Below are 72089 nucleotides of genomic sequence, written 5' to 3' on the forward strand. Positions count from 1 at the left end.
TCATCATCCGCAAAGTTCCTTGCTTGCATGCATTTCATGCATTTCTATATTTCATGCATGGTTGCATGCATTTCTCTGATGCATGCATTCCTTCATCTTGCTTGCATGGCCTCACATTGCAACATTCATTTTCTATGTTGCCTTATGTTGAATAATGATGCCCATTGTCAACTAAGCTCTTCTCATAATGTTGCTCACATTACATAATTCGAGTGCTCGTAGCTGCTCGAAGCTTCATCCAACTCTTCTCACCTCACAACCGAGCTTTCTGTCAACACTTTGAGCACTCCCATTTCCAGTTTGAGTGCTCGAAAATCCCTCCCATCATTCGGCTGCTTCTGCCTCCAGTTCGAGCAATCACAACTACCCTTTGGAGTGCTCGCGGTCCATGCGTTCAACCACCGAACCTACTGCTCTCAATTCGAGCACTCGCAATACCATTTCGAGTGCTCGACATTGTTTACACCAAACACTCGAGACACTGCCTTCATTTCGAGTGCTCGCAGGCTCCTTTTCGAGCACTCGAAGTTAACCTCATCTCCTCTCATCACCCTAACATCAACCATCTCTCTCTCGGCAACCCTCATCTCTCCCAACCATCCATGCATAGCCTCACTCCCTCACCTCAACTAACCTGCTGTAAGCAACCCAAGCAACCCACAACCCAACAACCAACCTCTCGGTACCCAACCTTCCTCTCTCTCTCTCTCCCAACCTCAACCATCTCTCTTCTCAGCATCCACCACCAAACCTTTTAACACCAACCTACACAACCCCTTACTCCCGGCAACTTTCTCTCTCTACCCACCCCTCAACCACCACCCCTCTTCCTCTCAAGCTTTCCATGCTCCATTCTGAGTGCTCGCCAACCCCACCCATCCTCCCTCACTCTCTGCCTGTCATTCTAGCACTCGAAGCAAGCATTTCGAGTGCTCGAGTTTGCTCGAAACCACAACCAACCTCTCCCTCAATGCAACCCAGCCTCCTCCAACAAGCCCACCATGCATGCAATCATGTATACATCAACCCGATCAACCCACTTCCATGCCTCACCATCTTCCTCAACTCCTCACCTCACAACCATATCAACCAAACCAACCTCACCTTCTCTCTCTCTCTCTCGGCAACCACCTCATGCCAACCTCGCAACCCCCCACCTTCTCTCTCAACCAAACAACCACCCAACCACCCATGCTCACACGACCACCCTCTCGGCATTTCAGTTCCGCAGCCACTGCCAGTTTTTTGAGCACTCGAAGTCCAACTTCGAGTGCTCGAACCCCCTCTCAACCTCACCCAAGGTCTCTCACTCATCACCCGAGCACTCAACCTCTCGGCATCTCTCCATCCAGGCCAACCCTTGCATGCTAACTAACTACCACCCTGCCACCAACCTACCCACACTAAGCAACCCAACCCCATCACTCCTCTCGGTTTGCACCAATCAACCCAACCCCATGCAAACCCAACCACCATCAACACCAACTCCACGACCTGCATCACCCTCTCTCTCAACCTCACACTCCACCTCCACATTCAACCAACCCAACTCACAAACTCAACCTCATTTCCTCTAACCACACCACTCCCATCTCCCACCCTCATGCACACCATCTCACCCCAAACCCAACCTCACCAAACTTTCTCAACTCGCACACACACACCCTATCCCTTCTCGGCAGAAACCACCTTCCACTACTCAAACCATCCAACCATCACCCCAATAAACACCCCTCTCGGCATTCCACTCCTCACGCACCACATAAACCCAACCTCACTCTCCCATGCCACCCTCTCGGCATCTACAGACTAACCCCAGCATGCATCAACCCCTCTCCAACTCACCTTCCTCCTTGCTCAACTCAACCTACAACCCACATAACTCCTCTCGGCAAACCCACTTCCATCAACTACTTCACACCACAACCAATCCACACTCCACCATCTCAACCAACCCCTCGGCAATCCATGCCTCCTACTCTCGGCACATCAACCTCCCATCATGCACGCCAACCTTGCCAACCATGCAAACCAACTTCTCTCTCTTCCACCATCCTTCCTCTCAACCCCAACATCAACCCACTGCTCGAAACCTGCTCGACTAACCAAACCAACCTCCTGCAACAAACCAAGCAACCCACGACCACCATGCCCACCACCTCCCGGCAACCTTCTCTCTCTACCCAACCCAACCACTATCCCTCCACTCTTGGCCAGCACAACTCACAACACCATGCACCTCAACCCCACACAACCAACCTCATCCCTCTCGGCATCTCACCAAACCAACCCTCACCCTTCTCCTTCAACCAACATCCCACCCCAAACCAACCTCTCATGCATACTTTTACAAAAAAAAAAAAAAAAAAAACATAATACTATCTATATATATATATATATATAAATAATAATAATATTCCTATACATATATAAATACATAATAATAATAATACTAAATAAATAAATAAATACATAAATTTTTGGGTTTTGTTTAGATTTTTATCTTGCCATATAATTCATGTGACTGTTTTTATTTCTGTTTTGATTTTTCTTAAAAGCCTATGCTTTTACTTGTGTATAGTAGTTATGTTTTGACAGGTCTTCCTGTCCAAGTTTGGGGGATGCGTTTGCGCATTTACATCGATGGATATTCTTGCATTCGTCACTCTACTTGGTAATATTGTTCTTTTACCTTCTTTGCTCTTATTTTGTTTCACTTGTCTTCACACATTGAGGACAATGTGACATTCAAGTTTGGGGATGCAATAGGACATTTTTGGTTTCACATTTTTGCTAAGCAATGATAGTATGATTTGAACTTGTCGGGGATGAATCATATGTTTAATACCTTATGTATAGAAGTAATTGAAATTTTTGAAAATAAAGAAAAATTTGAGTTGAAATGATCATGTAGATTCAAATTCATTTTTATAAATGTCTCAATTAAATTCTCGCTGGATTTGACACTCTTTTAAGCTTCACAATGCAGAGATGCACATTGGAAACTTAACTGTGAGGCATGCAACTTGATTGACCTTGACCTTGGCCTAGTTAATCTGATTTGATGAACCTAATGGATGAATACTTTTGGCATGAATCTAAAAAAAAAAAAAAAAAAAAAAAATCTGAGAAAGAAAGAAAATAATGATCAGTTGACGTTCGTAACCTTTCTAACTTGAGCTATTAAGCCCTAGGAGTGTCTCTACACTTAACACCCTAAAGCCATTTGGTTTGGGAGTTGTTGGCCTAACGCTTGCTACATAGGTTGGTTAGAAAGTTTAAAGGATTCCAGCATTGCACAACCATCTTATGTTTTACTTCTGAGTTACAATAAATTGTCAGCTTTGTTCTGTAATAAATTCATGCCTTAGGGACTTCATTTAAAAGGGAATTCAGTGATTTGAAAACTCGTGTCTTGGAATTGGAAAAGAAAGTAAAAGCCGCATGTTGAGAATCCAATCCACTTTCACTGAAGTTAGAGTTGATTTCCATTCAAGAGATGATAATTGAGTTATTTATATAGACTTTGATGTTGATGCATATATGTGGAAATGTATTTAGCCAATTTTTGTATCAATGCTTCATATATGCAAGGTAGTTTTCCCAATGACCCCATCTCCAGTTTTTGTCTATTTCAAGTTGTATTTGAGCTATGTATCTATTTTATTTTATCATGGTAGATATTTTTGTAGTAGCAGTCCCATGTTTGTCATTCCATTGAGTTTTTCATTTTGGTTTTGCTAAGGGACTAGCAAAATGTAAGTTTGGGGGTGTGATGAGCGCCGAATATTGCATATTCATGCGCCCTTAATTGCATTATTTAAGTCCATTGTTTGCTTATATTATGTAGATTACTTTCATTTGCATGTTTTTGTATATTTTCAGGTCCATTAGCCAAAAAGAAGTAAGAAGGATGCTTTGTGGAGTTTTAGCCATCAAAAGGCACAAGGCTGAATTTCTGGCAGCAGTAGATCCTGAACTTTGCTCACCATTTTGACCTTGAAAACTTGAGAACTGGACTTCCATAATAACATAAAATATTTAGAGCTCTGAATCAGCTTTCCAAATCTTTAAACGGTTTGTCATTCGGAGCTCGGAGCAGAGAGTTATGGCCTTGTTACCAGAGGTGCACAGAACTGCCTGGCAGCAATGAAATTCTGCCTTGATCTTCATTTTAGACCAACCATCCTTGAGAATTGGATCTCCACCAAACATGAAGTATTTAAAGCTCTGAATTATCTCTCCAAATATTTAAACGGTTCATCATTCGGAGTTCGGAGCGCAAAGTTATGGCCATTTCATCAAAGTAGGTCTGGACGGAGCAAGTGAAGCATGGAGCTTTTTACACTAAATTCGAGTGCTTGAGGCCTTGCTTCGAGTGCTCGAATTTTGGGCAGAATACCCTTCGGAAATGGCTCATTTCAGCCCACTTGCACCTTGGTTTCTTCATTTTGTTTTCCTCTTTAATGAAGTGGTTGGAGATGTTGGTGGGTGGCCTCTTGGAGTGGATAAGATATCTAATAAAGGGAGGGAGGCCACATATAACATTAAGCTTCATTCTACAAGATTAGAGGAGAGAGAAGAGAGCAAGGAGGAGGAGTTCTTGAAGCTTCAAGGAGGAAGCTCGAAAATGGAGGGGAAAACCTTGCTTCTTCCTTCATCTAGGGCCACCATGGGTAACTAAACCTCTTCTAGGGAGGTGATGAAGCTCCATTTTGTAAGCTTTGCTTTGTTTTGATTTATATTTGGGGGTTAATATATGTATGTAATCCTTCCATGAACTAGAGCTCTTCATTTGATGTAATGAATTTCAATATCTATACATAATCATCTTGAGTTAAATATCTTGTCTTAGATGGTTTTTCTCCTATGATTATATTGCTACATTTTCATAGTGACAATGGAATGGAGTTTATGGAAGTGTTGTTAATGGCATGATATTTAGGAGATTTGATAATCTATTGCTTAGGATCTTCCTTTGATAGATTATTCTTGGATTCTATGTCATGTGCTTCTACTATGTGATTAAGGGCTTGATAACTCTATGCTTAGTGAGTATGTCTAAAGTTACAACCTAGTTTAGGTAACCAAAACATGCAATGCTTTGATAGGTTATTCTTACCTATTGATTTCATAAATTTGTTGAAGGGAATGTAATAATTTGTGTTGTTGCATCCCATGGTTATACATATATGTTATTCCCCTAAGTAAATCATATCCTAGCATGCTTATTGATGGTTGTGGAGTCTCTTCCCTAGTCTCTTCTCTATTGTTCTATCTCATCTAATTCTTGCAAGTCACTATTGTTTTATGTGCATTTTAATTTCTTAGTTTAGTGACAAACACACAAACCCTTATTACCCCTTATCATTCTAAGAACAACTCTAGACACTTAGGTTGCCATAGATTAGCGCAGTCCCAGTGGTTCGACTTACCCGACCAATAGCCCTATTTTACAATGATTCGTGCTATTGCGAAGGTTGATGTTTAATTGACCAACCGATCATTATATACGATTATATGAGGCAACTCTAATTAATTAATTAATTAGACATTAGGATAAAGGAGACGTGTTGGCTAACCTATATTGTATATTAGAAGAAAAGGAAGAATCCCTTTTCAACTAGGAAACTTTCTCCAATTTTGGGAACTTGACCCGTTTTAGTATTCTCTTTGTATCTCTTTTCTCGAGTGTCAAAACGGCTCAAATTTTAAATAGGATGAATGAAAATTCGAAGATCTACAATTTTTTATTTCATAAAAATTTCGTGAAACGGATGTTTACCTTGTCAAAACTGGGTTAGAAGACATTATGAATTTTGTATATACATATATTTTATCCCATAATTATTTTAGCCAATTATATTGTACGACATGTTTATATCGTACATTATATGACGTGTTCTATATCTCATAATTGTTTTAACCAATTTGGATAATGTTGTATTAGTTGGGTGTTGGACAAATAATTTTGAATATTTATATTTAACGTATAACGTATTATTTGGATATTTGTTATAACAACTTTTGGACATTAGATTAGCGGTTGGTCGGTTTTACCACTTTAGTGGAGAATAGAAATATTAATATTAAAATGAATTGTGTAATGTACGTGTTATATAATAGCACACATAAATAAATAAATAAAGCCTAATCAACTAATAAGTTGTTTATTGATATTTGTCATGTCTATATATGTAGTTTGTTGATGAAATTATTATAGATTATTTATTTAAATTAATTTTATGTTTATAACTTGCATGTAATGTATGTATGATTTATCTTATTATTAATTTTAAAGTTTGGTACAAGGTTAAATTGGAGGTATGGATGAGTTGTCAAAGGTTTAAATATATTACCTTATTATTTGTATGAATAAATTATATACATGGAAATAATGGATGAGTTGTTAATTAAAAATATAAATAAATATACTTGTGGAGGCATGGTTAAATTGCCAATGTATAAATAAATATATTTTTAAGGGCATGGTTAATTTGCCAAAGTATAAATAAATTGTTATGTGTATTAGATGATTAAATTTACATATATGATTATTGTGTGTATGAGTTGGAGGTGATATATATTATTATATTAGAATAATCTAGTAGTTAAAGGTTAGTGTATAATTTTATAATATTAATAAAATAATATTGGTGAAGACATGGACGATTTGTCAAGGCAAAGATCTTCGCTATGTGATTTAAATAAATAAAATCTTACATTGATGGGTATTGGGTTTTGGATTAAAGGAAACATTTCATGAATTGTTATTTATTATTTAAATTGTTAATTAATTGTTTAAAAATAGAGTTAAGGTTAAAGGAGTTTTAATTTAGAAGGAGAAAGGTAATTGATGATTGGATTAGGTATGATTATGATTAAATCATTGCTTAATGGTTTTAAAAATTAATAAACCCATTAATGGATGTAACTGTTATATTATATATAATTATTTATTTATATATATGTGTATCATCTTATATTAAAGGTTAAAACTTTAATTAGGATGATTTTGGTTATATATGCTTTATTTATCGGTTTTCAGAGGTTTGGTAAAGGGAACTTACTCATAGGTCCAACCCACGATTTATTTTTCAGATTATTAGAAGTTCCAGTCTCGAGGTTGAGGATCCGCAACTGGGAGACTGTTATTCATCTACTCATCTTGTATACTTTTAAGTAGTATTGTTATTTATTGTTGGATGTTATATATAAATTGATAGATTAATAGTTGATAGTTTAGGGGTCCTTGACTTATATGATTCTTGAGTTGTGTTTTAGAATTTTAAATTCATGAAAATTATTTTTGTAAAAGAAGTTTTATTTTATTAATAAAATTTCCTTCAGTGATTTATTCATTATTTTTATTCTTCTTGTATTTTGTGTTCGTTTAAATACTAAATTGTTTTGATATCCCTAGGTCTTCGGGTGTGGGCTTAGCCAACCTACATGTGAAAATTTAGGTGTATCACACATGATAGTTGGTATCAGAGCCAAGTTGTTACGAGTGTGAGAGTGCGCCTCGGTACATCGGCGACAAGGGCGAGTGTTGGGGAGATGACGAGAGGAGGTGACACGAGGTGCTGCCAAGGAGGAACCTTGTCCATTGGGTAAGTGCATAAGGGAGCTACACAAGGAAGCGATGCAAGGCCACGTTAGCAGAAGCTTGGGTAAGTCAGGACTCGAGGGGAGATGTTCATGGCACGAAGGCACAGGCACAAAGTCTTCATGCTCAAAAAGAGACCTTGTGTCGAGTTGATGGCAGAGGATCGAGCACCACGTTGGGGAGTGTTTTTGGTGCGATGGCGAGCACCACATGAAATACTGCCCCACAACACGGAGGTGGCTAGAGCAGGAGGGCAAGCAAAAGTTATGCCCACTAAGTGGAGGAACGCATAGTGCGCTAGTATGCTTACAGTTGGCTTCGTTGCTAGTGCCAAAGAAGAAGGAGGTTCCAGAATCTACGTTTGTCATGCAGGAGTGCAAGAGTGAGCCACAAAGATAAGGCCAAGGGGAGGAAGGAATCTTGAGGGAGACCATACCAAGCAAGGAGGAGAGTTTCCCTTACTATCCACTTGTGGGCTAGAGAAGGAGGAGACCCTCGTGCAGGAGTGCATGGGTGCGTTGTTAAAGAAGGGCATCATGGGAGTAAGCATTGGAGACAAGTCAGTGTCGTGCAAGGAGGATTTTTTTCCACCCACTAAGGAGCTTGTGGGTAGCACTAGAAAGGAGAAGACTGTGAGGGTATAGGTACTCATGGAATGTGCTCGTGAGCAAGTATGGGAGTCAATGGGAGCATAGTTGGGCATATGGACAACCTTAACCTTGGAAGGGCACGTGGAGGAATGGTACACCTTGCTAGTTGAGAACATGAAAAGGGACAACAAGGCCAACATCACAAAAAGGAGTCGTGACATGCAGAGGCGGCCAAGCTACACGTCGAAATAAAGAGAGGTTAGGAGTTAAGGGAAGCTGCGAGCAGATTGTGCCTGAGTAGAAGGGGTTTCCAGACGAGCTTAGAGGATGAGCGCCAAGACTGGTACGAGGGCGTTGCAAGAATTGGGTGGGGGAGAATGTCATGGCTCGTTTAATTACAAGGAGGTTACGTCACGCAGGTGACACGTGTACGCGGAGGAAGTGCTTGCATGACATGAGAAGAGTATAGTATAGTAGAGTTCTAGAACCTTTCGGAATTGTGTAGAAAATTTTAGAATATTCTAGAGAAAGTTGGAAGGTTGTAGAATATTGAAAAATTTATAGATAGTCGCAAAGAAGTAGAGAATATTATAAAATATTAGAGAGTTTTTTTAGAATGTAATTAATTAGAACATTTATGTTGAGTTTTCTAGAAGCTAGGAAGGTGCCTATAAATAGGCAATGAGGGACATTTGTACCAAGAAGCTCTGGAGTGAGAGAGCCTTATACACTTGAGTAATAATATAAGTAAAATTCCTCTTGCCAAATTTGCGTAAGCGTAATGACCCTCACCCTCTCCAGACATAGCATTGTCCACTTTAGCTCCCTAAGACCAGAGACTTCCTAGGGGTTTATCCATCCTGGTACTACTCCATGTTAAACATACTTAATTTCGGAGTTCTGGTAGGTTCACGACCATCACGGCTTTAAAATGCATTGTGTTATAGACGGGTGTTGAATCTACATGTAACACTTGCCCTATCCACAACTAGGTGATGTGCGATTGTGCACCTGTAACTCGCCTAGTGTGGTAGCCTACTGTGCCACCTGCACACGCTCACACACACCAGCCCACAAGGTCGCCACACTAAGTGTGTGAGTATGCAAGCCGAGAGGAGTGCGTGATGCATTACAACACGAGTGGAGTGTGTTGGCACGAGCAATTGTGGGAGTTAGGTTGACCAAGGCCTTATGCAAGTAGAAGCAACACCTTGGTGCCGCACATGTGTGGCTGGAGTGGTGGGGAAACTTTGGGCCCGTGACATAGGGCTCCAATTGGCCCTGTGCTGCTATGCATATCCTTGGTCTATAAATAAACTAGAACCAAAACAATTCTAATGATTCCTAATCAAAATGATAAAATCACTTAAAACTAAACTAAATTGAACCATGCAAGAAATGTTTGAACTGGTTTAATTTTTAAAATTAAACTTTCCTAAAATCATAATATAAAATTAAATACGTTCTAACTAATTTTTCGTGTGATTTGAAGGATGAAAAAATGGATAGAAAAAAGAGGAGAAGGGATGGATGAGGCATCAATGGGGAAGGGAAGGTGTCTCCCTCATTTTTAATTTGGTTAGATATAAATGGATAGGAGAAAGAATGGAAGGGATGTCAGATCATGTCATTTTTTTGTTTGGTTGAAAGAAAGGGAAATAGAGTTTGTATATTCTTTTTACCTATATACCCTCATTATGTTTTGAAAACTAGTGTTTTAAGTGTGAATAAAACTTGCCTACAACTTAAGTTAGAAAATACAGTCACGTTAAACTAACAATGTGAATGTGATTCTAGATGTCCATGTATGTTAGAACTGCAATGTGAATACGACTTTGGTTGTCCATGTATATCACGTTAGAGTAGCAATATAAACGTGTAGGGTCAACTGCATGCAAATATCCTGGTGTGAAGTAGTCGTGTATGAACTTAAATGCCTACCACAAGTGGTGCGTAGTGCAATTTAACGTTAATTATATTTGGACTACAAAAACATAACGCATCATTGCATGAGTGTTAGTGTTGGTGATTGTAATTGTTGTGTGATAAAGGTTGTGTTTATTCGGGTAATGTGATGTTTTAGGAGTGGTTATAATCAACATAAGCATCTGGTTTGAATCATTGCATCTCAAATGAACAGACATACACAATACCCAAGAGGCACTTCTAAGTCTATAAATATCCAGGGGTGCCATAATTCATTCAATTCATTCTAGAGAGAATTCACATTTAATTCTCTACAATTTTCTTTATTTCTCTCTCATGAACCCAAGTGGTTCAAGCCATGGTCAAGTGGTCCGAACCACTAGACCCAAAAACCTACAACACTAAGTCATATTTAAATTGGTCCGAGCCTTTTGGTTCAGATTGAACCCATTTCATTGTTTCAGTAGTATAGGTGCAATTATGAGTCAAAGTAGAGAGAGTATTATTCTTGCAAGGTAGTACACAATGCCGCTCTTTGCACGGGTGGGCTCGGATTGAATGCCATAAAAGGCGTGTCTTACCCTCACTGGACACCAGTTAGTTTTCAAATAAAATGGTATGGCTCGATCCAACAAGTGGTATTAGAGCCAGAGGTCATTGGTTCGATTTGCAAGAGCCCCATCGCATAAGGGAGGGATTGTTGGCAAGGTAGCACACAATGCCTCTCCTTGCACAGGTGGGCCTGGATCGAATGGCATAAAAGGCATGTCTTACCCTCATTGGATACCAATTGGTTTTCAGATGAGATGGCACAACCCGATCCAACATATTATAGAGGAAGTTTGCTGTATTAACGAGTTTGAAGTTTATGTATGATGTTGTTCAGGTTGGTGTCATTCACCTCGCGAGGAATTGTGCCGTGTCATATGATTCTCTGAGCTTCTACAAGAAGATTTAACATGAAATAGCACCATCTCTGCTCAAGCAAATTCAACATGTAATAGCATTATTACCCATCATATATTTTGGCTTGTCACTACCCAGCCACTGAAAAAAAAGAAGAAGAAAAAAGAAAAAAAAAAAAATTCTATTGGCAACTTCTTACCATTAGTTTGGGGATAAAAGGAGGTACTAATTCTTGTGCACCCACAAGAAGACTCATATGAGCCATTTGACAAAGGTGACTTCAAAAAACAGAAAAAAGAACTACCAATTAAGTTATGCCTAAATGGTTTTTGACATATAGACATGGCTTTTAAACTGAAATGTCAGAATGATTTGACAAGAAGAGCAACCTGTTACATTCATGGTATATTGTTCCATGGCAAATATTCTCTTACACTGCTTGATGTACGCGTTACAAAAACCGCGAGATCATTCCTCATTAGAGAAATTAAGCAAACTTAGTATAAATACCATCATAAAGTACCATTCAGATTATGTGTTCTTTAGGAAATTTGAGGCCATTTAAAATTCAAATACAGTAAACTAATTAATTAAAATGTGCTAACAAGATCCAATAGTTTCTTTTCAGCTAGTTCACAAAACATCAAATTAGTCATATCTATTTCTAATACTGGAGAATGATAGAGACATTAAAGGACCCTCCATTGCTTCCTAAGCATTGGCAAGTCATAATGATTACAATGTTCACAAATGGAAAAGAATAAATTCATTTCCTATCAAACCTTACAACCCGGGAACAAATATATAAATTTTTTGTTGAATTTTTGTCTGCAACCACCCCCTTCTGATCCTCTCACTTCAATATATAATGTACATGAGCATCCAAGAATCTTTCGAAATTCACGATTTTTCTGAAACATGTAAAGATGTTAGCCTCCCCGCCATAACAAAGATAACGATTTTGACTCCTCTGATGTCACACCAACACAAATTCAAACAAACACATCACGTCGCTTCTTGGGGTTTGCCCCTGCTTCCGGGTTGCCCTTCCTCATCATGGCCACAAATTCATCGTAGTCTACCCGGCCATCCTGCAAATATTCAAAGCATATATTACTTGCATAGTCAAATTCATCTGTATAGAAGTAATGTGAATCAAATATATACTTATTAGTGCAAATTTGATACTTAATTAGTCCTAAAAATAAGTGTGCCATGTTACTTTCAGAATGCCAAGAATGTTTCAATGAACTGACTGAGAAATTGCTCTAAATAGTAAGTACTCCTCTGTTTGGTTGCTGAGAAGATTTTGAGAAAAATGAAAGAAAGGCCAGACACTGATATCCAACAACCATCCAGAATTAGAATAGAAGTGTAAGATCCTGATTTTTCTGTCTGTTTCTTTAAACAATTTGGCAAACACATGGATTTCAATTTGTGTTCCATCAATAACAACAACGAGTCACGTTTTTTTGTTGCTTACATTATCGGAGTCAACTTCAGAAATGATTTCTTTAATGTCTCTCTCGTCATTCATGCCAAACTCCTTGAGAGCTTGCTCAAGTTCTTCGATTGTAATGTACCTGATTACGAAGGAAGTGAAAAATTAGTATCAGAATCTAAACTTGAAGAAACTTGAAATAGTTCTAGATTCAATCATCTGTTGTTATAATTACCCGCTGTTATCTTTGTCGAAGTACTGGAATGCAGTGTAGAGATGCTCTTCCCTGTCCATTCTGTTCAAGTGCATCGTTGCAGTAATGAACTCGTCGTAGTCTATGGTCCCATTGCCATCTGCATCAGCCTGTTTCAGGGCGGACATCAAAATGAGTATATACTATGATGATACTAAAATTCTCTAATAATTGATTTTAGTTATGGAACTCACTGCATCCATTAATTGTTTGGCTTCATATTCGGATAGCTTTGTCCCTTGCTTGTCCAGTCCTTGCTTCAGCTCCTCAAGTGTTATCGTACCACTGTTGTCAGTATCTATGGCCTTAAACATCTGTTTCAATCCCATGATTTCCTCCTCTGAGAGACAACCCGCGATAACCTAACCATTTTAAGGGAAAAAAAATATGATGAGGAAAATTCCTAAAAATCAATGTACAATGAAAAATAACAATACAAAATAAACTACGTTGGGACCAAAAGGTCTCCAAAGATGGAATTGCTGGAATGTGCCTAGCTAAGCTAATGAAGATGGTATGAATGGAAATCGTCCAACGATTGAAATGAGATTAATTTTCTTATTAAAAACCGAGTAAACGTATTAATTTTACTTCATTGAGGAAAATATAGAATACCCTTAGAGCAACTTTCTTGAACTTGTTCATTGCCCTGAACTGTTTGAGCCTAGCCAAAACTGCATTGTCAAGTGGTGTATCAGGCGCTTCTCCGTCCTCCTTAATCCAAGGATGATCTGAAAAAACAATCACGATTTATAAGTATATGTAATATTAATACCACAAACATTATGGAAATATTTTTTTATCTCCAATCTAAGCAAGTGTTGTTAACAAGTATTCTCAACTATATCACCTCCATTTTTCAGTAATTAAATCGTAGTTCTAAGCCAACCAATACAATACGTGGTCTTAGATTTATTTTTACTGTCATATGTCTTCATGTATATGAAACAATCTATTCATGACAATACACAACCATACTTACTGAGAACTTGGAAAGCTGAGAGCCTCTGCTTGGGGTCTAAAGTCAACATCTTCCGGACAAGATCCTTTGCTTGAGATGAAATTGAAGGCCATGGATCGCTTGTAAAATCAATGTGACCCCGCAGGATTGAATTGAATATCCCTTGCTCGGATTCTGTAAACATAATTCTCTTGTTCGTTATCATTCAATCAACCATACTCTCTGCATATATCTGCTTTTTATCTATATGAATGAAAAGTTCTGAAAAATAAAATAACTTTTCATTTTTTAACGACGACTTACCTGCCCAAAAGGGAGGAACTCCAGATAGAAGAATGTATAACATGACCCCGATGCTCCATATATCAACCTCTGGTCCATATCTTCTCTTCAAGACTTCAGGTGCAATATAATACGCACTGCCCACGATATCTTTAAACACTTCATCTGTTGATAGGAAAAATCATTTTTTGCATTAGATGTAGTAAGAAAGAGTGGGATTAAAACAAATTTTTTCGAAAAAACTACACCTTCTCCAACTTTGATTGAAGTAAAAGGGAAAATATGTCAATTCAACAATCTGCAATCATATGAATTCTTGAGGCAATTTATTCAGAAGTGTTTGGCAACCATTTAAAACCACAAGAAAATGGTTAATATTGTTTTTCATGTATAACATGTGAATCTATGTGTTTCTCTCAGCACTACTCTTCAAGAAAAGTTGTTTAAAATTCTTAATTAATTCAACTCATTTCTATATTGCTATTATTACTTTGGTTGTTTGATATTACAGATTGTATTAACTCCTGTGCATTGATTCGATAATTTTCATTCTTACATTTTTGTACTTTTTTCATTTCAACATGCTGCAGATAATTTTTATTTTTTAATTTTTATTTTATAGCCATTAGATAGTGACTTGACCAAATTATATCCCCCGAGATTATAAATTTTGTGCAGGATCTCCACATTATATAATAAAATAGAATTTCCCTTAAAAAGCAAAACAAGACACAGAAAAATAAATACAGAACCTTGCTTGTAGAACACTGAGAGACCGAAATCTGTAGCTTTGAGTGGCGAATCCTCATCCTTGTTCAAAAGGAGGAAATTCTCGGGCTTGAGATCCCTATGGATGACACCCATCGAATGGCACGTGTGCACGATCTGCACAATGGTCCTCAGCAACGATGCAGCAGCTCGCTCCGTGTAATGTCCCTTTGCAATGATCCGATCAAAGAGCTCCCCTCCAGCACACAACTCCATTACCAGATGCACCGAATGCTTGTCCTCGTACGCCCCCTTAAGTTCCACAATGTTAGGCTGCCCGGTCAAATGGTGCATGATTTGGACTTCCCTCCTAACATCCTCAATATCCTCCTTGTTAACCAGCTTCCTTTTGGCAATTGTCTTGCAAGCGAATTGCTCCCCTGTTTGTTTGTGAGTACACAGATAGGTAATGCCAAATTGTCCCCTACCAAGCTCTTTTCCGATAGTATAAGTCAGACGAACGTCCTCCACTGGCCGGCCTAAAACAGGTCCGATTTGGGGGTGCTTGGAAGGCTTGGGAGTGGCATGATTTGGAGAGGCCGAAGGAGCTCCGGTTCTAGGTGGGATGGTGCCATTTTGGGATGAGGGAGGTGTGGCATTTTCAGCATTGTTCAGGCCAGAATCTCCCTTTTCGTTGTCGGTGGCATTGTTATTTGGGGCACTCAGGAACCGGGAAGTGCCTTTGGGGCAACAATTCCCCATTGATTAGAGTTTAAGGAAGAAAAAGAGAAAGAGAGAGGGGTGGCAAAGATATAGGAAGAGGGTGGCCCTGAGACAGAGCAAAAAGGCAATGTGATTTTGGGGGCATAAGAGATTATTGTTATGAAACAGAAAAAAATGTAAGAGGAGAGAGAAAGAGAGAGAGAGAGAGAGAGAGAGAGGTTTGATACAGGTTGGATTCTAAGGAATAACGGAGGGCATTGATGGTGAGGAATTTTGGGGGGGGGGGGGTGTCTGAAATGGGTTGAAAGAGTCATTGGAGAGTATAAAATGGGAGGCTTAGAAGATTTCCCGGGAAACAAACGGTATTTTGATTTGGTGGCAATCTATGATTAACGGTTAGGAGATAAGAAAATTGCACTGTTGGCATTTCAACTTTGCAAAATGACAGCTATTCACCACAATTAATTCAAACCAAACAAATTTTCATAGAAGTAATGCTTGTTATAATATTTGAAATCACCAAATTACCCCTATCATCTATATATAGATGTCATGATTTGCTAGTTTCAATTCCCACTAGCTCTGGTTTAACCGTTTAAGGACTAATTTGTCATTAAACAACTTCCCACTCAGTTCCTTGGCTGGCAACTATATATAGAAGCCATATCAAACACAACTATCTTTATGTATACAAGCCATAATACTTTAGTCCATCCTATGACTTCTCTTCTGTTCGTGGTATGCACATACCTCCTAAATTTTTTATATAAACCACTCTGTCAACTATGAATATAATTGAATATATCACTCATCAATTAAAAAAACATGGTAACAACATTTCTGTAGCTGGAAATTGGTTATTGTGCTCTGTTTATATTGCTGTTTTTCTTGATATCTCAGCTGCACAAATTCAGTCTCTCTCTCTCTCTCACACACACACAAACATAAACACACACACACACACAAACAGTGTTATAGTTAACTGCATGGATGGCTGAAGCTGATACTGTTAGAGTAAGCTTAAACTATATTAAATCCACAGGATCTCTTTTGTAAAATCTTCACAAATTTATTTATTTATTTATTTATTTTTTCCAGTTTTGGTCAGTCAGAAAGATAAACCTGATGAGAGAAAAATTTACTGTTTCTGCAACAGAAAGAGACTTTATATAAATGATAAGCTTGCTCATGTCGCATGTAAAATCTTCACAATTTTTTTTTTTTTTTTTTTATTTTTTTTATCAAATAATAAGACTGAATCCTTAGATGTAATGCTGCAATGTGCCACACAGTTTTGACTTTGTACTAGTTAAAGAATTCCACCAGTTTGGAAGGTTAAATAGAGGTACATTTTTAACAACTCCAAATGATTTTTCTGGGATTTCCACTGGATATTTACTTCTGCAATTATTTATGCTTCTTTAATATTTTGACATGTTCAGATTGTCGTATAATTTTCCTGAAACTGAAACATTTTCTACAAGAATTTTATTAATAATAATAAAAAAAGAGAGGAAATTTTCCATTCAAATTGAAGTTTCCTATTAGTTGAACACAGAACTTTTCCATCTCCAACCATTAAACAATAGCACGAGCCTCTTCCAACCAACAGAAGGTCTTTTGTATCAAGACTTGTAAGTTGATATTGCCAAAAATAGGGGTACGCCTGTGTACCTGGACTCGGATGCGTGTGTCGGGTGCGGATATTTATCGAGGCATAAGAGATGTCGTATTCCTATCGTGTGTCAAGTGTGGATGTGTAACGAGAAGTTGTCAAATCCCCAAATGAAGGACACATGGACACTGCAAAATATAAATATTATCTGATTTATCTATTTAATTTTATAGAGTAAAATAATTTTCTTATGTCACATAATGATTAATATAAGCATATCACTCATCTTGAAGCAATAATATAATACAATTAAATCATTAAATATGTTTTTTAGGTGCATGTTCAACCAAAAGAGTCGGACACATGTCCCATACCCATGTCCGAGTATAGTGTGTCTGACACAATACTTCAACTACTAATGAAGAGTGCATATAATATATGGTACCACTAGAGGTTAGAATATTTGTACAAACATGGTAAAAAAAATCACATCAGATATGAACTTTATTAACAATCTTGTGCATGTTTTCTTCATTCAGAAAGTACCTTCCAAATTCACTGCTTACTCTGGAAAAAAAATTATGTACCAACATCTCAGATCTCATGTAACAACAGTAAAACATAAATGTGAATAACTTACACCAATACAATATTATTTCCTTATACAATGAGGGCAATGCATATAGTTGGAGTGTTTCTTTAACTACGTTTTACCATGAGCTACTGGTAAGTTGTTCGGATTCGATACGGGGTTGCTATTCCAAGCTAGGTGCCTCCTCGGTGGGGTTGGACTCGAAAACATCTGAGTTAGAACCGTCTGGTTCTTCTAAAAGCTCTCTCGATTGGATCGATTCCTTGTACGCAGGAGTCTGCTTAAAATCTGTTGCACCTTCATTGTATGTGGCCACGGCAATTCCACATGCAACTAACTGAGAACATAAAAGTTCCAAAATCAACCTCTGTTTAAAGAACCAACCTTTCCAAGTGCAAATTTTAGGGAAAAAAAAAAAAAATAGAAGCAAAATCACACACGCAAATATGCACATTTGTAGCCGTCATTGTAAAATGTAAACTATCATCAGTCTAGATGCAGAAGATTCCTTGCCATAGAGTATAGACAGAAGACATTAGCAAACTCATACTTCATTGCTCAGAGATCATCAACACAACTGAAATCATACTTGACAAACCCTGCTCCCAAAGGTAGATAATGTTTCCCACTTTATAGCTCCAAAACGTACTTATGTCACATTAACTTACCAAAATTTTACCCAGAACTTTCAAAGAGATGCATTTGACACACGTCATGTCAAATTTATAAGTTTTAAATATAGCCCGTGTATCCTAATTTCTGTCTTAGATGATGATTGTGTAAGCTATCGAACGAATTCAGTGACGGAGCCAGAAAATTTTGTGAGGGGGCCGACTTTTTAATTTGTGGGTACAAAATTATATGATGGGTTCATTTTTGTAATTTTAATAGGGTTTTTTTTCATAAATTTTTAAAATTTTAAAGTATAAAATGAAAAAAAAAAAAAAAAAATCAGTGGGGCAAATTATAATTCTAGTGGGGGCATCTTCATAAATTATCAAAATTTGAAGTATAAAATGCTAAAAAAAAAAAGAATCCAGTGGGGGCGAATTGTAATTTTAGGGGGGGCATTTTGCATAAATTTTTAAAAAATTAGGGTATAAAATGAAAATATTAAAAATCCAGGGGGGGCATCTGCCCCCCCTGGTCACCTGCTGGGTCTGTGCCTGCGAACGATCTTTCCCTGAGACAGCTGCTTGTGGGCATACAACTGAGATCCCCAAGGACTCCACAACTATCACGAAATAACAGATTATGAAGTGCTGGAACAACTTTTTTTCAGTGCATCAATTCTTTTCACTGCCTAATCTATACAATGATGTTGAATTAAGGGATACAACTCCTTTTTATCACAGCTTGGTTTTGATTGATACACTAATATATGCAATTATATGATATATATTTTCTAAAAAATATGGCAAAATGAAAACAGAAAATAAACACATCAAAATAAGAAACAAAAAATGTAATGATCATTATAAGTAACACATCTTAAGTTCACTTCATTTATAGGGGGAATCTATCTCATGACTGCATAATTTTTTTAGATAAATAGTCAATGCTGAAGTAACTATAATTAGAGTCTATATACTAGAACAAGAAAACTAAATACCATCTTCCCCTTCATCAAAGTTTCTATGCCAGTTACATAACCAACCAAATTCTCATTTCTATTCAACAACTCCCCCTCCTTGCCTCCCTCTGACCATCCAAAAAAGCCCCTAGCCAGTGTCTATCTTTTGCCAATCACATACACTTCCAAATCATTTCGCTCCATCATCTTCCTCTCCAAGCTTATTGGCCATCCGACCTCCCTATAAAGCTCCTTTGCAGTGAGCTATTCTATGCCAACTACCCATTCAGTCTCCACCAAATTCTCATTTCTATTCACCATCATCCCCTCTGGCCCATTGGCCCTCCAACCTCTGGAATAATTACCCATCACAGTGTTTTTTTATTCCAATTACACATTCAACCAAATCCTCATTTCTATTCAGTATTCACCATCTTCCGTGGGAGCCTTTTGGGGTCCGAGAAAGCCCCTTTCCAGTGTCAATTCGATAGTAGTCCATATAAAACCCATATATCCCATCAAGTTGATCAGTAGGAGCATAAAACAGTTCACCAGATAAATGCTTTTTAAGTTTAAAAAGAACTACTACTTTCTTTCTCTCTTCACATATAATATACCAACAAGATATGCTTATCCAAGAATCAGAAAATTTTCTGGGTCCTCATCCATCCAACAAGTTAACCAGTAGGAGCAAAAAATAGTTCACCAGATCATAAATGCTTTCAAGTGTAAGAAGAACTACTAATACTCCTCCTCCTCTCTCTCTCTCTCACACACACACATATATTATACTGACAATATATGCTTATCTAAGAATTAAAAAAACTCTCTCTAGTTTTTTTTAGTAGTCCCATTTAGCATCAAAACAATCATATAAAGACCGATTAAAACCCTTTAACATCAACCAACAATTGAAACCCAATTCGAGAAAAACCCTCTTTGGTCGCACAAGCGCTAACATTTACTATAAAAATCAATCACACAAAAGACCCATTAAAATCCCCAAAGGCCCCAAAACCCCAATCAACAAACAAACCAAGCAACAAACAGGTGGTACGTGGAAGAGTGAATTACCGCGAAAACAATCCCAAAAGCCCACATGTACTGCACGAAGAAGCCAAGACCGTCCCACTGAGGCCCCTCCCAGAAATCCGGCTTGTCTCCGGGAAGCTCCGGCAAGAAATACCCATCGTCAACATCAACATCAGCGGCTGCTGCTTCGCTTTCAATCTCAGCAGTCCGTTGTTTCAGCTCATCTTCTTGTTCTCTGGTCGTGGTCGCGCTCTTTCTGTTCTTGCTGTCGAACCTCCCGGTTCTGGAGGAGAGCTTCTTGCCTGCTGAGACTATGTGAGAGTTTCGGTGTGGGAATGGAAGAGAATGAGATGGGTTTGATGGGGATAAAATGGGACCTCGGAGGGAGGGGCGAGTAGAGGAGCTTGTAGTGGCGCCGCCGTATGGGATCCCACCGCCGGCGACTATGGTGAGAGCCATGGGAGTGGATGAGTGAGAGAGAGAGGGGGGGGGGGGGGGGGGGGGGGAGAGAGTGAGAGTGGTGAGACTGTAAATGAAGCCTATAAAAATCTGTGTGGATAAGAAAAGAATATCCTGGTTTTTGCTATTTGGGGCTCCTATTATTTTTCAATTGCTCTGTGACCATTTAAAAAAGACAGTATTTTGTGAATAATATAGTCCCTTTTGTCATTTGCATGTGCTTAATGTAACAATTTTATATGGTCAACACAGTAAATATAAATTATTATTGTAACATATTTTAGCCTTTAATTTATGGTATTATAATATTATAACACGGTGTAATTGTATGAATGTTATATTTTCGATATAAATATATTGTATAAGTATACAAATCACCTAAATATAGGAGATCTGAGTATATATTATATAGTCGAGTCCACATTTTTTTGAAAGGGTTATTGTATAACCGTATAATAGTGCCTTCTCACCTCTTCGAGTAGCGGCGGGCAAAGAGTTCAAGTGTTTAGATAGTGTTACATATATGGGTAAAATGCAAAAAAAAATTCTGACTTAATTACCCCTAATCAGAAAAAAGTTTTAAAAAATTATTGTAAACTTTTAATAAATTACAAACAAATTTGAGAAAGCAATTTGAGCTCAAGTTGATTTTTAAAATTTTCAACTCTTACTTAATCCTAACTCGGCTTTTAACTCTAGTTACTTAAACTAGCCTAATCTATCATTCTATTTTTAAATTCTGATTTGCAACTCAGACTGAAATTTTGAGTTAGAAAGTTACTTACCCAAAGCAACAAAGTTTCCTAATATTCTCAACTTTATATGACCAATCTCCACATTGAAATTTTAATATGATATTGAGTTACTTTAAGATTAATTAACTCCTAACCACAAAAAGTTTTAAAAAATTATTGCAAACTTTTAATAAATTACAAACAAATTTTTAGAAAATAAATTCTCCAAAATATTAACATACAATAAAAGATTTAAATAAAGGAAGTTAAAAAAAAGAAACGTGTTCATAATTTGAATATTATATATAATGTATTAACATGGAAAATATATATGGAAATAATATTAGAATTAGGCCGGATTTGGGTTGACTCGGGTTGCTAACATCTTGACCCAAGCCTGACCCTTATTAAGTTCGAATTTAAATTTTGCTACCCAAGCCCAACTCTAAATCGGGTTGTACTCAAGTTGCCTATTAAATAGGTAGCACATGGTGGCAGTTAAATGTATTTAATGAATCCTATTTTAATGTACTATCATGTTTTAAAATAAATGTCCACTTTAAAAATTGTGACTCATATTTAATAGTTTTCTACTTTAAAAAATATGAGTCAAAGTTTTAAAAGTGTACATTTATTTTGAAATAGAAATAGTAAGAGATGTGCTAATCACAGTCGCCCCCGCGACTATAGAATCTCAGTCGCTAGTTTAGTAATTGACGCATGTATTTTTTTTTCCAATAATTAATTACTATTTTTATGCTAACTTCCTCTTGGGTCTCTCATTATATATAATTACTATACTAACCTCCTAAATGAGAAACCGGTGAAAAAAGTACTATAATCTGGTTTTCTCTAAAATTATCTGTTTTTTCATATCCCTATTCTCTGTTTCGAAGTTTTCGGTTGTTTTTTAAATAAAAAAAATAAAATCAAATAGAAAAAAAAGTATAATTTGAAAAAAAATTTATATTACTTTTTTCTTTTTTATTTTATGATAATTTTTTTATTTTTTTAATTTGAAAAATTAGAGCAATACTTCGAATACAAAGATCTGAAAAAATTTAGATTTGAACTTCAAACATTTAGATATGGAATTTTGTAAAAAATAAAATTTTAAAGTGAGATGGAACCATGGAGGTTTCAGATTAAAAAAAAAAAAAAATCAGTGAAAAAAGTACTATCAGATCCCTATTATCTGTTTCGAAGTATTAGGTTGTTTTTCAATTAAAAAAAAATAGAAAATCAAATTAAAAAAAAAGTATAATCTGAAAAAAAAAAAAAAAAATTATAGTACTTTTTTCTTTATGATAATTTTTTTTTTTTTTTTTAATATGAAAAATCAGAGCAATACTTCGAATACAAAGAATACGGATCTGAAAAAATTCAGATTTGAACTTCAAACATTTACATATGTACTTTTGTAAAAAAAGAAAATTTTAGTGTTGGAACTTCAAACATATATGAAATTCTGTAAAAAATAAAATGTTAAAGTGAGATGGAATCGTGGAGGTTTCTGAAGTTTCTCGGTTAGGAGTCTAGTATAGTAATTATATATAATGAGAGACCTAAGTCTAGTATAGTAATTATATATAATGAGAGATCCAAGAGGAAGTTAGCATAAAAATAGTAATTAATTATTGGGAAAGAAAATACACGCGTCAATTATTAAATTCGCGTCAATTACTAAATTAGTGACTGAGATTTCACAGTCGCGGAACAACCGTAATTAGCACTCCTCAAATAGTAAAACCAAATAGGATTCATTAAATTCATTTAACGGTCTTTAGTGTCCCCACTTACATAGAAAATGACAATACTTGCCTATGTAATTGAATCATTCATCAAGCAGATTCCTTTACGACAGCCAATGACTGAGAATCTTGGACCCACGGCTTTCACCACAATTTTAATCAAAGATTTAAAGGTTAAGAGCTATATTCTTATAATACTAATAAATATTATTATTTATTCAAATAAAGATTCCATTATACTAATTTTGTAAAAAAATAAAAAAAAATAAAAATTAGGGTTATTGATTTGTGAAAGAAAGTTCATTTTTATACTTTGATTTCATGACAGGACACTAGTTATCCATCCACCCACTTATTTTAACAAATCAACCTATAAAATTCGCCCATTTAGAATGCAAATGACCATTAATGGCTCGGAGACCATACCGATAAGTATTAATGTCTTAGAGAACGTGATAATTCTGATGAACATCTCAATTGATATTTCTTTAAATCCATTGTTTTGGGCTAATGTACCTTAATCAAGGACAATCCATGGCATGAGCTATAGATATGACTTAATTAGGAGAATACAAACCTAAAATCAATCACCCCTTGAATAGTAAAATTTGAAATCAGAAAACAAAAACAAAAAAAAATAAAGGGTATGCCTGGCTAAAATTTTTACTTCGTGTTTTTTTGCTTTTACTAGTGTATTGTAGCGAAACAAAAGCACGAAACATATTTAGTAATATTTGTTGTGCTTTTGAATCGTATCGAAACGCTTCCAAAATTAAGGCCAAAATTGAAAGCATTAAAATAATGCTTTTGTTTGCTTCCGCACTGTAATAAAGTACTCTTAAAAATAATAATAATAATAATAATAATAATAAAACATTTTAAACTAATCATTCAAAATTTCAAACTTGCAACACTTTTTACCAAACATGCTTTCATATTTTTGTTTCTAAAAATCTTGTAACAAATTTATGTTGCCAAACAAACTTCTAAATAGTGTTGAACACACTCTATTATTTCTACTTCGGATCAAAGTAAAAGCACAAATTGGTAGTTCAATTGGTAGAGGCGTTCCTGAGTCGTGTAGGACAGTAGGAGAACAAGTTCCACTGGACTCCTCCTTGCCAGATTCTAAAAAAAAAAAAAAAAAAAGAGAGAGAGAGTTACAGCTTTGGTGCGGTAAAATATTGATCAATTCTTTGTGTCACATTGATGATAAGTATAAACTTCTTACTCACTAGACAAGTATAATCCTTTGTGTTTTTATCTCATTTGGGAAATAATTTTCCTCTTTAAGTAATGAAGGTTGCAAGAGGTTTCATCGAAGTCCTTAAACATACAAATTTGCACGTTAAATTCCTAATCAAGCACTGTACTCTTTGGTGTTCAATGCTGATAATTGATAACAAACACTCACGCACCCTAAAATGCTTATAGTTTGAACTTATAGGGTAAGATTATGGAGCCTGAGAACATGGATACTTTGCTGATTGAGCAGAAAGTCACAAATTGAACTCACAATAGATCCTAATATCTCATTTATGATTTTAGTTGCTAGTAAACAAATGGGAGAGGGCAGTGACCCAATCAGGAATATCTCTTTTCTGTCCTATATATTTCTCATGGACAGAATGTGATAGCATAGTTAGGTCCACCAGAGCAAGTAAAAGTGCTAGTTTTGTCATCAAAGGCATAACTATATGCCAATGGACACTTCCCTTTAAAGTACATTGAGTAGCCAGTTGGTGGACAGGACTGCGGTGAGCCAAAGGCCCCGGTGCAACAATACTGTGGCTGATTGAATGCTACACATGCACTCTTGCAACTAATTGTGGCGCCATTTGAATTTTTAACGGCGAGTTCCGACGGACAGTTGGCATTGACATCAACCGGACATGCCGTGGCGCTACACTTGCCGGATCCACCTTGTGGGGTGATGGAAACCGGTAAGTTGAATCCGTCCACAAGGCTAACGTCGTAAAAATCTTGTCCATTGTTGGCTGCTAGAGTTAATTCTACTAGGGTTGCCGGAGGGATTGCACCGGCACCATTGCAACCTATCTGACCGGAGCCGCATTCGGCAGTCTGACAGGTGAACTTTCCATTGGAATCCGTGGAGCAAAAAGACCGCGCCCAAAATCGGCCGGACCACGGGGCCGGCACATTGAGGGTCGATGAGGCTTTGGATGCTAACTCGAACCCAGTTGAAGATAATTGAGCGCCGCCACCACCAGTGAGGGTTCCGGGCCAAATAGTGTAAGGACAGTTATTTGTGAATGTGAATTTGGTCGAGTGAACCCCTGCAAAACATAAGAGAACCCGATGGAGCTTTCATGCATGATTAGGTCAAATCAAAACCATTTAGGTAGTAGGCTTCACATAAAAATTTCTAAAAAATAAAAATAAAAAGCGTTTTTTAGGATTATAGTTATATATAAATGGAAACTATTATATATAATACTTCTAAGTTAATTCATTTTATTGTTTAATTTTTACAAAAACCAAATCTAACTATAACTCTATCAATTACCTAATGAGATATGCATCATTAGTTATTTTTTTCTTTATCTAGCACTCTCACTTTTTCTTCTTATTCCAAACTTTATTCACACTACTTATCATTTCTCTGCACATAACCTTATTGATACAAATATAGATTCTTTTAATACCATAAAGGGGGTTAAATTAACATATTTAATATAACAATATTGTCTTAAGATTAATATCATGAACTCGTGTTTGTAATTCTGATTGATATATATATATATATATATATATATATATATATATATATATATAAATTCATATTAAATTAGTGTTTAAAAGAGTAAATATATCATGTTACTGTGTTGCCTTCCACTGTAAACCCATCTCAGAATTATAGTAGGACCTCTTTTATTTTTATCCAAAAATTGGCTTGAAGTTACTAGTTTCAAAACTAGTTTCTTACCATCTTTACATGAAAACCATGTACTTGTTAGTTGATTTTGTTTTTAAATTATTTAATTACCAAATCAAACTATAACTCTATCAATTGCCTAATGAGATGTGCATCATTTTGCTATTTATTTCTTTGTGTAGCACTTTAACTTTTCCCTCTTATTCCAATCTACATCGCGCTTTCATCAACTTCTTACTTTTCTACATATCACCTTATCAATACAAATATAGTCTTCTATACACATCACTCTATCCTACCCCCTCCTCCTCCTCCAGCTAAAAAATAAAATAATGAATGTGTATTCACTGAAGTATTATTTACACACACATATATATAATAAGGTAAAGTGCAAAAAATCTCCTTCAACTATGTCTAAATTTGCAAATAACTTCCCTAAACTATGTTTTGAGCATAAAATCCCTTGAACTATCACATTTAGTTGCAAAATGTCCCAATATCTTACCTATTTTCCATTAAATGACCATAATACCCTTTCTTATTGAATTACACTTGATATATTTTTCTTGTTAAAATAAATTATAAAAAAAAAATTCATACTAATTTGATGAAATATTCTCTATTAAATTTGCATAAGTTTGCCTTTAATTTTTTAAATTAATTATTTAAATAAAAATCTTAAATAGAAAATTTTGAAATAATTTAAGTAATTTCTTAATTTTCATGAATACATTGCATTAAAAAGAAGATATTTTTTATTTATGTAATTTATTAATTTTTTTAAAGTGAGTATAATAAGCTTTATTATAATAAGTTAATCATTTTAGAAAATGATCGCTACAAATTTATTTATTTATTTTCATTTTTATAATCAATTGATACAAATTATAAAATTAAGGTAAATGGTATAATTAATATTTAAATAACAGAAAATATAATAAAAAACAATTTATTAAGAAATGATAAATTTAATAACAGAGGGTAAAATAGTCTTTTGTGATGGGTTTGTCCTTAATTGTAACAAATTAATAGTTTAGGGGGGTAATCTTTAATTCAGAGGGGTTAGTTGCAAAAAGTCAATAATTCAGGAGTTTTTTTTACGCTTTACCTTATATCATAATAATAATAATAATAATAATAATAAACACACGATATCTGAATTGGGAATCAAGAATAACTTTAAAAAAATAATAATAAAACAGAAAAAAAAACTTACAGGAATCAAAAATGGTGGCGAGGGCAAGTATGCCGAGAAGGAGTCTAGCATTTGTCATTTTCTATAAAGCTGTGATGGTGAGTTATGTTATCTGTAGTCGTAGGGTTATATGTATAAATAGGGTCACAAGCATATGTAGCCCTAAAAAACAGCAAATCAAAAGATTTCGTTTGTTAACTTTGTTTTTGGATTTTTAATTTGGCATTGACTCTTGTATTTAGTTATGATCGAGAGTGCAATTATGATTGAAATTTTAAATTTTGCTCCACTACCAAGTGGTCCTGACTTAATTTCTCAAATTACCAAATTTAGCTAGTAATGGGTAATTAAAGATGGACAATTGACTAATAATAAATTGACATGTCTTATTTTAATTATCAAATAAGAGATAGTAATTAATCTTTTATTTTTTATTTGATAAATAAGTATGTACCCCATCATCTTTCATTTAATAATTAAAGAAGATGTATCCATATGTTATTGGTCCACATGATGGAATATAATTCCACTTCATATTTCAGCACATGCCATCTCAACACAGCAGGAGTCACCAATTATGGAAATAAGATATTATTTAATAAAATCTAAATATATATATATATATATATATATATATATAATGTTTGTAAGATGGGTTAAACTTACATTATTTTTTTATATGATACTTTTAAATGCATGTAGAAATTTTAGAATTTTTTTAATTCTTAAAATAAGATAGTGTTTAATTTAATCTATTATTGAATATACGTAGAGTTTCCAAATAATTTTTAATTTTTAAAATAATTTTTAATTTTATTTAATTCAAAGATATATATATATATATATATATATATATATATATATATATATATATCTGTATATGTATTATTTACAGAAATAAAAATGTGTGCTAAACAAACTCGACCAATTCTCACAAACATACACACACATGTATACTAGTAGAATTTTTATGCATTTTTAATTTCTAAAATTGGATACTATTTAGTTTAATCCAAAATATCCATAACAAAATAAATAGTGAGGTTTTGAGTCTTCAAAGAAGCAAAATGAGTGTGTGAGTGGTGTGCAAGTTTCTTGCCAATAACAAAATAAAAATTTCAAAGTGAATAATAAGGGTTCAAGTCTCCAAATGAGTAAAATGCGTATGATTAGAGTTAAAAAAAGAAAAAAGAAAAAGAGTAGAATTGAACTTATAGGTAAGATTATGGAGCCTAAGAACATAGATACTGCTGATCGAGCAGAAAGTCACAAATTAAACTCGAATTATCAAGTGGGCAGACCTCTTTCACATGTTCATTTTAGTTTGATATTAATGGAACAAATTATTAATAGATCAAAGCGTAGGACTGTAAATGAATCAATTTTTTCATAAATTATTCAAGTTTGGCTCGCTAAGAGTTTGATTCATGTTCGTTTTGTTTAGTAAACGAAATAAGCTCAAATAAAACTTTCAAACTCAATTAATAAATAAGTCAAACTCAAACGGTCTCCTGCTCTGCTTGTTTTTTCGTGAACATTTTGGTGAACAAAACTGGTGAACATGTTTGGTAGCATAAGTAATTATACATAAACATATTATTACTAATAAATTAATAATAGTAAGAACCTAACTAAACATTAATTTATACCCAATCCATTAAGTTTATACAAGTCCCATTTAAAGTTTAAAGTGAAAATTAATCTCTTAACCCAATTAAGGCCCATAAACCCAAAGCCCATATATACATATATAACCTAACCCTAATCTAATTACATATATACATATATAACCTAATCTAATCTAATCTAAGTTTATACATATATGCACGTAAATAAAATTTTGTAAACATTATGAAATATTTTATTTATATATATCACATTGTTAATAAATTTATGAAATCATAACAACCTTCAAAATTTAGTTAAAAAAATAAATTTGAAGAGATAAAAGAGAGTTTGTGTTTATTTGCTTGTACATATCAAAGAAAAGTGGAAAAAAATTGCCTTTATAAAATTACAAAGACATTAAAATCTAGTAAAAGGACAACTATTTGGATTATAAGGTCAAACTCAATGTTACTCCACTTGATTGTTAAATATTATATATAGAATATTAAATATTGAAACTTTGAAAAGAGAGAGAGAGAGTTATGGCTGATATGCGTCAAAGGGAGAAAAAAAAAATATAGAGATATTTCCTTGAAAATAGGAAATTAAAATGAAAAAAAAAAAAATGAAGCTTTGGAGAATAAGAGTAAAAATGCTACACACATTTAAAACAACACAATCCATTTATTAATTTGCACCAGAACAAGAAAGGAAAATTGCAATAAAGAATGATACCTAAAGTGGAGATGTTTTTCTTAGCGAATGAAGATTTGCAAGTCGAGGTCTAGTGGACTAATAAAAACATAAGATTTGATGATAATTTAAATATAATTTTAAAATGTTGATCAAATAACATACCACAATAATAAGCCATTCTTTAAAATATATAATTTATAAGTGGGTCAAATTTACAAATTTATAAAATCCTTTTAATACTTATCTTTAGAAAATGAAATAAAAATTAATAAGAAAAGAAAAAAAAAAAAACCAAACTTGAGAGAGAGGTTGATTAATTTTGCACCCAAATATCTAGGTTTCAAGAACTATAGTATATTGTATTAAGAGATGTGGGAACGGATGATTTGATTAAATACTAATTAAAAAGAGATTTATAAAAGACACAACTTCTCAATTGTAACAGATTTGGTGTTAATGTACAACTCTTAAATAGCATTTAGTATCAAACTATTAAAAAATAACAATAACAATTGTACTTAAATATTAATTAGGAATAAAATTTTAAAAGTCACCACTTTCAATATTAAAATATTTGAAAGCACGCAACTCTTGATATTTGAAAACACACAACTCTTATAGCAGTTAATACCCAAATTATTGGTGACTCTTAAAACATGAAAATTAAGTCACAAAATAATTATTTATTAAAATAACTGCTTTAAATTCTAAATAATCATATTTAGTCAGAAAGAATGATTGATAACCATTAGAAATAAATCTAAAAAGACACAATTCTTAAATAATAGTTAGTTAGCCGTTGTAATAGACAGCTAATAACCTAATTTTAAAATGTATATAAATTTTATAAATCCAATAAAGCTATAGATTTATAATAAAAAAATAATAATAGTTTAAATGTGTATAAATAACAACTCTTATAGCAGTTAATACTAAAATTATTGGTGACTCTTAAAACATGAAAATTAAGTCACAAAAATAATTATTTATTAAAATAACTGTTTTAAATTCTAAATAATCATATTAATTCAGAAAGAATGATTGATAACCATTAGAAATAAATCTAAAAAGACACAAATCTTAAATAATAGTTAGTTAGCCGTTGTAATAGACAGCTAATAACCTAATTTTAAAATGTATATAAATTTTATAAATCCAATAAGGCTATAGATTTATAATAAAAAAATAATAATAGTTTAAATGTGTATAAATATTAAAAATTTATGCAACATTGGTACTGATCATTAAGATTGGCAAAGAGAAAAAAATGATTCACCGTTCACTTTAGAAACAGAAAATAAGAATTGTAAAATGCAAATAAAAATATATAATTAATAATTCATAAAATATTTATATAATTTATTCTCATAGGATTTACAACATAAATAACTAAAAAAATTATAAAAATAGTAGAACAATAAACATTACACAATCGTTTCTTTGTTTTAATACTTTAAAGATCTCATCTGCAGTGCTTTGCTATTGCATCTCCTTCGGTAATGTGAGCAATTTAAAATTTTAAAAAGAAATAAAAAAACTGCCATATAAATTTTATGCACAATAAAAGTATGAAATAATAAAAAATTAAAGATCTCATATCATGAGAAACTCATCTTCATCTATGACTCAATAGTGTTATCTATTTTCTTAAGATGGATAATGATCTATTTTCTTAAGATGGATACTGTTAATATATACGGTGTATTATCAAAAATCATCTGAAACACACAACTAAAATTCTAGTAACACATGAGAAACAGATTTCTTTATTAAAAAGATTGGAAGAGAAATAAAATAATGAATATAAATAAATATTCTACATATCTATTAACAAGAAACGTACCTTCCAAAAAATAAGGCTGTGAGTTGCAACTTGCAATTGATGCATATGAACCAAATTATCACTCTCATGTTTCAAAGTTGTAGTTTGAACATTAGAAAAACCTCTGACAAGAATTTTTTACATAGACAAGTAGAAAGGGAGATATAGTTTGCAAAATGAGTTCAACTTAGACGTCATATATATATATATAAGATATATACAAAGAGAGATATACAGATTTATGAAAAATCTGAATGTAAGACTGATATTGTATAAGTTGTAACTAGTAAAGTTCTACTACCGTCGTGAAGTTTCAAACAATAACTAATTAAAATTGAAACAACGTTTATAAAATATTAAAATTGAGTATATATTAGTATTATTACCAAAAATTGTATATAAAAAATATAAATAAATTTAACAGTTGTAAAGTTTCAAACAACTTAAAACTGAAATGACGCTTATAATATATTTAAATCTAGTATATAATATTATTACAAAAAGTGTATATAAAAAATACAAATAGAATACACTTTTATAGGGTAAATAGATATATATATGATTATAGTTGCATTTCTCTCTGAATTTGTTTGAGCTCAAGCCGAGCTCAAATCAATCCACTAAACTCAACTCGGCTCATTTACAATCCTAGCTAGTCAAGTGTAATCATAAAGTAAAAATTACTAGTAGAACATTAACATTTAACTTACGTGAGAGAAATCAAAATTGTTTTAGTTGCTAGTAATGAAATGGGAGAGGGCAGTGATCAGATCAGGAATATCTCCTCTGTCCTATTTCTCATGGACAAAATGTAATAGCATAGTTAGGTCCACCATTGCAAGTAAATGTGCTAGTTTTGTCATCATAGGCATAGCTATAAGCCGAAGGACACTTCCCTTTAAAGTACTGAGAGTAGTTAGTGGGTGGACAAGTCGCTTCTGTGTTATAAGCTCCAGTGCAACAATATTGTGGCTCATTAAATGCTAGGCATGCACTCTTGCAACTAATTGTGGCACCATCTGAATTTTTCACCACAAGTTCAGCCGGACAATCGGCATTGACATCAACCGGGCATGAGGAGGTGCGGCAGCTGTCGGTTCCACCTTGTGGGGTGATGGAAACCGGCAAGTTGAACCCATCTATTAGGCTAATGTCGTAAAAATCTTGTCCATTGTTGGCTGCTAGGGTTAATTCTACTAGGGTTGCCGGAGGGATTGCACCGGCACCATTGCAATCTATTTGACCGGAGGCACAATCGGCAGTCTGACAGCTAAACTTTCCACTGGCGTCTGTGGTGCAAGAAGTCCGTGCCCAAAACCGGCCGGTCCACGGGGCCGGCACGTTGAGGGATAATGAGGCTTTAGATGCTAACTCGAACCCCGTTGACGAAAGTTGAGCGGCCCCACCAGTAGTAAGGGTTCCAGGCCAAATAGTGGTAGAACAATTGTTTGTAAATGTCAATGTGGCTGAGTCAGCCCCTGCCATACAAAAGAAAACCATATAGAATACCCATGAATAGGTCAAATCAAAACCATTTAGGTAGTAGGCTTCACATAAAAAAAAAAAAAAAATTAAAAATAAAAGTATCCATTTTATAATATTATAGTTATATATAAATGGAAACCATTATAGTACTTCTAAAGTAGTTCATTTCATTGTTTAATTTTCCAATTACCAAATCTAACTATAAAACTCTATCAAATGCCTAATGTGATATGCATCATTAGTTGTTGTTGTTGGTTTTTTTTTTTTTTTTTGTTAATCTAGCGCTCTCACTTTTTCTTCTAATTCCAAACTTTCTTCACAAATAACCTTATAAACACAAATATAGATTCGCTTAGAGGCTTTGGGCCTAATCCAGTTGGGTTGGGCACGGTTTTTTTAATGTATGTTGTTTTCTTTTGTTTGGGCCTCATCTCCAATTGGGCTGTATCATGGACATTCTTCATCCATTCAATATATTTGCTTTACTCTTCAGAAAAAAGAAAAAAGTAATAATAATAATGGTAATAAATATATATATATATATATGAAAACCATTATCGTACTTGTTATTTGATTTTGTTTTTAAAATTATTTTCAATTACCAAATCTAACTATAACCATCAATTGCCTAATGACATGTGCATCAATTGCTATTTATTTCTTTATCCAGCACTCTCACTTTTTCTTCTTATTCCAATCTTCTACTTCTTACTTTTCTAGGCATCCACCTTATCAACACAAATATAGATTCTTTTTACTTTCCGAAAAATATATATATATATATAGATTCTTTTAATACCAAACATAGCATTAATTAATATAAAAATAATTTACCCAAAAATAAAAAATTTGAGACCTTGAAAAATCATCAATAATTATAAAAATGGGCGAATTTATGAAAAAAGTGTGGTGTAACTCTGTTGAGGTTTGCACAATCACTTTCACTACCCATGATGTTAGTTAAAGACTTTATTGAAATTGTCATTTGTTGCCATTTAAGTCCATTAGTAGAATATTTAAAATATTCCGAAACTAAGCAGAGTAAAATGACTTAAATGGCAACAAATGACAATTTCAATAAATTTTAATCGGACAAAAACACCCTTACTTGTTATCCATATAATATAATTAATATTACGATTAATTTATCACATAAATATAATCTACTTAATATTTTTTTTTAAGGTCACCATCTCTTCACTCTCCGTTAGTCCTTATCTCCTTGTCATCTATTGCTTTCACCATACATACATACTTATATATATACAACATTTGTAATGAAAACCCAGATGGATCTTCTGGAAGAAAGAAGCACCTGGAGGTCCTGGAGTTGGGAATCTATTATCGGCAGAGCAGATAAGCATACTTGTCTTCGCAGCAGCTCCATCACCAACTGTTACACATTTGATAAACATTGAAGCCATTGATTAGCATAAAAAAAACAATAACCAGGCTGTGAGGGAGGAGAATACAGAAACTAACTTGTTTGTAAGAATGATTGGATGACGAAATGGGCAATAGCCGAGTTGGTACAAACCCACCTAGCTCCTAAAAGAAGAGGTTGGGGTTCGAATTTGTGCGGAGGTCATGTGTATGAATTTACTTAAAAAAAAGAAAAAGAAAAAATTAGGATGGGCAAGGCATGTACTAATTTCATTTTTGGTTGGCTTGGCATTTAAAGGGGTTCTTTTCATTTTTGGTTGGCTTGGAACACTCAATAATTCATCCCCTTCTCATCTATATCCTCTAAATTCATCCCAGGTAAACAAACACAAATCCAAAATCAAATTATCTATAATATTATTCAATTATGTGCATTCACTATAATATTAGTCACACACACATATTTAACTATATATATATATATATATATGTACACACACACAGTATCTAAAGAGGAAATCAAGAATAACTTAAAAAAATAAAACTACCAAAATAACAAAAACAAAAACAGAAACAAAACTTACAGGAATAAAAAATGGTGGCGAGGGCGGCAAGTATGCCGAGAAAGAATCCAGCATTCATCATTTTCTATAAATCTGTGATGGTGAGTTATGTTGTAGACTTGCAGTAGTGTTAGAAATTGACGAAGACTAAATTGGTTAAAAGTGTTTATGGTTGTTTGACGTGTCTTTAGGTAATTGGCTAGAGGGATGTGGGCTATGGTAATTGGGTGGGATTTTTCATGTTTGAGTGGTCAATGATTGAAATCACATTGTGTATTGAATATGTGTGGCAGTGAGGCTTACAAGTAATGGTGTAGTCATTCATTAGATGGAATTGGTCCACTACATGCGTGAATGAAGGAAAAGTATACAAGGAGAGGATCTAATGAGTTGGAGCCGAAATGGTTGACTTTCAAATGAGCTGTGTTTTGCTTGTTGGCTAAGGAAAAATTAGGCTAAGAAAATGACACAGCTTGGGACAAGTATGAGCCAGCTACTAAAGTCGGCAAGGAGCTGCCTATAAATATATGATGAGTGGAAAAAATTAGAGAAGAGGAAGAGAGGTCGAGAAGAAAAATGTAAGAGAGCGAACGAAAAAGAAAAGAGGAAAGAGTGAGTGCACAGTGGCATCGGAAGAGTACAGTGATGTAGTGTTGTAGATATATGTGAGTGTGGGGGTAGAGACGTTGTTGTGTGGTGAACACTGGTGGTGAGCGGAGGGTCTCGTGCAGTGGTAGATCGTGAAGAGTTAGGATATCCGACACCATGCCTGAGTATTGAGAGTGTGGACACTGTCTGGTGTTCGAAGTCTCTAACGGTGTAATTTTTTATGAGACAGTGAGTGTGTGTTATTTACCGTTGTAATAGTATAATCTATTCTCTCTATGGACGTAGGTTAGGTGGGACCGAATCACGTTAAGTATAGTGTATTTGTGTTTGTCTTTTTTATGTCAGTGTGGTGTTCAGATCTCTATTTTGTTTGTGTGTTGCTTCCGTTGTGCCAAACGAATTAAGGAGGGTTTGATTCCTAATAAATTGGTATCAGAGTTAGGTTAATTATGTGCATGTGGGCAGCGCACATGGGAACAAGGAATGCATGTTGGGTTTTATTTCAAATTAATCCATTTAGAAATCAAGAATACTTTAATTAATTAAAGAGTAATTTAGACTCGTACCTGATTGCTGATTAACGCACATATACCTTTAGAATATCATGTAATGCTCTATTAATTCCTGTAAAATATTAGAGCGTTTTACCTCCTTCTGAAAGTTGTCGATACGATAGGACTGAATAAGGGTTTTAAAACCCTTATTTATAACAACAACAGGGGAGGATGACTTTTCTACAAACAAGCATATTTAAGTCTCCCTTCCTATCATGGAAACTTATATATCAATGATTAGAATTAAATCACACCAAATAAGTTGGAAAACCACAATCCAATGGTATAAAACCATACTCCCAATTAGACCACCAAATTGGAAAGTACAACCCAATCCATCAAGTATCAATAATCACATTGCAATCCTATTTTAGAAACCGTAATACATAGGACCATAAAATAATTTTTATTATTTAAATATATATATATATATATAAATTCCAACAATGCATGTATCGACATGGTCGAGCATTGAGGAGACGATGCGAGGAGGTGACTTGAGGTACTAACAAGGAGGGACCTTATCTATTGGGTGAGTACACTGGAGAGTTGTACAAGGAAGTTGTCGCGCCACATATTTTTCCAGAGCCTCGGTGTGAGGGGAAGACCCACCCGAGGTTGGAGGTCAGCTATCGTAGCCTGTCATTTTAATGCGATGGGGTTGTGATTGGGATGTGGATGTGATTAATTAATAGGGCTAAATTCAGAGATTTTTGAATCGTCACCTAACATTGAGTTCTGTTATGTTAGGTCACTAAGAATGAAGAATTTGGATTGAATTGGGGGACCCTAAATGACTTATGGTTTGCTTCACCAAAAGTGGGATTTGGGGGTTTATTTACGCTTGGAGAAGAGGTGAGGCACCCCACACTACAAGAAAAATGACTATTTATAACAAGGTATTTACAACATGCAAAATTACACCTTGTCAAAAGAAAATTTTACAACATGTTTCCATATGCATTGCCAAATTGAAAACATACAAAGTTTTGAGCATGTTGTCAAGTAATTTGAAATTTTTTAGTACTAATTTTAATTATATTTTTCCCGCGCACATGTCTATCACCTGCCTCTAAGTATTTTGTAATTGCACGACCCACCACGACTCTCCCTCTCCTTGCTGCCTCGGCTCTCTCTGTATCGTTGACATACGGTTCTATGTCTCATCTCTGTATGTCTACGCATATCTCTCTCCCTGTTTATCAATGTGTTATCCGAGTTAACTTGAACTATAATTTTATTCATCCATGTATCTATCTAACACTATCCATGAATTATCCTCTTTGGATTTCAAGCCCTAACTCTCTTATTTTGACCAATCTATCACTCAACTATCTTCTAATCAGTATTTGGCCATCAGCAATTTGTTTTTGCATCTGATAGAGTCCTCTTTACTCTTACACAATATGATCTCTGATTATTGTTGGCGGAAGTAGCCAGAGAGAAAGAAGCCGAGAGTCGCCCAAAGGCGATTTTCTAGATCGGCGGTTCAATTTCTGTCTCTGCAATAAACAAGCGATCGAATTCGTGAATGCACCCAATGGCAAGTCTATCATTATAGAAAGAAACGAGATTTGGATCTTCTTTCATTAATTGGCGCCGGTCTACTAATTTTGTTTTAGAGGGAGAGAAGGAGAGGAATTTACAGGGTTTACAGGGTTTCCGTCCGGTTTCATTGTTTTAGAGAGAAGGATAAAATTGAAGAGAGAGAGGTGATGTGTGGATCCCCTCTTGTTGTTGGGATGAATGAATTTGATTCCATTAGAAGAATTTTTTGCTAAAGAAAGGTCGGTTGGTGTTAATCAGATCTATTAGGGCATTGTGAATGTTGTATTTTGGCGATTCGTGATATCTACATTTTGAATGATGATTTCGAATCCCGATTTGGTTTATTGCGCTTCTGTTTCCGAAGGAACTACGATTCTCGCATAGTTCAACTCCTTGGACACCGATCTCGGAAGGATAGCTGCGAAATGTCTCGAAAAGACGCCGTTTTTTCACATCATTTTCTCTCATACCATTCGACAAAGGACCTACAAGTTCTTGATCGACGACCCTTTTATCTATTTCGCCGTGTTCGATGAGAATCTGGATAACTCGAAAGGTCTTGTCTTTCTCAAAGGCGTCCTGTTCATTGATATCATTGAGAGCAAAACTGACACATTCTGGGGAAGCTTTTAGATGCCCAATCACACACTGAGTTTCGCCACATTTCATATACTGCCAAGTGGGTCTCGGACGAACCTTGCTGCTCTATCGGGTAGGTTATGGCGACCCAAACTGTGTTAGCGTTCCATCCCATCAATGATTTGGATAGCTTGCATTTTCATTGTTTTCAAGGCGAATTCAATCCAGTATTCCATCAATTGTTGACGCCATCGTCGAATTTCGATGCTCTGCATTCGCCACAGAGAGTTCTGAAACACTCTCGGAGTGGAAGTTTGGATTCGCCCAAAGGGTTGAAATTTGGGTCTGTGCCGTTGCTCAAAGGGGATAAGTGCATGGGGTTGAAGAAGAAAAAGAAGTTGAATAGTAAGTTGAATATGGAGATGGCCGGTGAAGGCGAAGATTCAGTGGTCGGTAACAGGGTGGATATTATTGATGGTGGTACTAGTTTGAGTAGAGAATTTTCGATGTTAAAGCAAAAAAAAAAAAAAAAAAAAAAAAATGGATTTTATGCTGTGGATTCAGAAACCCAAAGGGCAAAGCTAGTTTGGAAGAAACATGTTTGGGTGGTGGTGTCATTGGACTTGATTGTTTGTTTTATCTTGTTTGGGATATGGTTGTGGATTTGCAGGGGATTTAAATGCATTGATGGTTGAATTGGCACTAACAGGTTTAGATGGCGGTGTTCTCTGATTGTTGGATCTCTTTTCCTGTACATTGCTAGCAGTTGGGTTCTGTGATGATTTTCAAAGGCGTATTGGTGTAGTAAAATAGAACCTCCAGTTACTTGTGAGTTTCCAAATTGTGATTCAGCTTCTACTGGTAATCTATTTTATCAATGAAGTCCTGGTTTTCTGGAATAGTATATATACCGCTTCTTAATATGGTTCTTAACTATCTCATTTTGTGTTATGCTTTAAACTGTGTGTGTAATTACAGATATTATGGGCCTACACATTTTTAAATTATCTCTTCAGAAATGTTTCTGGTTAACATTATGGATTCACTATTACTTTTTGTCACTTGGGCTGCAAGGCTGGTTGTGATTAGATTAGATTGTAGGAGGTGTTTTCTCTTTGTGGAAAGGTTTCAATTTGTATCATTACCTCTTTTATAATGTGTGTTTTTCAAATTTTTTTTTTTTTGCTTCATAGGTCACTTTGTTATGATCTAGCTTCACCAATCAGTCTGATTAGATAAATCGTATAATTATATGGTCTAATGGCCATGTAGAGTACTTAAAACTAAATCGTGTATTGAAGTATTCACATTCATAATCCATTAAGAAACTGGTGAAAGTTACATTTTAGGTTCTAAAAGGGCTGGGAAGGGTTAACCAAAACTTGGTCCCAGGCCCGAGCTGTCCTGGCTTTTTCCTTAACGAGCTGGACCTGCCTAGGGATGGGCTTCTTAGTCGGAATTTATTGCGACCTTTGGGTTTAAATACATTCGCATGTGTCCAGTTCTGTTTTCAGAACCTAATTAAAAAAAACAGTTCAAATGTGCCATGTATGTGTAGCGTTGCTTAAAGTGACTTTCTTGATTTGTTACATTATAGCCTAAAGGCGATTTTTCCTTATTGTTTTGAAGCTTTTATATTGATGGGTGATAATCCTCCACAATTGGGTTTCAATTATGCGATTTTGTCAATTTCGACAATAAAATATGCCCAGAACTTTGTACTACGCTGTTATGAATGCTGATAATCCGAGGGGTCAATTTGTGTCCAATTTTGTCTTCCTGAACTTTTTACATTTGTTGTAGCATCACAACCTATATTTAGAAGTGCTGCAAGCCTGCAAGAAAGTTGTTACTGATTTTCCTCAATAATGACCAATTACTTTGCAACATTTGCTTATAAGTGATTGAATTTTGATCAAAAGATTTGATGGATTATGGCAGCTCCCTATCATAGAGGTGTGTGGAAGATAAAGGTAACTCTTCCAGATGGTTTTTCTGTCCAAATGTTCCCTTCATCATGGTCGACACATTGAAGGCCACGATCCAAAGCTTCGCCTTTTATGGTAATTCTTGTTATCTATCACAATTCTTCAACTTTTTTGTTTCCAAATTTCCAAAATTCGTTTGAATAGAGCTCTCGTTTAGCTTAATTGAAGCTCTTAAATATAATTATTGTTTTATTGTACACACACACATACACATGTATAGAATAAGAAAACGAGTTTTCAAGACTCGAGTATGTTTTCTGGTGATTTTTTTGGAGTATTATGGTCACGTTTTTGTGAAAAGGTTTGTTATTGTTGCTTTAACAATGAATTTGAATTGTTAATTTGGTATTACAACTTGTGTGTGTGTGTGTGTTTTTTTAATGAATTCTGATTATCACCCAGTAGTTTAATGGAACTATTATAGTGTTTTCGTTTGGTATACTTTTTCTATAGTTTTGATAATGGTTTTTTATTTTCTTGAGCTCTTATAAATTGTTGTTTTGATATAACTTTGTTTGGGGTATTAGTGCTATAAATTTTGTGCGATTGAAATTCTGATCTTCATTCCCTAGTTTTGAACATGAGCTACATTACAATTCTTTTTTTCTTCTAAATTGTTATATCCAAATCAACTAGGGATTTGATCAATTTAATTAGATAGCAAGTTAATGGATAATGATTTTAGCAAACTCTTGGAAACATTTGAACCAAGCAAAGAACATGATAACTACTTATTATCATCAAAACATTAGTATGATTTATTTAGTTGATAAGCAAGCTATATGAATATATTACTGTAAGATTATTGAGAGAGATTGACCAAATTACTTGGTGTTTTTGTAGTTACTTAGGCTTCTTTAAGGATACAACTTTAAGGTAGTTTGGAGTGCGAGGTTGGGGAGAGTTGAATGGACTTGGCTTCCTTTTCACCAATTAAATTCATATTGCCCAAGACTGCTAGATTTAAGATGCAATGGAAGTATCTATCAGCCTATATAATTTTCTTCTCTTTTTTTTTTTTCTTATAAAATAATCAAGAAAAAAATTAGGTTGCTTTATAGATAATTCGTTTTTTCACCTCTAGGATGAATGGACTGAAGTTATTAAGAGAAAACTAACTACGAATAGTGAAATTGTTTTAGAACTTCTAATTAAGTTTATATATCTCACACTAAGAACTTAATAGGCCTTATGTGCGAAACTTTAAGCCTAACACTATTTTCTATTAATTGGGTCTTAATTTCATAAAGTTGGATAACTGAATTAAGTTATTTGTTGAAGAAATTCAAACTCCATACCTTGGTGCTCCTCTTATATAAAATAACTAAAATTGTCTTTATTAATGAGCAAAATTATTACAAGACCCAATGCATTTATAAAAAATAACTAAAATTTTCTCTTCCTTTTATTATTGCTTCTTTAATGCTCAAATTCAGACTCAATAATATATATATATATATATACACACATAGAAGTGTGTTGCAACTCTATCGCTAGCAATCTTTACCTATACAGATGAATTCACACGATTGCGAATAGTCAAAGTTAAAACAAAAGCATATTAGAAGCCCAAACAAAGGATAAGAAGTAAAACTACTACATTTTGGCTCTCTTAGAGTAACTTTTTGTTATTATTTATATGTGACTTTTTGTTACTTTATTCCAATACAAATTTATTTTGTGTCCGTGCATACGAAAAAGATGTTTGATTCATTAAGAGTTGTTACTAGTATTAAATTTTTGCCATGAGTATAAAACTGTTGTTCACCATAAAGGCATGCCTTAGGTATTTGGAAAGTGCGTTCTCAAATTTTGCCATGAAGGTTGGAATTTATTTTTTTTAAGAGAGTTCAGATCAAGGCCACACCAATGAAAAATCCCAAATGGGTTCTTGCACTTCTCGTTTTTTTTGGTTTCGTGGGTTGCGTTCATGTAGGGTTGATTTACTGGGAATGATAATTTTTGTGCCTGAAATCAATCTTGAATTCAATTGGAATTAGTTAGCATGATGGTATTGTTCAATTTCATTTCTTGAAGATTGTTGATTGTTTTTTTAATTTAAATTTTTGAAGATTGTGTTTTTGTTGCAAATATGAAATGGGGATTGTTTCATTAATTTTTTAGGGTTTTGAAAGCTTTGATTGTTTATTTGAATTTGGAAGATAGTTTGTGACAAAAACTAATTTTGTCATTATTTCCTGTATTTGTTTTTTAATACAGAATATTAGGCTGTGGGATGGTAGATGGATTATTATAGGACTAACATTTTGTTAATATCAGCAAATGGAGAAAGAGAGATTGGTGAGCATATAGCCAAAGCAATGGAGAAAGTTAGTGAATGTCCTATTACAATTGTTGTAGGTGAGCTTTTCCTTTATACATCTTTTACGCCTATAGTGTTAATGGATATGCTTTTGAATTGTTCAATAGCTATAGGTGCATAATACCTTGCATTTAATATTATTATTATTTTGATTTTTCGTCAATTAAGTAGCTTTTTTTTGCTTACTATGATGTTCGTTCTTTCTGATCTATTTCTTAGCAAAACATTTCTCCAGCTTTTACTTAGGTGTGATTCAACTTTATGCAAAACTAATTAAATTTTTTTATCACTGACTAAATATAGAGGTTAAACATTAATGAAACTATTATTTTTTTTTTTTTCTTTTCATTTTCGATTTCAGAGTTGAGTGGAAAGACCATTGTAGTTATCGTAAAGTTCATGAGACAGCTCATTTTTCAGATTGTTTGGAAATCATTGGCTAAGTGATTACTTGCAATTTGAAATTGCTGGTATTTTATGTATTTGCACTAGGCCATTAGAAATCACCATAATTGAAATTATAAGTTATTATTCTTCCATCAAATTGCTCAGATACATGCATTCTTAGAAAATAAAATTGATTGGATGACCCTCAATTGTGGTTTGTAAACTTTGTTGCAGTATGTGATTGAGGAAATTTACTACAGTATTAATAAGATGTTGATTATAAACATATATGTTGACCATGTTATATCAAGTTGATGATCGAATTTTTTTGGATATTTGTTTTTATATTATATCAAGTTGGTTTAATTATTATATCATTAATTCCTTTTGCACGAATAGGATCACCCATTTTAAAGCTCTTGAAGGATCGTGGTTGCATAAGAAGATCAGCAAATAAGTTCTAGAATTACTCGACATGATTTTAGGTGACTATCTACAGTTAATATATATATGTATATTTTTATTGTAGTTTGGGATTTTGATTTTCATTGTAATTGATCTTGAACTAAAATTTGAATTATTAATTGTTTGCATTAATGTGAAGTGCATGTTTAACTTTTTTTTTTTTTTAATATAATGTATTTGCAGTTTGTTATACTTGTGTATGGTTATTTGATTGGTTTTCTCAATTACTATTAGCGTGTTAAAGGTTAAAGTTTGTATGTGAAAATAGTGGTCAAAATTAGTTTATTTATTATTATTACTTTTTTTTTAAAAAAAGAAAAGTTATAACATGCAAGTGAGCCTTGTAAATATCCAAGTAAGATAATTATAACGACATTGTGAATATGTGCAATTATAACAAACATATTACCCTTGTAATTGTTTGTTGGGCTATTTACAACATGCTTGAAACCATGTTAAAAATATTATTTATAACATGCAAAACACCTTGTGAATACATAAACTATTTACAACACACTATGAAATGTTGTAGACAATACTTTTACAAGGGGTATCCTTCTTCGTTTACAAGGTGTCTCACATCTTGTAAAAATGGGATACTCTTTACAACATGGGATTTAACAACATACCACTTGTACGTTGTAAATTACTTTTTACAACACAAATGGCTTCTTGTGAAATGGCTTCTGTTATGTTAGGTTACCAAGGATGAAGAATTTGGATTGAATTGGGGGACCCTAAATGACTTATGGTCTGTTTCACCAAAGGTGGGATTCGGGGGTTTATTTACGTTTGGGGATGAGGTGAGGCACCCCAAAACTCCCGCACCAAGTACGGTTATCTATTATCTATATTAAATTCCATTTCTATTCATATGATTGTGCAATAATTGATGATGGGATACATGCTTTATAAAATTTACATTACTTATGGTGCTGATGATGCAAGTGATATGAAAAAAGATGATGAATATGGTGGATGAGGTCCTGGTGGAGGAATGGTGATAATGACTGTGGGACCTGACTGAGCTCAAGGTTGGCTTGATCTTCCTATGTATCCTCCTGTGGTGTGGGAATCAAGTTAGAACATAGTTTAGGGACGGGATGCTGCCGTGGCGAGAGGCAGTCTTACTGAAAGAGTCACCCACTAGTTTTAATTTTTATTTTTATAATTATACACATAAAATTAGTAAGTGAATTATACAATTTATTATAAAATTATACATTTCACTTAGTATTATTTGTAATTTGAATTTATTTATAATAAACTGTACTATGATTGTGTGCAGTAAATATATCTTAAAAGAGTCACCCACGAGGTTCTCACGTGCATGCACGCGAAGTTATACCATATATATATATATATATATATATATATATATATATATATTATTTTATATTATTATTAAAAGTGCGGGTGTTAGGTGTTTCAAATTATTAATTTATAAATAAGATAATAAAAAAAAATACCAATTAAAATAATAATTTTATTATATTTAGGATTTCTCACTACCAATTAAAATAATAATAGGTGTTTCAAATCATTGATTTTTTTAAAATTTTTTTTATACAATTTTTCAAATCACTTATTATTTTTAAGGATCCCTCCAAATACAGAAATTGTTTTGGATTCACCTTTATTTGGACTGTTCTTGTCGGTAAATAATAAGGTGTTAAGTGTTTCAAATTATTAATTTACAAATAAAATAAATTACCAATTAAAATAATAATTCTATTCTACTCAAGATTGACCAATTAAAATAATAATAGGTGTTTCAAATCACTGATTTTTTTACGATTTCAGAATTTATTTATTTATTTATTTTTAAGAATGGCGTGAACAATAATCATCTTCATCTCTTAAATACAGAAACGGTTTCGAATTCACCTATATTTGGACTGCTCTTATCGGTAAATCATAGGGTATTCAGTGTTTCAAATCATTGATTTATAAATAAAATAATAAAACAAATTACCAATTAAAATTATAATTCTATTCTACTTAGAATTTCTCAAGACCAATTAAAATAATAATCGGTGTTTCAAATCAGTAATTTTTTTACGATTTTTCAAATCATTGATGTTTTTTTAAAGATGGCGTGAACATAATCATCTTCATCTCTCAAATACAGAAACTATTTTGGATTTATGTGTATTTGGACTGCTCTTATTTGTAAATCATAAGGTGTTAAGAGTTTCAAATCATTAATTTATAAATAAAATAATAAATAAGTTACCAATTAAAATAATAATTCTATTCTACTTCTGATTTCTCAGGACAAATTAAAATAATAATAGGTGTTTCAAATCATTGATTTTTTTACGATTTTTCAAATCATTTATTGTTTTTTAAGGATGGCGTGAACAATAATCAGCATCCCTCAAATACAGAAACGGTTTCGGATTCACTTGTATTTGGACTGTTCTTATCTAAATCATAGGGTGTTAAAAGTGTTTGAAATAATTAATTTATAAATAAAATAATAAAATAAGTTACCAATTAAAATAATAATTCTATTCTACTCAGGATTTCTCACGACCAATTAAAAAAATAATACGTGTTTCAAATCATTAATTTTTTTTTTCACTATTTTTTAAATCATTAATTTTTTTTAAGGATGACGTGAACAATAATCATCTTCATCTCTCAAATACAAAAATTGTTTCGGATTCACCTGAACTTGGACTGCTCTTATCTGTAAATCATATCTTATCACGGAGGTAATTCTCAGCTTTTTACTTGTTGAATCATACATTGCTTTCCTCAAGTTGTGTTATTTAGGGTTTGTCTTTGATTTTGTTTTATATATTCTAAGATTTTGTTTCGGCTATGATAATATTTTCTTCTTTTTTTTTTCTTTTTCTTCTTTTTTTTTTTTTTTTTTTTTTTTTTTTTTTTTTTTGTGGTTAAATCTATCATAATATTTGTTGCAATTGAACTATTTATCTGCTTTTTTATTTTTATTTTTATTTTTACTTCTTTCCTTTGCTTTTCAATTATCCCGTATAGATTTTTACTCTTATATATATGTATTGCATGTATTTTTACTTGTCTTTCCTTCATATGTTTTGCATAATTAAGTTGATGCTAAATCTGTTTCCGGGGACTTTTATTGTAATTGTAGTTATTCGATGAACAATTAGTTATATTTGGCGTAAATAATGCTTGGTTAGGCATATTATACTCAGGATTTCTATCATTGATTTATAAATAAAATAAAAAAATAAGTTACTAATTACAATAATAATCCTATTCTACTCCTAACTTTTCAAGACCAATTAAATAATAATAGGTGTTTCAAATCATTAATTTTTTTATTATTATAATTTTTTTATATTTAATTCTCTTATTTATGCATTTTCCTCTGTTTTTATTTATTGATGTTGATTTCTTTATAATTTTTCATGGTTGTGATGGAGTTGCTATGAGCCCATCCTTTGGTCCAAGTCCGAATTAATTGAATATAAATCATTATTATATGCATAAACTCAAAAAAAAATTATTTTGTAATTTCTTTTTAAAAACAAGATTAAAAATTAATTTCACCAATTAATATAAAAGAATCACCAATTTATTATCAAAGCATTAATATTATATTATGTATATATCTTTTTTAAGGAGAGGAATAATCTGCCGGAGTTCCCATTTTATCCAGCATCCCCCAAGCTCTATCATGATTTGTGATGGCAGCTAGCTTTGCTTCCCTTCCCCTGCCGCTGTTGGGTCCTGCTGCAAATGTAGTAGTTTCTAATAGTTAGTTTGGGTTGCTTTTTGATTTCTATAATAGATTCGATTTAAGTTGTCCTTTGGTTTCATTTTGGAAATAATTCCCCTCTTTTAGTTATTATGGTTACAATCTTTAACCGCGAGTATGTAGGTAGTAAGATTTTATCAAGGTTTTTATGCTCGGTTTGGTTAAATGGAAATATAAATGAATTAGACAAATTTTGATTTCTTAATAAATAAAAAAAAAAAAATTTATGAACTTAAAATAATGCCTTTTAATTTCTTTTATGGTAAGTTTTAATGTTATTGAAACCATAAAGAAATTATGTTGATCAAAATTTTCTTTCATTCACTTTATTTTCTTTCATTTTCACTTTCCACTATTAATTTTCAGTTAAACATACAATTTTGCATGCTAAATTAATCATTGATAACACACACACACAATAAAATGCTAGTTACCTTAAAATAATAATAATAATAATAATAATAAAATGATTATAGTTTGAACCTATTGGTTATATATGAGCATAAGAACATGGATACTTGCTGATCGATTGGGCAGAGGATCACAAATAGAACTCGCAATACTTGCTAATCAATTGGATGCTAGGGTTAGTTTGCACACTGATTCAATGTAAGTGGGAAGATCTCTTCCACATGTTCATTTTATTTTTATATATATTGTACACATTATTCATAGGTCAAGTACTGTGACCACGAGTACAAATTAATACATCACCAAGTAACTTACAAGAGAGAAATCTAAATTATTTTAGCTACTACTAAACAAAAATTTCTCTCTCGTCTGTCCTATTTCTCATGGACAGAATGTAATAACATAGTTAGGTCCACCATTGCAAGTGAAAGTGCTATTTTTGTCATCATAGGCATAGCTATAAGCCAAAGGACACTTTCCTTCAAAGTATTGAGAGTAGTTAGTGGGTGGACAAGTCTCTGGTTTGTCATAAGCTCCAGTGCAACAATATTGTGGCTGATTAAATGCTACGCATGCACTCTTGCAACTAATTGTGGCACCATCTGAATTTTTCACCACAAGGTCAGCCGGACAATCCGCATTGACATCGACGGGGCATGAGGAGGTGCTGCAGTCGCCGGTTCCACCTTGTGGGGTGATGGAAACCGGCAAGTTGAACCCATCTACTAGGCTAACGTCGTAAAAATCTTGTCCATTGTTGGCTGCTAAGGTTAATTCTACTAGGGTTGCCGGAGGGATTGCACCGGCACCATTGCAACTTACTTGACCGGAGGCACAGTCGGCAGTCTGACAGGTGAACTTTCCACTAGCGTCCGTGGAGCAAGAAGTCCGTGCCCAAAACCGGCCGGTCCACGGGGCCGGCACATTAAGGGATGATGAGGCTTTAGATGCTAATTCGAACCCCGTTGACGATAATTGAGCGCCGCCACCGCCGGTGAGGGTTCCAGGCCAAACAGTGTAAGGACAGTTGTTTGTAAATGTAAACGTGGCTGAGTGAGCCCCTGTAATACATAATATAATAGTTAAATATCTCACAGTACCATTAATTGGAATTTATAACCTTTTTATTTGCATTCAGGCCTTTTTATGGATTCTTTTAATACAATACAGTGGTTAAATTAACATATTTAATATAATTAAAAATATGTTGGCTTAATATTAACATCATGAACTTGTGTTCCAAATATTGAAATATATGTGTGTACGTATAAATCAATATTCACACACATCGTGTATTTGAGTTCGTAACGGATCATTGATCATTTTTATCTTTCTTATATATACAAATTAACTTTGAACTTTCCAACATTCATCGTAATTGTTGAGAGATAATGACACACGTCAGGAATGTGCACCTACTACAATATTATTCACACACGCATGTATATATATATATATATATATATATATATATATAATATCTGAAGAGGAAATATAGAATAACTTTAAAAATAAGAAAACAAAACTTACAGGAATCAAAAATGGTGGCAAGGGCAAGTGCGCCGAGAAAAACTCTAGCGTTCATCATTTTGTTTAAAAAATGTAATGGTGAGTTCTGTTTTGTGTAGTACTAGTATAGTGTTACTGTGATATATATATAGGGTTTGTTTTTAGATATTTTAATTTGGCATTGAATTTTTTGTACAAGATTATTAATGTAATTGGAAAACTTGACCGTGATCGAGCTAGGAAGAGTTCAATTTGAAATTGTTGTCATGCATGAACCAAGTACGTGGTCCGCATTTTCTCAAAATTAATATCGAAAATTTTAACATATTAGCTTGATTTGCGGAAGATATTCCAGCACAAAGTCCTCTTCAGACTTAGAATTTTTATACCTTTTTTAATTTTATCACAAGCTTATCTCTACATTTTTATTTTTAATTGGCACGTGATATGGGCGCTTCACGGTTATTGTGAAAAAAATAAAATGTCAAAAATACCCTTGTTCAAGGCTTCAAAAGTATTCTACCATCTCCCAACTCCCGTTCACATCCTTATTTCACTTATCCCTTCCTCTCATGTTCCCTGAAAACGCCAAAAATAGAATGATTGGAACTCTTAACTCTTTTGTAAATGTGAGGAGAGACTTACAAATACTATTTAAATTTATGTAACACACACGTTATCTTTATTTGTATTTGGGATACGTGTATTTGAACTCCGTAACAAACAATCTTATTTATAATATATTTTAATTTTTTATTGGTTACAATTTTTCCGAAACAAACTAGTTTTTATTCTTAAAATAAGTTATCATTTAACTTAATTAAAAAATATATGAAAATAAGAAATTATTTTATTTAAGTCAAAGTTATATACAAAAAAAAATAAAAATGAAAATAAATACAAACTCCCTCTAAGACGAGTTTGAGATCATTTAATAATTTCTCATAATATACTCTAAGATAAGATGTGCATGTACGCGACTATCTAATAATTTCTCGGTAATATAATAGATTTAAATTTTGATCAAGAAACAAGATTTCCTCAATTTCTTAAACTATTGTGACTTTGTTGTGATATACAGTGTTTTCTACACGTTGTAGGATGTGTTGAATGGTCTTTTTTTTTTTTTTTTTTTTTTTTTTTTTTCTTATTATTATTATTATTATTTTAAAAAGGCATATGAGAATTCTTAATTGTACACTGTTTTCTACGCTGTCAATTAATGAGGTACTGCTAGAACTCTAAACTTTGGCCAAATATACAACAAAACAAGATTTACAAGCAACTACAAGTCACACAGGAAAGTAACTAATAAATCAAGAACCAAAAAAACAAAAATCAAATTTAAAAATACAATAATTATATTTTCACACTATTAATTAGGTCGGCTCAAAATAATTTGAGGCCTAAATCTGAGATTTTTAGTTAAGTCAAAGTTATATACAAAGTACAAAAAAATAAAAATAAAAAATTATGATAAATACAAACTCCCTCTAAGACGTGTTTGAGACCTTATAATAATTTCTCGTAATATACAAAGAGTGCAATTACAAATTCTCTCTAAAATAAGATGTGTATTACGTGACTATTTAATAATTTCTCTATATTTAAATTTTAATCAAGAACCAAGATGTCCTAAATTTCTTAAACCATAGCGACTTTGTTGTGATATGCAGTGTTTTTCTACACGTTCTAGGATGTGTTGAATGGGCTTCTTCTTCTTTTCTTTTTCTTTTTCTTTTTATTTATTTATTTTTTTTTTAGAAAAGGCATATGAGAATTCTTAATTGTACAGTGTTTTCTACGTTGTCAATTAATGAGGTACTACTAGAACTCTAAAGTTTGGCTAAATATACAACAAAAAAAAGATTTATGAGGCAACTACAAAGTCACACAGGAAAGCATCAACAAATGAATCAAGAACAAATAAAAAAACAAAAATCAAATTTTAAAAAATACAATAATTATATTTTCACTCTATTAATTGAGGTTGGCTCAAAATAATTTGAGGCCTGAGATTTTTAGTTAAGTCAAATTATATACAAAGTACCAAAAAAATAAAATAAAATAAAATAAAATAATGACAAATACAAACTCCCTCTAAGACGTGTTTGAGACCATCTAATAATTTCTCGTAATATACGAAGAGTGCAATTACAAACTCTCTCTAAGATAAGATGTGCACTACGTGACTATTTAATAATTTCTCGATAGTGTAGTAAATTTAAATTTTGATCAAGAATCAAGATGTCCTGAATTTCTTAAACTATTGTGGCTTTGTTGTGATATGCATGCTTTCTACACCTTGTAGGACGCATTGAATGGTCTTCCTTTCTGGAGAAAAAAAAATCGTGAGATGAAAGTTCATCATAGTTCAGTCAATTAATGAAGTACTGCAAGGACGCTAAAGTTTGGCCAAATATACAACAAAAAAAGATTTACAGGGCAACTACAAAGTCACACAGGGAAGCAACTAATGAATCTAGAACAAAGAAAAAGCAAAAATCAAATTTAAAAAAATACAATAATTATATTTCACACTATTAATTCAGGTCCACTCAATATAATTTGAGGCTTAAAGCTGAGATATTTTAAGAATAATATGATCTTAGTGGGTTAGACTCCTATATTATAAATTTTACTTATCTTCTTAGATATCAAAATAATGACATAAAAAATAATGGCGTGTTTCCTAAAATTATATGATGAAAACTAATTGAATTTTAAACTAAAGGACAAGAATTGAAAAGTAAACTGAAAATTTAATGCATACTTATTAATTTAGAACTAGTTTGACTGCAAATGAAGACTAAGAAAAATGGCCTTATTTTTGAACCCAAGTGATGCTCATAAGAGGAAATTAAAATCGCGTCTTACTAGAGGACGTGACCAAACCACCTATGAAACAATCGCACCGGTGAACGCGTCTGTAAGACGTAACAATAAAAGAAATTAACATCGTCTTCTAGTAAGACGTAACAATAATTTGGTCGCTGTGGCTTTGCGGTCGGTGTTGGTTGAGGGAAGCAACTCATGATGACTTACCGTCACTTGCTTGGCCATGTGTTAAATTTAATGTTAATAATGTCCTTATCAGATTAGGTCAACTCTTGGTTCTCTTTGAGCTTTTGTGCAAATTTTAAAAATCTTATTTCCAATTCTGAAAAATCATTTATATTTAATAACAATTCCAACAATTAACTCTCTTTTTTTCATAAAAAAATTTATAAGGCTGAGAGTAACAAAAACAAAAAAAAAAAAAAAAACCAAGAGAGAGAACAATTTCTTAGAACCCAAACAAAGGGAACTAAAAAAACACAACTACAATTTTGACTCTAAATCATCAATAATGGAACTCAAGCATTGAAAAAGCAAAAACACTCAACTAAAAAAAAAAAGCCTCTAAATCATCAATGTCTAAGAAAAAAAAAGCATTGAGTTTGACTATTGATAATTTAGAGCCAATTTTTTAGTTTAGTTTTTTTTTTGTTTTCTTTGTTTTGGGTTCTAGGAGTCCCAAAAAAAAAAACCTTTTTTATCAATAGAATTGTCAAAAATAATTACGATCAGTAAAAAACATGATATCAACTAACAATAGGAATAACACAGCAACTTTAGCTATCAATCCTCTTCCTTAATTGCCATTGTATTCTTTTGATTTGCTGGTAATGTCAATAACATAATAACATACAAAGATAACTTTCAAGAAGGATAAACTAATTAAATTTTAACTAAAAAAATAAGAATTGAAAATTTCAATGCATATTTTTCATAGATTTATTATTAAGAATGATAAGTTTGAATGAAAACAAAGAATAAGGATATCAATAAAATCGCTTATTTTTGGAACCCAGTGGTGCTCATGAAGAAAAGAAAAGATAAACAAAACAAAAATCTGTTTTTTTTTTTTGTGAGAATTTGCCACAACACCCATGAGACTATTCTTTGATATATACGGATCTTTTTGTTCTTCAAATATAATCATAATCTTATATATATATATATATATACTATTTTTTGCACTTGACTCATAAATATATATATATATATATATATATATATATATATATATATATATATTTATGAGTCAAGTGCAAAAAATAGTCCTATAATATGCTTACAATACATATTGCACCCTCACATGCAAAAAATACTCCTAAAGTATGACATTTGTGCAAATAAGTCATACTTACATATTTATGATAAAATTGGACTAAAATGTCCATAATAACACATTTTATAAAATATATTAAATAATTAATATATTGTGAAATGACTAAAAAGGGTAACTCTCACCAGAAGAAAAAAAAAATTATATATATATATATATATCTTCTTCTTCGTCTTGGTGGCTGCCGCCACGGTTATATATATGTGTGTCTTGTGAACTAGTTGTAAAAACTAATGTTTTTACGTGTGAATGAAACTTGTCTATGAATATGACCTGTGTATATCACGTTGCAACGTGAATATATGGTGTGAATGGTTACATGTTGTTCCATGCAAAGTTATGTATATCATAATATACACAATTTATGTAACGACTCGAGTTTTTCAACCCGGTGCGTCAGCGATGACCCAAAAGTTGACCCGATAAAGGATCCAGATGCGGAAGCAAAATAACAAGACAATGGTCTTTCAAGGCATAACACACCTTTAAGATCCTAAGATGACCTTCCATGAGGTCACAAAACCTAAAGGAATAACCGGAAACGAAAACTAGAATGAAAAGGTCACTTGGTACCCTATGGCACCAATGACAACCAAAGGAGCAAGATCTAGTTCAAACTAGACCATGTGCGCCATTAAATGGCTCAAGCAAGAACAACAAGGTCAAGTGGAAATGAATGAAATAAGGTTAACCTATTTAGGTAACAAACCAAACAAAACCCACAAGGCAGCCTTATTTCGGTCAACCGAAATGAAGCTTTGATCTGCCGAAATGAGCCAAGAAGAGAAAGAAAAATGAGCCTTCAGTTCGGTTGACCAAAATGACAAATCGGTCGACCGGTTTGTGGCTTGAGATGAAAAAGGCTACTAGAATTGGCAAAATACTGTTCAAGTAAAACCACAAGAGAATCGGTCGACCGAACCAAACCATCGGTCGACCGAACTGGGCCAAACATAAAAAATGGCTACTGGAATAGGAGATTTTGTTGTTCAAACAATTTGAACCAAGAATCGGTCAACCAAAACATGCCATTGGTCGACCGAACATAGGTCGAAAATGAGGAAATGAACCTGCTATGCACCAAAATGAAGAAAAGTCCCTAAGTCTTATTTGAATCCCCCATGGCATGCCATTGGTCGACCGATTCTTGGTTCAAATGAGGAAATGAACCTGCTATGCACCAAAATGAAGAAAAGTCCCTAAGTCTTATTTGAATCCCCCATGGCATGATCAAATTGCATTATATGTAAGTGTGTGATGATGTGAACATACACGCAAGTGTGAAATGACATTCTAAACGTGCTACAATAGCCCATGGCCTTATTACAACTCATTTACAAAATTTGACATACCAAACCTCCAACGGTTAGAAAAATTACATTTCTAGACAAAATCTAGCGTCAAATGAGTACAAGTGCAAATATAAACATATTTGGCCCTTGGCCTCATGTTATACATGTCAAATAGGTTCCAAATAGTGTCTCAAAGTACATTTTACATATTATAAGACAAAAATGGCATATTGAACCTAACTAAGTGTTACAACACCAAAAGTAAAACTTAAACATGCTAACATTTGCATGTGAACAAGAATGCATTTAAAGAAACCTCAAATTTACAAATCATCCAAGGCAAGTGAAAATCTCCAGATCTTGAATCATGTACCTAAAATATGCCCCAGTAACTTTAGGGTGAGCAACATAAAGCTACTCGTAGAAGATGAGCATGCATCGACCTAGCATTTTATAATTATATCACCTTAAGATGAAACATGTTAAAGGGGCTCATGCCACCTAACGTCTATGTCAAAGTGAGACTCAGGAAGCATCCTAAGCTACTCATGCAATATAAAGTGAACAACGGCATACAAGTATACATGCTCGAGTATACTAAACAATGTTAAAACATGATATACCACATATAAGTATACATTTGCAAGTATACTAAATCATGTTAAACGTGATAAGCAATATCTAACATACACATACACAAGTATCCGATATGTATAAAGTGCTCACAAATCAAGTATACAAACACAAGTATACTAAGCTAAACAAAATACGCATAAAACAAGTATACATGGCACAAGTATACTAAATAAAATTTAAACTCGCGGAGTAAGTATACAAGTTCAAGTATACTAAATAGGATTCAAATATCCAAAGCAAGCATCATTCTCAAGCTACAAGTAATCCACGATTAATAACTTGAAATTAAATGCGAAATCAAATAGTGGAAAAACTAGGACATGTGGTCGCTAGATCAAGCAGGTATTTTCAGGTAATTACGACCCACAAGGTGCCACCTAGTGCGCACTTATGACTTAGAAGAATCTTGTCTCTGTACTAGAAACAAACCCTAGCCATCACACAAATTATGTCCTCACAAGCTTTCTAAAACCAATAAGTTCAAAACTTATACAAAATCAAATGTAAGTTATCACATTTCATGCACAAGTAAGGTTGAATCCACACAAACCATGTCCTAGAATTCAAGTCTAAATAGCATATGACATGTCATGTCCTCAATATGCAATTTATACACAAAATAAGAATATTTTATAACAATTGAACCACATTACCCTCTTAAGCCACAAGTACTAAATAAGTTTCAATTTAGCAACAAACTTTTAAGATAAACAATTGTAATATTCTAACAAGTTATATACCTACCTAAGATATATTTAAACAAGTTATGCAAAACAATGATATAACATATCATGCTAAGTTAAATTACCATCTTTAGAGGCCACAAGTACTAATTCTACAACAAGTTAGTAGCATGCTTACAAGGTAATTAAATATGTTACATTTCAAGAGATTATCAACCTAACATGAAAAGTCTCTAGATTTCAAATCAATTCCAATTAAACTCAAATTAATATATGTTAAGGGTCATAACATGGTTTTCACATATATTATACCCAAAAGCAATTTAAGCAACTACAACACTTAAAATAGAATTGATTAAGCTAATTAATTAATTTTCCTCTAGATTTTCAAACATATCCAAATGTCCTCAATTTAATATATGTTAAAGAACTCACCAAGGCCTACTTTAATATTACAATACAAGTTGATTTCATGCTTGTTTCAACTATGTAATTTAATCTTTCACAAAAGATAAATATTAAATAAGTTTTACAATTCTTATTCAAATGCTCCAAATTTAATATATGTTACACAACTCACCAAGGCCTAATTTACTAGTATGCCACAATTTAATTCTAAACTATATACCATCATTAGAATTAAATCCTAAACAGAGAAAATAAATAAATTAAATTCTAAAAACTTAAATAAGGCATGCTCACAAGTTGTATATGCTTATAAAACAATCAATACAACAATAATATAAACCCAAGACATTCCTTACCTCAATTTGAGATGAAAATCTCAAAAGCCACTAAAATGAAACCACTCCGAATTTGACGAAACTTCGGGGTTTTGTCGGGGACAACACGATCTACATGAACCCCCAAGAAGCCCCATCAAAATCACAACTTGACTTCAAACCCGAACTTAAGAAATGGTCATAAATGAATTCTAATAAGGGGGAAAGGTAGAGCACGTCGAGGGGAACGATAAACGTTAAGGCCGAAGAGTTTTCACTAAGGAAATCAAGTGGAGGAGAAGAAAGAATGAAGTCAGCCCCTTGGGCTCCCATGGCTGCCGGCCAAGAGAGTAAAGAAGATGATGGAGATCTGACTTTTTGACTTAAGACCCCCTATTTATAGAAAATCTTAAAAGTGCCCGAAAGGTTCTCGCCGGGTCCGGAAAAGTGGATTCTGAGCAAACGCGCTCAAATGACAAAACTCTATGAACGAAAAAAATTCTAAATGAGAAAATATGAACAAAGGAAGAAACGGCGTCGAAAACTGAGTCCTGATCAGAGAGAAATGCCCCAAACAAGTTCAGCGGTAACTGGGTCCAGAAACCCTGAAACTGGAGGAAAATGACCAGAAGGAAATTTTATGAGTACACGACTCGACGAAATGAGAAAATGAATCCCGTACGAGGATCCAGGCTCAAAACAAAGGTATTTTGCAATAACTTTCGTTAATTGCACAATGGCCCCTCCAAAAAGTGAAAATTGCACAACTGCTCCAGAATGAAAATATCTTCCAAAAATATTTTCTTAAAAACCCCTGAAATAAAATATCTTCAAAAGATATTTACGTAAAAATACTCCAAGAAAAGAAAAAGATTCTGCAGAACTGTGTATTCATGCCCCTATGGGCACCGAGAGCAACCAAAGTACTTTCTTACAAAAGTAAAGATATGTATTTCGTGGAAACCACTTAGAACGAAGATACGTGAAGTTAAAAATCAACTCTGAACACAAGGAGTGAGGTTATGTCAACCAAGTGACAAACAGGGAAAAGATGAAATAGGGAAGAGGACAAAACAGGGAAAGGGACGAAAAGTGAATAGTGTTAAAAACGAAAAATGTGGGAAATGACTCGGTCCTCAAAAGAAGTTGATGAAAGAGTCTCAGAAATCATTTCCGAGCACTCGAGACGACACTAAGCGATGAGATACTGAACTAAAAAAAAAAGAAAAGAAATTTCAATGAAAAAAATTCATCCGTAACATTCTAAAGAAAAAGGAAAGGAATGAAATGACCGGGTCATTAAAATTTAGGCCATATTGTTGACTAGTTTTTTAACGTATCCTTTCATAGAAAACATGTTCGATACACATTGCCATGGCTGTCTATGTATAAGCAACAGTTGCGATGGTTGTCGATGTACAAGTAACATTTGTGAAATGGTGTGACAGTTGAAACATTGCTTTTAATGGTTGAATAACCAAATAAATGAAATTTAGTTGTTGAATTAAATAGGTGCAATGGTTGGTGAACTGACACACTCGATCCCAGTAGACACCATGTGCTCTATAAATATCCATCATCTCCATTTGGAAATTCACACTTAAAAATGTTCAATTATCTAATTTCTTCTCTCCCTCTTTAGATTTGAACCCAACTGAAGTGGATTTAAACCATAGGTCAAGTGGATCTAGTCACTAGACACTAATCTACTTTCATCGAGCCATATCAAAATTAGTCCGAGCCATTTGGTTCGGATTGCACCCAATTCATTATTTATATAGTATAAATGTATTTTTTAGTCAGAGAGAGTATTACACGAAAGAAGTTTACCATATGTATGAGTTTGTAGTGCTGCTGCCAAGGGCGGAGCTAGAATTTTAATTCAGAGAGGGTGCAGTATAAAAAAAATAAAATTATAATTTAAATATAAAAAAAAAAAATTGACATACTATATACATTATTCTTAAGTGCAAAAAGAAGAATGTTAAGAAGTGGGGGGCCAAAAAAAATAAGAAGAAGAAGAAGAAAAAAACGAAGAAGAAAAAGCGAAGAAAAATGAGATATTTAAAAGGAAAAAAAAAAATTAGAGTTTCAGTAAAGAAGAAAAATTTAACTTTTTTTATCTTTTATTTTTTATTTTTTATTTTTATTTTTTATTTTTATAAAGGAAATCAAAGGAATATTATGAACAAAAGAAAAAGGGAAAGAAAAATTTAGAATATAATTTTAGAAAATTAAAATTTTAGGGGGGGGGGGGCATTATATAGAAATTTTCTTATAAATGTACAAATTAAAATAAAAATTATTATATTTTATAGTAAGCGGGGCCAGGCCAAGAGGGGAATGTGCCCCCTCTGGGCACACACTAGCTCTACACCTGATTGCTATAAGTACATGTAGACCGTTGTATCCTGTGAGACAAGTGCCACAGAGTCTGTCAGTACCATGCGGGGCATAAATGGTCTTAAGAACATAGTATTCAATACTAGTCTCGGTTTAGGTTCTTTATTTATTATTTATTAATTTATTATTTTAATTGAAATGTTTAATTTAATATTGAGTTGCAAATTTAATTAATAATTTCTTAGAATATTATTAATTATCTCATAACTTATAAGGTTTGTTATATCTTTAATGTCATATGAAGCATATATTTTACAACAATCCTAAGAAAATTTATTTCCTGATTTGTTTTATTATATACTTTTATTTAAGATATAAATAAGTAGAGATTATATTAATAATTGAGATGTAAGAAAATAATGTTATTATCATTATTACATGATATTATGCTAAATATTGATGTGTTCAATATTATGTGAAATTATTTTCTAAATATTAATGTGTTTATAAATTATGAAGCATGTATAAGTAGATTATTGAATTATTTATATAATTCAATATTGGTTAAATTATTTTAATTTTGTAATATGATATTATGTAGTATATTTTATTACCTTAAACATGTGCCAACTAGAGGTGAAAAAAATGTATTTCGTTATTTTTATCAATGATTCCATGAGATACAGTTGTGTATATTTGCTATGAAGCAAAGATGAAACCTTAGAAATGTTAAACATTACAAAAATAAGGTTAAGAATCAATTTGGCAAAAAGATCAAGATATTAAGAAGTGAGAGAGGTATCGAATACGAAACACCATTTGTTGATAGTTTTTCAGAATATAATATCATTCATCAAGCTACCGCTCATATACACCTCAACAGAACGGTGTTGCTAAACACAAAAGCTATACTTTAAAAGAAATGATGAATATTATTTTGATAAGTTCTAGTTTAACTCATAATTTATGGAAGAAAGCTTTGCTTCCCGCAAATTATGTTTTTAATAAAAATTAAATTTTAGTTATCACAATTAAATAAAATTACTCTAAAGTGACCCCAAAATCAAGAACAGATAAATACTGATCAGATTTAAAATTTAAACGCTAATAAGTGACTGATTGATGATTATTACTTAAATATCCTTATACGAAATTATTTTATAACTGGACAGATCTACCCTTTTATGTTAAACTCAGGTAAACACTCTCTAGACCATCAAGTTACTGCTACTAGTCTTACATTGCGAATTATCCATCATAATTATGTATTTTAATGAAAATTAACAATAAGAACAAATCATAAAGCAACCCATAAAACGGTGGTGCTAAGGAAAATGAATGGTCGCTCCTAGTAAATCATTTCTTTATGCATATTTTCTTTTTGGTTACACCAAATTTCCCCTTAATCCATTTTGAGTCAATATTAATCCTCTTGGAAAAAAAAATCGCCCACAATATAGTATTCTCTCAGTATCTATACTATTATTAAAAGTACAAGTAAATTAGACAATTTGAAATCATTGATTTATAATTAATTTAATAAAATAATTTTTTAAAAAATATCAATAATCAAAGTCTAAACTAAAATAAAACACTAAAATACAAATAAGCAAAGTTCAACGAAACTAAAATAAGGATACCAATAACCGTTGTCCAATTTTTTATTTATTTTTTATTAATTAATATAAAAAGGGTTTTTAAAAAAGTTTCTATAAAATTCTAACACAAATTACCTAATTATTATGAGTTTTTTTTTAAAAAAATTAATATTCTTTCTATATAATAAATAATAATGCAATAAAATCCTAAAATACCATTAAGCAAAGTCCAACAAAATAAAATAAGGATACCATTAAGCGTTGTCCAAATTTTTTTTTAATTAATTAATATAAAAAGAATTTCTATAAAACTTTAACACAAATTACCTATTAATATAAAAATAGTTGTTGAAAGAGTTTCTATAATTGTAAAAAAAAAAAAAAAAAAAAAAAAATAGAGTTTCTATAAAACTCTAACACAAATTACCGAATTATTAGGAGTTTTTTTTTTATTAATATTATTTATATATAATAAATAATAATGCAAAATTTTTCTTATATATAAAACTTTTTTTTTATTATTTTTAATTTTATAAAAAAGTTTCTATAAATTTTGTACTCTACATTCATTTTTCAAATATTCTAAATTTATCTTTCTAATTTTGTTTATAGAGTTTCTATAAATTTTGGACTCTTTAGGTATTTCCTGTTTTTTAAAAAGAGTATCTATAAAAAGTTTTGGACTCTTTAGATACTTATTATTTTTTTTATGCTATTTTGAGTTTTTATTAATTATAAATAAATAATTATTTGTCCTCATATATTTATTTATTATTATTATTTTAAAGAGTTTCAATAAATTCAAGACTCTTTATTTATTATTATTTTTTAAAGAGTTTTTGTTAATTTTGTACTCTTTATAAGCCTATAACAATAAAAGCATAATAATAATAGATGATTTAACAAACTAAACAACCAAAATATTACCAATTCACTATCACTGAAAAATAATAATTAAAAAATACATCAATACAACGATTAGAACTAGGGAAAAAAAAAATTATACAACTACACATATAGAAAGAGTCACCCACGAGTTTTAAATTTATATAATTATGCACATAAAATTAGTAAGTGAATTATACAATTTATTATAAAATTATACAATTCACTTAGTATTATTTGTAATTTGAATTTATTTTAATAAATTGTACTATGGTTGTGTGAAGTAATATATCTTAAAAGAGTCACCCACGAGGTTCTCACGTGCATGCACGCGAAGTTATACTATGTGTATATATATACTATTATTATTATTAAAAGTGCGGGTGTTGAGTGTTTCGAATTAATAATTTGAAAATAAGATGATAAAATAAATTATCAATTAAAATAATAATTTTATTATATTTAGATTTTCTCACTATCAATTAAAATAATAATAGGTGTTTCAAATCATTGATTTATTTTTATTTATTTATTATTATTTTTATTTTTTTACAATTTTTCAAATCACTTATTATTTTTAAGGATCCCTCAAATACAAAAATTGTTTTGGATTCACCTGTATTTGGACTGTTCTTGTCCGTAAATAATAGGGTGTTAAGTGTTTCAAATTAATAATTTATAAATAAAATAATAAAACAAATTACCAATTAAAATAATAATTCTATTCTACTCAAGATTGTCCAACTAAAATAATAATAGGTGTCTCAAATCATTGATTTTTTTACGATTTCAAATCATTGATTTTTTTTAAGGATGGCGTGAACAATAATTATCTTCATTTCACAAATACAGAAACTATTTCGGATTCACCTATATTTGGACTGCTCTTATTGGTAAATTAAGTGTTTCAAATCATTGATTTATAAATAAAATAATAAAATAAATTACCAATTAAAATAATAATTATATTCTACTCAAAATTTCTCAAGAGCAATTAAAATAATAATAGGTGTTTCAAATCATTAATTTTTTTACGATTTTTCAAATCGTTGATTTTTTTTAAAGATGGCGTGAACATAATCATCTTCATCTCTCAAATACAGAAACTATTTTGGATTTATGTATATTTGGACTGCTCTTATTTGTAAATCATAAGGTGTTAAGTTCAAATCATTAATTTATAAATAAAATAATAAATAAGTTATCTATTAAAATAATAATTCTATTCTACTCCTGATTTCTCAGGACAAATTAAAATAATAATAGGTGTTTCAAATCATTGATTTCTTTTACGATTTTTCAAATCATTTTTTTTTTAAGGATAGCGTGAACAATAATCATCTTCATCTCTCAAATACAGAAACGGTTTCGGATTCACTTGTATTTGGACTGCTCTTATCTAAATCATAGGGTGTTAAAAGTGTTTGAAATAATTAATTTATAAATAAAATAATAAAATAATTTACCAATTAAAGTAATAATTCTATACTAGTCAGGATTTCTCAGGACCAATTAAAAAAAGTAATACGTGTTTCAAATCATTAATTTTTTTTTTTACGATTTTTTAAATCACTAATTTTTTTTCATTGATTTTTTTAAGGATGACGTGAACAATAATCATCTTCATCTCTCAAATATAGAAACTGTTTCGGATTCACCTGAATTTGGACTGCTCTTATCCGTAAATCATATCTTATCACGGAGGTAATTCTAAGCTTTTTACTTGTTGAATCATATATTGCTTTCCTCAAGTTGTGTTATTTAGGGTTTGTCTTTGATTTTGTTTTATATATTCTTAGATTTTGTTTCGGCTATGATAATACTTTTTTTTTTTTTGTGGTAAATCTATCATAATATTTGTTGCAATTGAACCATTTATTTGCTTTCATTTTTTTTTTCTTTTTTTTACTTCTTTCCTTTGCTTTTCAATTACCCCGTATAGAATTTTACTCTTATGTATATGTATTGCATGTATTTTTACTTGTCTTTCCTTCATATGTTTGCATAATTAAGCTGATGCTAAATCTGTTTCCGGGGAATTTTATTGTAATTGTAGTTATTAAATGAACAATTAGTTATATTTGGCGTAAATAATGCTTGGTTAGGCATATTATACTCAGGATTTCTATCATTGATTTATAAAAAAAAAATAAAAAAATGAGTTACTAATTAAAATAATAATCCTATTCTACTCCTAACTTTTCAAGACCAATTAAAATAATAATAGGTGTCTCAAATATTTATTTATTTATTTTTATTATAATTTTTTATATTTAATTCTCTTATTTATGCATTTTCCTGTGTTTTTATTTATTGATGTTGATTTCTTTATAATTTTTCATGGTTGTGATGGAGTTGCTATGAGCCCATCCTTTGGTCCAAGTCCTAATTAATTGAATATAAATCATTGTTATATGCATAAACTCAAAAAATTTTATTTTGTAATTTCTTTTTCAAAACAAGATTAAAAATTAATTTCACCAATTAATATAAAAGAATCATCAATTTATTATCAAAGCATTAATATTATCTTATGTATATATCTTTTTAAAAACACATCCATTGATCACAGTGATAATGAACATTTGTTCTTCCACTGTCCATATTCCTCTCATGTCTGGAATTCTTCCAACATAAATGTGAAGTATACTGTGGAGATCGCAGCCTCAACTTCATGTTGGAAATGGGAACATTAAAAACATAAATTTTGGATGAGATTTGGAATAGATTCCGCTAAGAATTTTTTGCGGATCTCTAGACGAGCGTGTTTCTCTCCGTAAGGAGATGAACATGGTATATTTACTTTCTTAAATTCGTTTCCGGGTGAATGAGAAATTAATTCTAAAGTATAGTATTTTGATAAGCCTAAACAGGTATGCAAAATGTGGAAAGTGTTTGTCCCACATGAAAAAAATGTTGAAACAAATTGAAATTTAAATAAGCTGAGTTTAGGATTTGGGCTTAGACTTGGGCCTAATTGTAAAGTCCAGATTATTCTTTTTTAGAATTTTGGATTGGACCTAATTTTGGGCTGGACTTATTTAAATGGGTTTCACAAATGGGTGGGTTTTTTGGATGGTTGATTTTTTGAATTAAAAAACTACTTTTTAGTTTTCCTAAAAGGTTACACCTTTTAAATTAAAAAATCATATTTTAGTTTTTCTAAAGGGTTATACCTTTTAAATTAAAAAATCACTTTTTAGTTTTTTTTTTTTTAAGGGTTACACATTTTTTCGAACCATCATAACCCATGGTTGTACCCACTTGAAAAGGCACATTGCAACCTATTGGAATGGATGTGTCTATTGGTGAATAGACACCATGTGAACCATTGCAATCTATTGAAATAGATGTGTTTAGTGGTGAACAGACACCATGTGAACCATTGCAACCTATTGCAATGGTTGTGTCCAATAATGAAGAGATACACCCAATCCGAAAAAGGCATTTCTGTTTCTATAAATACCCCCCTTTGGATCATTTGCAAGTAGTTCAATTTTCATTTTCTTCTTTCTCCCTCTCTAGACTTGAACTCAACCCAAGTGGGTTCAAACCATATGTTAAGTGGTCCGAACCACTTAGACCCTAATCCAATTTTATCGAGCCATATTAAGATTAGTCCGAACCATTTGGTTCGGATTGCACCAAATTCAGTATTTATATAGTATAGATGCATTTTTAAGTCAGAGAGAGTATTACACGTAGGAGGTTCGCCGTATCCACGAGTTTGTAGTGCTGCTATTAGTGGATGTAGACCGTTGTATCCTGGGAGATAGACGTCACTAAGTCCGTTAGCACCATAGCGGGGCGAATCTGTCTTAAGGACATAGTATCTAGTACTAGCCTCGGTCCAGGTTCTTTATTTATTATTATTATTTTATTAATTTATCTTGCATATTTAATTAATGATTTCTTAGCATATCGTTAATTACCTCATGACATATTAGTATAAGGTTTGTTATATCTTAAATGTCACATGAAACATATATTTTACCAACAATACTAAGACAGATTCATTCCTTGCGTAGATTTTATTATATGTTTCTATTTAAGATATAAACAAGTAGATATTATACTAATAGTTTAGATATGATAAAATAATATTATATACATTATTATATGATAATATGTTAAATATTAATGCATTCAATATTATGTGAAATTGAAGCATGTTATATAAGTAGATTATTGAATTATTCAATATTGGTTGAATTATTTAATTTTGTTATATGATATTTTGAAGGATATGACATTACCTTAAACATGTACCAACTAGAGGTGGAAAAAGGTACATCGTTACTTTTATCAATGGTTGCACAAGATACCGTTATGTGTATTTGCCATGAAGCAAAGATGAAACCTTAGAAATATGACATCATATGAATTATGGAAAGGTTGAAAACCTTTCTATAAATTCTTAAAAGTGTGGGGGTGTCTATTTAAGGTTGCAGATCCTACTCCTATGAAAGGTTAGAGTGGACTAAAATGTGACAACCTTGTAGGTGAGTGTGTCGTGGACGGGTGCAAGAGGCACTAACAGGCTACCACACTAGGCAAGCTACAAGTGCATAGTCCCCACACATAAAACCTTTAATAGGTTATGCTCATAACAGTATTACATATCATTTCCTTGTGCATAAATCATACAATGAAAATAAAGATGAGCTTAGAGGTAGTAAAAAGGCTAGAACGTCTAAATCTTTTATTCCTGATTTTCTAGCATGTTTATTGGAGAATAAGCCACAAAGCTTTAAGGGCACAAATTCTTCTCTTGATTATTATTATTTCTTATATTAATTATGTGATATAATATGAAATTATATTGTTATGCAAGTTTAATATTATTTTTATAAATGTTTACTTTCATTCAATACTATAATATTAAACTATGTAGTTGAATTACTTAATGTGTATTGTAATTCAAATTTACAACATAATTTATTTAATATGTGATATTATTGAATTTTGTATGAATGGACTAGTTCAACTATGTCAACTCTTCTGATAATCAAAGGAAAACGATCTATACTAGTGTTTAAGACACGTATAGCTGTAAATGGGCTGAATTAGAGAAAATTTTCCAATAACTCGAAAGAATTTAATGGAAAATGTTATGGATACACTTAGCAAGTACACCAAGACAAGCTAAATCAAGCTAGTTAGCTCTAATATACAATTTAGCTAAAAGCTAAAATGTTATTGAGTTACAAACTAGTTAGCTTAGGTATAAGCTAAAATGATTAATGAGGTGCACAGAACCTAAGAGGAAGATGAAAAACTGTCAGTTGGTTCTAGCTCTTAACTTGATAGTAAAAAATATGAGGGCGATGAGTAGCCATTTTAGCCATAAGCTATTTGAGTTATACATCATATCTGCTCATGTAGGAGGGAATAATACTACTTGTAAAGTAGTAGTTTTTGAAGAATATTCTTCAAAACAAATTACTCTACTACCAAGATAGACCACTTAGATAAGTGTGTACTAAAGCTATGAGTTACTAGAATTGCTAGCTAAACAAACTTAACTTCAAGCTAGTGGTAATAACTGAAAAGTGGGTGCTCATCATAACTTAGTAGTGAGATATGAGAAGAGTGTGTAATAATACTTGAGAAGTGAGTGCTCACTCTGTGGTGATTGTATCCAAAACTTAAATAATAAGATAATTATTTACTTAAATGATTGAGTTATGTGATGTGTGACACATGAAAGGTTATGACATATTAATATGACTAACTTAACATGAATAACTCAATTCATAAATACAAGAGATGTAAAAGCAAATATTAACTAAAGCCCATATCTCTAGCATTAATTCACAGTAACGTCAGTGACATATTATAAAAACAAGTTAGAGATAAAGTAAATACATATGCACTAGAAACTGTTAGACATGCTTATTGAAAAACGAATATAGAACCTTGGAAAGGTAAATGAGGTGAAATATTTAATATATGGTATTTCAAGAGTTGGAAAATCATAAGAAATATATCATATATAAAATTTCAAGATTATCTCAAAGTTGTGGGGGGATACTGTCCATAGATAAAATTTGCTATGAGTTACCCCACCAAATAAGAAATACTTATAAATGTAGGGTTCTTAATCCTAAGAAATTTTGGATGGAACCAAAAATCATTTATAATATTATAACAATAGTGCATGTTGTTTCCTATGAGGAAAATATTATAGAACAACTAGAAAAGTTCTTTTTCCAGCGGAAGAGCTGAGTTATTTGTTCTAGTTGAAGAGTAAAGTGTGCAAGCTTATAAGTCCTTGAGTGGATTAAAGCTAGTATCAAGACAATGACATAAATGTGATGTATAAGTCATTGTATGCCTTAAAAAAAAATTAATGATGTACTAATTAGTATATTTGATATGAAAGATTTAACATCTAATAACATAGTATATTCTCAGTAGAGTGGGATTGAGATAATACTAGTTATGATAACAAAAGTCTAGCTAACTTTTGTAGATATAAATCTCAAATATAAATATTAGCCAAAGTATATCATTGGTTGAGATTACAAGGCATCTTAATAACTGTGTTTAATTGCACATTTTCAATCCAGGATCAGATCACTGAAAAACAATAAATTGGGTAGTTGAGATACACCATAAATCCAATATTGCATGGATCGAGGTATCTAACTAAATTGGAGGTGTAACAGTGATGCAATTTGGATATGAGATATTAAAGACTTCAAATCCAATAGTGGATATGTCTTTTATATTAAAGGTGTAGTTCTATATTTTTAATATAACTCAAAGTTAGAAACTTTGAATAAATCAAATAGGGAAGTCAATAGATTTCACTTAGAGGACAATTCAAAGTAAGTCTACACCTGTGCCACTAAAGAAAATGATATTGCTAAAAATAAGCAATTTTAGGGCACAAAGTATATAGTTGCTCTCACCTGGAGAAATCTCTGCAGAGTGTAATATTTCTAAACGCAACCTTGTGGCCACATATAAAATTGAAGGTTGTACTAGAGAGCAATTGTACAGTTCATCGAGGGGAATGGGGTTTAAAGCTGAAAGCTAACGAGTCACTTTAATGGAAACCCAACCTAGCTGACTGGAGATCCCAAGATCTAGGTTCAAAGGGATAACAAAAATTCCGAGTGATTCATCAGAAGAACTGGGAAGATATAAATTTTCTGCCCATTTCTATGATGAGACAGTGCTACCTACAGCGAGGATTAGGATAAGCTATGCTTTTAATGACTCTTATACCTTGAAAATTCAAGTGGGGTATGGTAGGATACTCTTAATAAGAAGTCATCTATATGAGTGTGAAGTGGGGCCACTTCTATGAGAACTATAAAGGCTAAGTTTTCTGGAGCACTCATTGAATACCAGGACTTGTTTAGGGCCAAAATGAACTTATTCTAAGTTCATAATTTTTTTTTAAGAAATCAAAATTTTTCTAATTTATTTCTATTTCCATTTAACCAAACCAGCATAAAGACTTTGATAAAATCTTACTACCTAAAAGAGGGGAATTATTTCCAAAATGAAACCAAAGGACAACTTAAATCAAATCTATTATAGAAATCAAAAAGTAACCCAAACTTACTATTAGAAACTACTACATTTGCAGCAGAACCCAACAGTGGCAGCGGAAAGGAAGCAAAGGTAGCTGCCATCGCAGATCATGATAGAGCTTGGGAGATTCCAAGAAGAAGCAATCAATCGAGAACTACGGCAGATTATTCCTCTCCTTCCAAATATAATAGGTACACCCGGAGAAACATAGCATATAGGTCGATGCAATTTCAGATTTTGAGTTGGGTTTCTTCAATCCATCTATCAATGAAGTGTTGGTAAAATATATGCTTCATGTGACATTTAAGATATAACAAACCTTATACTAATATGTCATGAGATAATTAACAATATGCTAAGAAATCATTAATTAAATATGCAACTCTATATTTAATTAAATATGCAAGATAAATTAATAAAATAATAATAATAAATAAAGAACCTGGACCGAGGCTAGTATTGGATACTATGTCCTTAAGACAGATTCGCCCCGCTATGGTGCTAACGGACTCAGTGACGTCTATCTCCCAGGATACAACGGTTTACATCCACCAGTAGCAGCACTACAAACTCGTGGATACGGCGAACCTCCTCCATGTTATACTCTCTCTGACTTAAAAATGCATCTATACTATATAAATACTGAATTTGGTGCAATCCGAATCAAATGGTTTGGACTAATCTTAATATAGCTCGATAAAATTGGATTAGGGTCTAAGTGGTTCGGACCACTTAACATATGGTTTGAACCCACTTGGGTTGGGTTCAAGTCTAGAGAGGGAGAAAGAAGAAAATGAAAATTGAACCACTTGCAAATGATCCAAAGGGGGATATTTATAGAAACAGAAATGCCTTTTCGGATTGGGTGTATCTCTTCATTATTGGACACAACCATTGCAATAGGTTGCAATGGTTCACATGGTGTCTGTTCACCACTAGACACATCTATTTCAATAGATTGTAATGGTTCACATAGTGTCTGTTCACCAATAGACACATCCATTCCAATAGGTTGCAATGTGCCTTTTCGTGGGTGCAACCATGGGTTATGATGGTTCGAAAAAAGGTGTAACCCTTTAAAAAAAAAAACTAAAAGGTGGTTTTTTAATTTAAAAGGTATAACCCTTTAGAAAAACTAAAATATGGTTTTTTAATTTAAAAGGTGTAACCTTTTAGAAAAACTAAAAAGTAGTTTTTTAATTCAAAAAACCAACCATCCAAAAAACCCACCCATTTGTGAAATCCATTTAAATAAGCCCAGCCCAAAATTAGGCCCAATCCAAAATTCTAAAAAAGAATAATCTGGACTTTACAATTTAGCCCAAGCCCAAACCCAAATCTTAAACTCAGCTTATTTAAATTTCAATTTGTTTCAACATTTTTTCCATGTGGGACAAACACTTCCCACATTTTGCATACCCGTTTAGGCTTATCAAAACACCATACTTTGGAGCTAATTTCTCATTCACCCAAAAACGGATTTAAGAAAGTAAATATACCACATTCATCTCCTTGCAGAGAGAAACACGCTCGTCTAGAGATCCGCAAAAAATTCTTAGCGGAATTTATTCCAAATCTCATCCAAAGTTTATGTTTTTAATGCTCCCGTTTCCAACAATCCCCCACATGAATTGAAATTTGCATAAAATGCAACAGATGATCATGCAGACACTAGAGAGAGTGTAGTAAAAAATTTACTGCATCAGGATAGGTAGCTTTTGGCTTTGAACCTTCCCTAGTGTATTGCTATCGGATTTACTGGCTAATCAGTGAACGCGATGTCTTGAACTGTTCAGCCGTTTGTGTAAACCAAGACAATAACAAACACACAATACCTTTCCTCACAAAGTTCATTCTCATTGTTGTTATGGTAAGTTTCACTTTATTTTATTTCATTCTCACTTTTCACTATTAATTTTAGGGTAAAGTGCAGAAAACCCCCATCTACTCTCGATATAGTGCATAATAGTCCCTGTGTAGTAAAAGCCCCCTTATATTATCAATTTGGTTCAAATAGGTCCCTAGATGGTGTAAAATGACAATAATACCCTCAGTTTGGTTGAATAAATTAATGATTATAATTACAGGCCATGTAAAATGACCTTTTTGTCCAAATTTGTGTAAAATGTTGTTTGTTTGGTAGTAGGATAAAATAAACCTCAAATTATATAAAATATGGATAACTTAAACCTGAATATAATTAAATGTAAAACCAAACAAGCCCTAACTATATAAAATATACTTAACCATTTTCAACCCTAAGTTTGCATTGTGTACGAGAGAGGCCGACCTAAATTCCTTAGTGTTATGAAACCCTAATCCATGTTCATGTGTATTTGTTCTCCAAATTGATTGAATCTCTGTATTTGTTTGTTGATCGGTTGAAGATAACTTGCAAGAGTTGTAAAGTTGGTGAAAGATCGATTGTGTTGTTGTGGTGTGGCATTGTGAAGACTCCTTCGTATCGTAAGTGTTCTTAAATCAAAAATTTGTTCTTAAATCGTGTTATTTGTGTTAGATTTGTGTAAAATTTTGCGTTGTGAAGACTTGTAAACTTGCTGAATGTTTTGTATGATTATGTGGTTCAATTTTCTTTCAACATTTGTTAGGGTTTTCTGATTCGTCTCATAAATTGTCAGTGTTTTCGGATTTCGTTCTTAAATCGTGGATGCATACATGGTCGATTTTGTTTCAACATTTTGTTAGGGTTTTCTGATTTTTTTCGTATTTCTTTCCTAACAGTTAGGGTTTTGTAAACAATAGTGTGTTTATCATTTTTTCTTATATTCTCTTGCAATTTTGGCCTATATATATGTTTGTGTATGTTTGTGTCATGTATGTATGATTCAGTGGTGTTAGGGGTTTGTCAGTAAGTTGGTCCATTTGTGCTTTTTGCCTATAGATTCAGTATATATATGTTTGTGTGACCCAATGCATGGTTGTGACCCATATATGCCAAATATGATGATCTGGTCTTCATTAAATTGGGGTTTTATACTAAAAAGTTTGGATTTTTATATGCACATATGCTTTGTTCAATGCATTATTATGGGTTGCTTGACTTTATTAATTTATTATTAGGGTTTTGTAAACAATAGTGGTCCTTTTCCTTTATGGTTTGTCCAATGCATTATTGTGGGTTGATTGACCTTATTTATTGTTAGGGTTTTGTAAACTATTGTGGTCCCATGTGTACAGAAAATGCTAAGCTTTATGTTGGCTCCAAGTGCTACAAACTGTACCTCAGAATAATTGTGTTTTGTTTGTTTATACTTTTGATG

General features: G+C 32.5%; 5 protein-coding genes across 5 annotated transcripts; all 5 read right to left on the minus strand.

Moving 5' to 3' along the window:
• Positions 1-11697: 11697 nt before the first annotated feature.
• Positions 11698-15438, minus strand: LOC132314095 (calcium-dependent protein kinase 17). The gene is made up of 8 exons (XM_059813003.1): positions 14721-15438; positions 13990-14133; positions 13708-13860; positions 13341-13456; positions 12920-13087; positions 12708-12835; positions 12515-12614; positions 11698-12122 (listed from the first exon to the last, which is right to left on the minus strand). The coding sequence occupies exons 1-8, from the start codon at positions 15436-15438 to the stop codon at positions 12024-12026; spliced, it is 1626 nt and encodes a 541-aa protein (XP_059668986.1). The 3' UTR covers positions 11698-12023.
• Positions 15439-17615: 2177 nt separating this feature from the next.
• LOC132311516 (uncharacterized) lies at positions 17616-20703 on the minus strand. Its single transcript, XM_059809434.1, has 2 exons — positions 20254-20703; positions 17616-17943 (listed from the first exon to the last, which is right to left on the minus strand). Exons 1-2 carry the CDS (start codon positions 20668-20670, stop codon positions 17770-17772), a joined length of 591 nt encoding a protein of 196 aa, XP_059665417.1. The 5' UTR covers positions 20671-20703; the 3' UTR covers positions 17616-17769.
• A 4069-nt stretch (positions 20704-24772) lies between these two features.
• On the minus strand, positions 24773-27318 carry LOC132314096 (thaumatin-like protein 1). Its single transcript, XM_059813004.1, has 2 exons — positions 27268-27318; positions 24773-25480 (listed from the first exon to the last, which is right to left on the minus strand). Exons 1-2 carry the CDS (start codon positions 27316-27318, stop codon positions 24773-24775), a joined length of 759 nt encoding a protein of 252 aa, XP_059668987.1.
• Positions 27319-31822: 4504 nt separating this feature from the next.
• Positions 31823-35038, minus strand: LOC132311517 (thaumatin-like protein 1b). Its single transcript, XM_059809435.1, has 3 exons — positions 34825-35038; positions 34173-34250; positions 31823-32850 (listed from the first exon to the last, which is right to left on the minus strand). The coding sequence occupies exons 1-3, from the start codon at positions 34883-34885 to the stop codon at positions 32171-32173; spliced, it is 819 nt and encodes a 272-aa protein (XP_059665418.1). The 5' UTR covers positions 34886-35038; the 3' UTR covers positions 31823-32170.
• A 12575-nt stretch (positions 35039-47613) lies between these two features.
• Positions 47614-49069, minus strand: LOC132311518 (thaumatin-like protein 1b). Its single transcript, XM_059809437.1, has 2 exons — positions 48952-49069; positions 47614-48482 (listed from the first exon to the last, which is right to left on the minus strand). Exons 1-2 carry the CDS (start codon positions 49007-49009, stop codon positions 47803-47805), a joined length of 738 nt encoding a protein of 245 aa, XP_059665420.1. The 5' UTR covers positions 49010-49069; the 3' UTR covers positions 47614-47802.
• Between the last annotated feature and the right edge of the window lie 23020 nt (positions 49070-72089).

This window comes from Cornus florida, unplaced genomic scaffold, assembly GCF_030987335.1.
Source record: "Cornus florida cultivar Cherokee Brave unplaced genomic scaffold, ASM3098733v1 CherokeeBrave_3.0.0_Hap2_Chr06, whole genome shotgun sequence".
Lineage (NCBI taxonomy): Eukaryota > Viridiplantae > Streptophyta > Magnoliopsida > Cornales > Cornaceae > Cornus > Cornus florida.

Excerpts from the sequence above, each read along its gene's own strand:
- LOC132311517 (XM_059809435.1), bottom strand. The coding sequence starts at position 34,885 with ATGATGAATGCTGGATTCTTTCTCGGCATACTTGCCGCCCTCGCCACC. Across the intron at positions 34,251-34,824 it reads CGCCACCATTTTTTATTCCT|TTGGTGATGGAGCTGCTGCG; the intron begins GTAAGTTTTGTT and ends AATGTGTAACAG. Across the intron at positions 32,851-34,172 it reads CCCAACTCCAGGACCTCCAG|GGGCTGACTCAGCCACATTG; the intron begins GTGCTTCTTTCT and ends TTTGTATGGCAG.
- LOC132311516 (XM_059809434.1), bottom strand. The coding sequence starts at position 20,670 with ATGGCTCTCACCATAGTCGCCGGCGGTGGGATCCCATACGGCGGCGCC. Across the intron at positions 17,944-20,253 it reads CTTTTGGGATTGTTTTCGCG|TTAGTTGCATGTGGAATTGC; the intron begins GTAATTCACTCT and ends TTATGTTCTCAG.
- LOC132314096 (XM_059813004.1), bottom strand. The coding sequence starts at position 27,318 with ATGCTAGACTCCTTCTCGGCATACTTGCCCTCGCCACCATTTTTGATT. Across the intron at positions 25,481-27,267 it reads CGCCACCATTTTTGATTCCT|CTCCATCGGGTTCTCTTATG; the intron begins GTAAGTTTTTTT and ends CATGCATGAAAG.
- LOC132314095 (XM_059813003.1), bottom strand. The coding sequence starts at position 15,438 with ATGGGGAATTGTTGCCCCAAAGGCACTTCCCGGTTCCTGAGTGCCCCA. Across the intron at positions 13,861-13,989 it reads AGTTCCTCCCTTTTGGGCAG|AATCCGAGCAAGGGATATTC; the intron begins GTAAGTCGTCGT and ends TTATGTTTACAG. Across the intron at positions 12,615-12,707 it reads TTCGACAAAGATAACAGCGG|GTACATTACAATCGAAGAAC; the intron begins GTAATTATAACA and ends CTTCGTAATCAG.
- LOC132311518 (XM_059809437.1), bottom strand. The coding sequence starts at position 49,009 with ATGATGAACGCTAGAGTTTTTCTCGGCGCACTTGCCCTTGCCACCATT. Across the intron at positions 48,483-48,951 it reads TGCCACCATTTTTGATTCCT|GGGCTCACTCAGCCACGTTT; the intron begins GTAAGTTTTGTT and ends TATGTATTACAG.